Source organism: Procambarus clarkii, chromosome 14 (genome assembly GCF_040958095.1).
Source record: "Procambarus clarkii isolate CNS0578487 chromosome 14, FALCON_Pclarkii_2.0, whole genome shotgun sequence".
NCBI classification, from domain to species: Eukaryota; Metazoa; Arthropoda; class Malacostraca; order Decapoda; family Cambaridae; genus Procambarus; species Procambarus clarkii.
Window position 1 is genome coordinate 17032123 of NC_091163.1, and position 70527 is coordinate 17102649.

At 40.8% G+C, this 70527-nt stretch overlaps 1 protein-coding gene and 2 non-coding genes across 3 annotated transcripts; 2 read left to right on the forward strand and 1 right to left on the reverse strand.

Moving 5' to 3' along the window:
- Positions 1–20573: 20573 nt before the first annotated feature.
- On the reverse strand, positions 20574–20646 carry TRNAV-UAC (transfer RNA valine (anticodon UAC)). Its single transcript has one exon. It is a non-coding gene; the product is annotated as a tRNA-Val (tRNA).
- A 1913-nt stretch (positions 20647–22559) lies between these two features.
- On the forward strand, positions 22560–22632 carry TRNAV-AAC (transfer RNA valine (anticodon AAC)). The gene has a single exon. It is a non-coding gene; the product is annotated as a tRNA-Val (tRNA).
- Positions 22633–37930: 15298 nt separating this feature from the next.
- Positions 37931–38323, forward strand: LOC123752854 (uncharacterized). The gene has a single exon (XM_045734884.1). The coding sequence runs from the start codon at positions 37931–37933 to the stop codon at positions 38321–38323; it is 393 nt and encodes a 130-aa protein (XP_045590840.1).
- The last annotated feature ends 32204 nt before the right edge of the window (positions 38324–70527 follow it).

Consider the following 70527-nt stretch of genomic DNA (forward strand, 5'->3'; position numbering starts at 1 on the left):
CTCTTTCTTGTTTAATCTTTGTCACCTGATCGTAGAATTCTATCAATCATGTAAGGCAAGATTTACCCTCCCTGAACCCATGTTGATGGGTTGTCACGAAGTCTTTTCTCTCCAGATGTGTTACTAGGTTTTTTCTCACAATCTTCTCCATCACCTTGGATGGTATACAAGTTAAGGACACTGGCCTGTAGTTCAGTGCCTCTTGTCTGTCACCCTTTTTGTATATTGGTACTACATTAGCAGTCTTCTATATTTCTTGTAGGTCCCCCGTTTCCAGTGACCTACTATACACTATGGAGAGTGGTAGGCAAAGTGCTCCTGCACACTCTTTCAATACCCATGGCGAGATTCCATCCGGCCCAACAGCTTTTCTCACATCCAGCTCCAATAGGTGCTTGTTGACCTCATCTCTTGTAATTTCGAACCTATCCAAGGTCACCTGGTTTGCTGCCACCTCTTCTAGCGCCGCGACATCTCCCTGTTCTATTGTAAAGACCTCCTGGAACCTTTTGTTGAGTTCTTCACACACCTCTTTGTCATTCTCTGTGTACCTGTCCTCGCCCACCCTAAGTTTCATCACCTGTTTCTTCACTGTTGTCTTCCTCCTGATGTGACTGTGTAGTAGCTTGGGTTCGGTCTTGGCTTTATTAGCTATATTATTTTCACACCTTTTCTCAGCTGCTCTTCTCACACTGACATACTCGTTCCTGGTTCTCTGGTATCTCTCTCTACTTTCTGGTGTTCTGTTATTACGGAAGTTCCTCCATGCCCTTTTGTTTTGCTCCTTTGCTTTCATACATTTCTTATTAAACCACGGATTCTTCCTTTGCTTCTCTGTTTTTTCCTGTCGGGCTGGGACAAACCTGCTTACAGCCTCCTGACATTTTTGGGTGACATAGTCCATCATGTCTTGTAAGGACTTGGTTCCGAGTTCTGTGTCCCAATGTATATCCCATAAGAATTTATTCATCTCTTCATAGTTTCCCTTTCGGTACGCCAGCCCTTTGGTTCCCAGTTCTTTTTGGGGGGGTGATAATTCCCAGCTCAACCAGGTACTCAAAGCTCAATACACTGTGATCACTCATTCCCAAGGGGGCTTCCAACTTAACTTCCCTTATATCCGACTCATTTAGGGTAAATATCAGATCAAGCAAGGCTGATTCATCCCCTCCTCTCATTCTTGTGTGTGTGTGTGTGTGTGTGTGTGTGTGTGTGTGTGTGTGTGTGTGTGTGTGTGTGTGTGTGTGTGTGTGTGTGTGTGTGTGTGTGTGTGTATCACGAAAATAAAAACGTGATTAAAAATGTGAAAGTGTGAGACCACGGAGGAAAATTGAAACAGGAATTTCCTTAAGTACTTTCGTATATTAATACAGCTTCAGGAGTGGTTTTACAGGTCGAGTACGGGACATAAATAGGCAGGAGAGAATGGTGGAGTGATGTGAGGTACACTACGTGGACACTGCAGAGAGCCTATTGGCCCATACGATGCAGCTCCCATTCATAATCATACACAGGGCAACACATGGGTAATAATAGCATAAAATAGTATATATTTACAATGAATTAGTGAGATAAATGTGAGTGAGAACTCTGTAGGGTAAGGCAGGTCCTAGTCAACAACGGCTTCTCCAATGGTTTCGTCGAAGACATCATAAGAAGGAAAGTGAAACGCCATGCAACCTCTGAAGAGACAACTAACACAACATCTATACCCCCTATTAGACTATTTTACAGGAACTTCTTTTCCACAGCTCATAAAACGGAGGAAAGGGTCCTGAAAGATATTGTTAATAGAAACGTTATCCCTACAAACAAAAATCAGAGGATACAATTGACGATTTCCTATAAAACCAGAAAAACGGCCAGCCTACTCATGAGAAACTCTCCAGACACAAAGCAGAACGCTTTAAAAGAGACCAACGTCGTCTATGCCTTTAAATGCCCACTTGGGGACTGTAAGCTCCAAAAAAACCAGTATATAGGCAAGACAACAACATCTCTTTCTAGGCGTTTAACGATGCATAAGCAACAGGGCTCCATTAAGGAACATATAATCTCTTCCCACAACCAAACCATCACCAGAGAAATCCTAGTAAACAACACAGAAATCATCGATAGATACAGCGATAGCAGACGGCTTGACGTTTGCGAGGCACTGCACATTAAGAAGTCAACACCAGCAATCAACAGCCAATTAATGCACAACTATATTCTATCCACCTCAAGACTCCGCTCCAATATAGAAGCATCAAGAAATATGGACCAATAGGCTTTCTACAATCACTTCCATTTCAATACCCATTGTTTCGTGTTCTGTCTTGTGTTGATGAAATTAATACCCTATTAAATACCACCTCACCCCATCCACCTCACTCAAAAGTAGATATAAACAAATCAGAGATATGTAAGTTCTATTCAGTTGTGTATGTGTAAAGTCTTTGAAAATGTAATAAGTTTTACGAAACGCGCTCAAGTGTCGCGTCAGACTAGAAATAAAAATGAATTTTGGAGAATTGATTTTTGAATTACCTCCAACAGTGAAAATAAATGTACGAAAGATTGAGAAAATTCGTGTTAGAATTATTAATCTTACTTTTTCGGTCATATTTAATAATATATGTCTACAGGAAAGACTGCTACCAAAATATACTAATATATATATATATATATATATATATATATATATATATATATATATATATATATATATATATATATATATATATATATATATATATATATATATATATATATATATGTCATACCTAGTAGCCAGAATGGACTTCTTAGCCTACTAAGCAAGGCCCGATTTGCCTAATAAACCAAGTTTTCCTGAATTAATATATTTTCTCTAATTTTTTTGTTATGAAATGATAAAGCTACTCATTTCATTATGTATGAGGTAAATTCTTTTTATTGGAGTTAAAATTAACGTAGATATATGTCCGAACCTAACCAACCCTACCTAACCTAACCTAACCTATCTTTAAATGTTAGGTTAGGTTAGGTAGCCGAAAAAGTTAGGTTAGGTTAGGTAGGTTAGGTAGTCGAAAAAACATTAATTCAAGAAAACTTGGCTTATTAGGCATATCGGCCCTTGCATAGTAGGCTGAGAAGTGCATTCTGGCTACTAGATACGACATATATATATATGACTGAAAACACACACCCCGCCGGCACTCGGATGGTAATCTTGGTAATAGCATTTTATCAAATCACCTCATTCTTTGGGGCACACGTGAGGAACACAAATGGGAAAAAAGCCTGAATGGTCCCCCAGGACTATATGCGCCTGAAAACTCACACCCTGGAAGTAACTCGAACCCATACTCCCAGGAGCAACGCATCTGGTATCTACAGGACGCCTTAATCAGCTCGACCATCATGACCGGACATCAGGAAGTGATAGCCGAAGCTATTTGAACCACTTCCCTGCCGGCACTCAGATGGTAATCTTGGGTATAGCATTTTATCAAATCACCTCATTCTTTGGGGCACACATGAGGAACACAAATGTGAACAAGCCTGAATGGTCCCCAGGACTATATGCGACAGAAAACTCACACCCCAGAAGTGACTCGAACCCATACTCCCAGGAGCAATGCAACTGGTATCTACAGGACGCCTTAATCCGCTTGACTATCATGACCGGACATAAGGAAGTGATAGCCGAAGCTATTTGAACCACGTCCTCGCCGGCACTCGGATGGTAATCTTGGGTATAGCATTTTATCAAATCACCTCATTCTTTGGGGCACACGTGAGGAACACAAATGTGAACAAGCCTGAATGGTCCCCAGGACTATATGCAACTGAAAACTCACACCCCAGAAGTGACTCAAACCCATATTGCCAGGAGCACCCTGCTGGCGTACATTCAACCATTTACATCAATGAAATCTATTGTCACTTCTGGGGTGTGAGTTTTCAGTCACTTATAGTCCTGGGGACCATTCAGGCTTGTTCACATTTGTGTTCCTCACGTGTGCCCCAAAGAATGAGGTGATTTGATAACATGCTATACCTAAGATTACCATCCGAGTGCCGACGGGGAAGTGGTTCAAATAGCTTTGGCTATGACTTCCTTATGTCCGGTCATGATAGTCAAGCGGATTAAGGCGTCCTGTAGATACCAGTTGCATTGCTCCTGGGAGTATGGGTTCGAGTCACTTCTGGGGGTGTGAGTTTTCAGTCGCATATAGTCCTGGGGACCATTCAGGCTTGTTCGCATATATATATATATATTATATATAAATATATATATATATATATATATATATATATATATATATATATATATATATATATATATATATATATATATATATATATATATATATAATTGGTTTTAGATCAGGAATATCCTGCAGATCGAACCCCCTGAGCTTTTACGATAGTTACAGAAATTATACAGGAAAGACGGGCCACTGTATTTGATGGAATTTAAAAAGACATTTCGAGGAATCTAGCCCGAGGAAGAAAAACACCCGGACACAATTAGAGAAAAGCCGATGTAACAATAAGTATGTTTATATTCGCATTCACTGTGGGCTGAGAAGGTTCCCAGCCTGCTAACAGGAGTCCGCAGTCGTCCGTTCCTGTACGCACTTTTGTAAAAAAAAACAAATAATGTCAAAGCATACTCTACGGTGAAACAAACGGTCATAAGTAATCTCTCTCTGTCTCTCTCCTTGTCTCTGTCTGTCTGTCTCTGTCTCTCTCTCTCTCTCTCTCTGTCTCTCTCTCTCTCTCTCTCTCTCTCTCTCTCTCTCTCTTTCTCTCTCTCTCTCTCTCTCTCTCTTTCACTTACTCTCTCAGAGAAAGAGAGAGAGAGAAAAATACAGTTGTTTGAGTTACCTACAAACACTTACATATACACAATTAAAATATCGTGTTCATGACATCTTTGAATATTCCTTGTCCAATTAAAGGAAGCTAAAAATGATTGCTTGAATTAAATATTATTTATCTAAATCCTAATAATTTTAAGAAAATAAGACAACAAAATAAAAAGTAGAAAAATACTAAGAAAGAGGATCTCACCCACCCAGCTAGGATGAACAACAACATCCTGTGAGAAACACTCAAGTTCTGACCCAAAATCCCCCACAGAGAACAGAGCCCACAAGTAGGATTCTCAACCACATCAGTATTGGCAGTGCGTCTTAAAATTTAAAGAACCGTCAACTTAATAATATCAAACTTCAAGATCCCTTCTATTATGTTAACAGCACAACACTGTTCGATTGGTATTCTCATGATACTGCAAGGTCACCACCACCATCATACCATAACCAAACTGCAAGATCACTACCATCATCATACCAACGTTACACCAGACACAAACACCATCACACAGAAAATTACAGGATGACCCCTAACAAATCTCCGGAAAAGCCAGATAAATGGCTATTGGAGCTCAACTCCAGTATGTGTAATGTAACTAAGATTGGAAACTAAGAAAGACAATCAGAAGGAACCTAAACCATTGGAAGAAAGCAACTACAGAATGAGTACCTTAGTATAAAACAAACTTCCAACACATGGGATGCTGGCAAACATTAGATGGCAATGAAGACACTAATTAAAATGTTTCATTAATTCTCTTTCCTAAGGATATATTGTTTTTCTGTGCCACAGAATCAAGGCTAAAGTAATCTTAACAGCAGATAACGCTCCACGTTTCGTTAAATCAACACTTTTTTGTACCGAATTAATGCAAAAGAAACTATTTTGAAAAATGTAAATTCTGTATTGCAGTTTGTATTGAATATTTAAATACAATTGCAGCTTATCAGTTTTCATCTTCGTTAGACTTCCGGGAGAGGAAGGCGCTTGGGAACGTTTTCTTACACCTAATGCATTTTTTCACTTAGTACTTAATAGGTACATGAGAGTTAAACAACTGTAGTGGGTGGCATTTTGCGAATAGTCTGTCGTTAGACTATAGGCCCTAGAGGTACATCGATAGGCCTAAAAGGCTACCAGTTCCCGACAATGGGATTCTAATATATCGAAATATCCTTTAAATGTAATTCACATAAAGCAAGGCCTTTGCAGATATTGGCATCGTAACGTATTGCGTATGTGACGAAATATGCAACAAATGATAAGGCTGGTATGACAGTCACAATTAAAACAGATTTACATCAATAACTTTACACCAGCCTATCATCGAATACGTCATATTTTTGTATGGAATCAACCAATCCGGTACCAAACGTGAAGAATTAGTTAACATTTAATCAGCGTAACATTTTATTGTTTCACTTCACCTCATGCATCTTACCTCGCTTCACCTCACGTCCAACTCATCTCTCCAGAGTTTACTGGAGCACATTCCCCCTTGACGTTATTACCGCTCACAACTCCAGAATATTAAGTGACATGAAGGAGCAATATACTCGTGGTCCAGTTGGTGTGGAGAGTTTGTGTAGTTATAAAACGCTGTTTGGTGTTGGTGATGAGCATCTGGCAGCCCGGTTATGATGTGTTGACAGCCATAGCACACTCACACACACGCACGCAATGCTCTCACTCTCACACTCACACACACACGCCACACACACACCACACACACACACACACACACACACACACACACACACACACACACACACACACACACACACACACACACACACACACACACACACACACACGCAATGCTCTCACTCTCACACTCACACACACACACACACACACACACACACACACACACACACACACACACACACACACACACACACATGCCTTTGTGACATGGGCCACACCCATGTCACCCACACACAAAGGCCACACACGCCTTTGTGACAAAGGCTGTTGGGCCTGACAGAATCTCACCATGGATACTAAAGGAAGGTGCAGAAGCACTAAGTGTGCCACTCTCTATGGTGTATAACAGGTCACTGGAAACAGGAGACTTACCAGAAAGTTGGAAGACAGCTAACGTGGTCCCAATATACAAAAAGGGTGACAGGCAAGAGGCACTGAATTACAGGCCAGTTTCCTTAACTTGTATACCATGCAAGGTGATGGAGAAGATTGTGAGGAAAAGGCTCGTAGAGCATCTGGAGGGAAATAACTTTGTAACGCACCACCAACATGGGTTCAGAGATGGTAAATCGTGCCTCACAGGTTTAATAGAATTTTATGACCAGGCAACGAAAATTAGGCAGGAAAGAGAAGGGTGGGCCGACTGCATTTTCCTGGATTGCCAAAAAGCCTTTGACACAGTACCCCCTAAAAGGCTGTTAAAAAAGTTGGAGCAACAGGCAGGAGTAAAAGGGAAGGTGCTCCAGTGGATAAGGGAGTACTTAAGCAACAGGAAACAGCGAGTAACTGTGAGGAGGGAGACATCAGAGTGGCGAGATGTCACCAGCGGATTCCCACAGGGCTCAGTACTTGGACCCATCCTGTTTCTAATATATGTGAACGATCTTCCAGAGGGTATAGACTCATTCCTCTCGATATTTGCTGATGATGCAAAAATTATGAGAAGAATCAAGACGGATGAAGATAGACAGAGACTACAGGATGACCTGGATAAACTGGAGGAATGGTCTAGAAAATGGCTGCTAAAGTTCAACTCGGGAAAGTGTAAGGTGATGAAATTAGGCGAAGGGAGCAGGAGGCTGAACACAAGGTATCATCTGGGAGGGGAAATCCTGCAAGAGTCAAATAGAGAGAAGGATCTGGGGGTTGATATCACACCGAACCTGTCCCCAGAGGCCCACATCAAAAGAATATCATCAGCGGCATATGCTAGACTGGCCAACATAAGAACTGCCTTCAGAAACTTGTGTAAGGAATCTTTCAGAACCCTGTATACCACTTATATAAGACCAATCCTGGAGTATGCAGCTCCAGCCTGGAGTCCATACCTAGTTAAACACAAGACAAAGTTAGAGAAGATTCAGCGGTATGCCACCAGGCTCGTCCCGGAACTGAGAGGATTGAGCTACGAGGAAAGGCTAAAGGAGCTGAACATCACATCCCTGGAAAACAGAAGAGTAAGGGGAGACATGATAACCACCTACAAAATTCTCAGGGGAATTGACAGGGTGGACAAAGACAAACTCTTCAGCACGGGTGGGACACGAACAAGGGGACACAGATGGAAACTTAGTACCCAGATGAGCCACAGAGACGTTAGAAAGAATTTTTTCAGTGTCAGAGTAGTTAATAAATGGAATGCACTAGGAAGTGATGTGGTGGAGGCTGACTCCATACACAGTTTCAAAAGTAGATATGATAGAGCCCAGTAGGCCCAGGAATCTGTACACCAGTTGATTGACAGTTGAGAGGCGGGACCAAAGAGCCAAAGCTCAACCCCAGCAAGCACAATTAGGTGAGTACAATTAGGTGAGTACACACACACATACACACTCAGGGGCCGGTGGCTGAGCGGATAGCACGCTGGACGCGTGATCCTGTGGTCCCAAGTTCGATCCCGGGCGTCGGCGAGAAACACTGGGCAGAGTTTCTTTCAATCTAATGCCGTTGTTACCTAGCAGTAAATATTTACCTGGGAGTTAGAAAGCTTTCTCGGGCTGCCTCCTGGTGTGTGTGTGTGTGGTGTGGAAAAAAATTAGTAACAGTTCATTGACTGTTGAGAGTCGGGCTGAAAGAGCAGAGCTCAACCCCCGCAAGCACAACTAGGTGAATACACACACAGGCTTCGGACTCTAAGCCCCGAAATCATCTCAAGATAACCTATGCTCATTATTGTCTTGACAGCATACGTTGGCAGAAAAATGAGAACAATCCACTTCAGTTTTCATTGTTTAAGTTCAAATGCACAACTTTGACATTATTCATTATTTATGTATTAATATGCATTACTCAAAGATTATATTATGACTAAAATAATGTATATATTACCTGAATAGTATCAGCCCTAAATAACAATGAATCTGAACAGTTCCATAGTCAATGAACTAACACTACAATGAGTCCATTACTAATTTGCTTATATCCTCATGATATATTCACATGATAATTCGCGTCCCAGATAATTAGGAACAATAAATTTATTCATATCATAGTCAGTTTTTATCAGAGCTCATTACATTGATTAACATTCTTCAAATAGCTCCACAGGACTTACGACTTAGCTATGAAAACCACTAGGACCTCAGCCATCATCCTACATCCTCAAAACCCACTGTTTTGAAACTCTAAGACACACTAGCAAATGAAAATATTCATTGGTACCTTTTTGTCGTAGCTATAGTAACTTTCGACCTTTTACTTTGACTTTCGAACCCATAATAACTATGCAGGCGAAAGTATCAATGTGTCGTGATGGATCACCAGAAAGTAGACTTTTGTTTCACTGAATATAAACGTGAAATATTTTTTTATTAGCAGCATAAGACCTAACATAACCTAATCTCTACTAGCAATCCTAGGCCTGATACACGCTATTTTAGACTTAATATAGTACATATACGTACTATACTAGGCCTAGGAATATTTAGGTTTCTTTTTTTTAGCTTTATTTTTTCCAACCTCTATCAAAATAATATTATATAAAGTGGATTACTGGTGTTCGATTACTACATATAAGTAATTTCAACCCAATAGTTACAAAATATACTATCATTTCTGTAGGGAGGGTTGTTTATTGTACTTGTGACTTTCTACTCTTACTATCAACAGGAGCTCTCCATTATTTTAAACAGGTTTCTGTTTATTAAAATATTGGTAGTAAAACGCGGTAGTAACACATGGCGGATGTTACCGTAGAGTGTTACGGATAATTTTCTGAACAACAGGCCTGAGTATGTAAACTTGGGATAAATGAATTACTTAGATAGCTCGACTTGATTATCTTGCTACTAAAAAGGTTGAATGCGGTCTTCCTGTGCGTAAAACAAAATCCAACTCCATCACATCAAAAAATAAATAAATGTTCCTCTAGCTTTTAAAGTCAACAAACCTTACAAATCATTGAGCCTTACAAACCAACAAATCATTGAGCCTTACAGACAGTCCAAATTTCTTGCAATACGTATCAACGGTGTGAATGTATATGACCTACATCATATTTTAAAGGAAAGGATTAAACCACTCACCAGACAGTGGGATCATCTTGTGCTTTCGCTACCTGCGGTAGTTGGCTACATGTGACGAATCTACCAATTCGATCACCCCATGTGATAACTCTTTGAGCAAGAGACTCCATGTGCGAACTTTATGAGCAAGAACTAGTTCTCACACTCTACATTAATGCAAGTCCAGGCATTAGACCCTTCAGAGCTTCCGGTATGAGGTACCTGGAGTTTTGCAAATTCTTTATTCACTTTCGTGTTCATGAGAATATCATCATAATGCATCCAAAGTTTGTCAGTGTTGGCTAATGATCACATGCCTCTGTATGACCAGTCTTCCTTCGAGAAAGATGGATTTTTGTCATATATTTCATTTGTATCTCTTGAGATAAATTATGTAATCTATCATATTGTACATGTACAGGGTAGCTGCAGACACAGATGTAATCTTAAACAAATTAATAATTATAATTATTGGTTCACACCATCATCGGTAAATCTATCTTACCATATTCCACTTTGAGATTTAAGCACTCAAATTTATTGTTAATTCTCTTATTAGCATTGTAAATTGACGTCATCGATGTTGCTCACTGTAGCACTATCAACTGGACCTCTATTTGAGCATCTGTAATGTACTTGACTCATTATATCTCGTAATATTGTTTAAAAGTGTAATTCACTGTCTCGCAATTATCATGTGTACCCTGTGATTACATATGATGCATGCACTCAGTCATTACATATGACCATGTGAGTCATTTGTTATGGGCCCCACATATTTTTTCACCTATTCAACTCGTCTGTTATTGACAAACTCCGCTACTTCAACGAATCGTATCCCAAAGACTTATCATGAATCAAAGTTACTCTTGCTAAGTTCAGCGTAAAAATTGTATTCACTGTCATTTCAACTGTTTACTGGTACATCATAGTAATTTTATAAGTACATCGTTCACTATTAATTAATTAATTTAATAATTAACAAAGCACTATGGTTTCACTGTTCATTGTAGCTTCTCAAGTAACGTTCACGACCTCACAAACTAATCAAACGTTATACTCCACGCTCCTCACTAATTACCTGAGACTGACACACCAAGACTTTATGAAACGACCACAGCCGCCAGGCGCCTCACAATTAACCGCAACACGCTGCCAATTATAAACGGCTTCACTTGATTTCCTCCAGAATGGTCCCATGGTCACTGGCCTCCCTCTCCCTCTTCCACCTACAGTGACAATTATAAGTGTCCTTCCACACACAGCTTGGTATCGTGAGGCTTGTGACCGACCGTCGATTGTAATCACAGTTAATCTGACTGTCTCCTGATTAAGGGACGAACTGGGAGTTAAAACTCCAGTGACGTTATCACTGTTTGTTTGGTGATTTGTCATTCATTTTATTTTTCCAGGAGATCAGTTTAGGGATGATTGAGCTAAACCTCATATCAGGGGTTTAGGGAAGCCTGAACTCAATATCATCTCGGGGGTTTAGGGATGTCTGAGCTCAACATCATCCCACGGGTTTAGTGATCTCTGAGTTCATCATCCCAGGGGGTTTAGCAATATCTGAGCTCAACATCATTCCAGGGGTTTAGGGATGTCTCAGCTCTCCCAGCTTAACATTATCTTATGAAACGGATTGCTAAAAGTGGGCAGTTATGGTCAGTAAATCCCTTGTCAAAAAGGTAGTTTCAATTATTGTCTTCTAGTTACTATAAATTATCTCCAACTCGTCTGATAGCATAATGCGAGTCGAATAGTTACATGACCAGTTAACTGGAGACTTAGCGCAGCTTCTAATTGATAAGGAATTTGATTTTGAATTAGAGAGGAAACAGAAGGCGCGAGATCTCATCGCCACATCACAACCTGGAAGTACAGCATGTTTACAGTGTACAGCTTCACACAAACTTCGTTTTTCCATTGGCTTGTCCTTACCGTCTCCGACACATTCGTTGAGACTGGTTCGTACAGGCAGTGTCTGTCTCTCTCTTCGTGACCTCCCTGGTAGGTTCTTTGACCTCCTTTGGAGTTTACATGAACTTTCTGGTAGGTCACACTCATCTTATACTCTTCTAGAACTGTCCTTCATGGAATCAATAACAACATTTTTTTTAAACATTTATTCACAACTTTATTTACGTTACCGATAGTGAGTGTTTAGTTTTAAAAGAGGATCAAAAATCATTTTATGCGGTTTATCTGGTTTACCTATTGTTAGTTTCGACCGTTTTAATCCTTTCCAGGCTGAGACTGGGACCGAGCTTATCAGCAGATAACCTGCTCCATAAGGCTGTTGCTTGAATCGACCTGTAAGCTCACGTATTAATTGCAACTTAGCTGGTCTTTCTCTTCTTACAGGAATTTATCAAAATCTTTGTCTTAAAATTATCCATCTTTGTTCATGCAATATTTGTTTTCATAGTGGAAGGAGGATTAAGAATCCCTCGGAATTTGATGTTCATACAAATGTTCTCTGATCCTGATTAAAATACCATTGAACATCAATGGGGCTGTTCAGTACTTTCTACCTTATTTCTCAATCCAGTCGGCTAGAACTTTTGTCTACATATTTGGAACCTTACCATCGAGTTTATTCCTAGTATGTATTATACAATACTTTTCCCGACGTTTTTTCCATTGAGTATATTTTGAGTGCTTTGAGAGTCTCTGTTACTTAAGTGCTTCACGCTGTCTATGCATGCATTACATGTCCTTTGCATATATTTATTTCTGATATTTCTGCATTGAAAGGGTAAGGAAGTATCGAGCAGTAATCAAGGTGGATTTACACAAAGTACTTGAAAAGCAGTGCTGATGCAGATTTTCTGGAATTCAGTAATTACAGATCAATGATTAATTCAGTAATCATACTACAAGTTTACATATATATACATATATATATATATATATATATATATATATATATATATATATATATATATATATATATATATATATATATATATATATATATATATATATATATCTTTCAAGAGAGATTGAGCCTGCTCTTCCCTACTTTAAGTTACGTCCTAAGACACAAGTATAAGATGCTACATTCAAGATACGTCACCAGTAGCACAAAACGTTTTGACCAGGAGGGAAAACGTATCCAAGATCCCCCCACTCCACACACCCTCCTCATGCCGGCTCGTCATCAAACCAGCTAACTACCCTTCACCAGCTTGCCTGCCTTTGATTGGTGACTCACCAGCCGCGCACCTGCACCTAGCACCTCAGCGCCCTCTACATGAGTCGACGTCTGAGCCTGACCAGCAATCCACTTCAGAATATTCCTTGTGCTCTTACGGTTGACATCTCTCTCTGGCATACTCGCTCATTAGCTCGTATACGAAGGGAGGTTTCAGCCATAGCCGATATTCTCAGCACCATTTTAATATTGTAATTTTGTATTTCACATTGTCCTTGCATTATTCTTTATTATTTAACTGTAATTTAACTTCCTGAGATTTGTCTTTATTTTCATTTATGTTTAAAGTAAATATATTAAAGTTTCATTGTTCATATTTTGTGTTTTACGTGTTCCTCCCTCTAACTTACCACAGACAACAGGCAAGCAGTCTATATTTTTGTTTAAAGTGTGACCAGGCTTTGACACCTGCCATTGGAGGACTGCCGAACATCAACACTCTGACACTTTCCCTTCACATTTAAATGGGGGCCTGTCCGGGAGCTTCACTCAGGTACTAGTACTAGAACGTCAATTTGTGGTAAGCGTACTTCACTTTGCTACAGTAGCCTTTCAATATTATCATTAATTATTATATTTATATGGTGCTGTGTGTATTGTGCATTCCGAGAGTAGCATATGATGAGTGTGAGATAACTTTGGATTACGTGGTGACTGTAGGCCTCAGTCATTCTCTTAATTGGTCATCTGTCCCTCCGTGTTATTATTCGTGTTTACCACCTTTTGTCCCTAGGATATTTCTCATATTTCCAGCAGATCATCATTTTGGTACCCTGGTACTTTGGTTTGTCTCTGGGTCAAAGCACCCTATCTTCTGCAATCCGACCGAAGGAGGAAAGGAGGGCCATAGTTCCTCTAGCACGGACTTTGTTGCTGAGTTGGGACCTCAGCAGCAGTTCTCGTCACCAGTTGACACTCGCGCCCCTACACGTCGGTCAGAGATGATGATATTTACTTAGGTAGGGAATTAGCTTTCTTTTTACAGAGCACAAAGTTCGCTAATTCTGTAAGTATCATATCCATTTAGTGGGAAACCCTTGCTTATGTCCTATAGAGACTCGGCAAGGTATGCCTACATTCTTGGACTACCTAATTCACTTCTGGAGCAATTAAATGTTTCATTTGTTTTAGAAACTCAGTTTCACTTATTTAGTAGGATTTTCTTGCCCTTATTCTCTTACATTGAGTACCGGGTACAAGAATTCCTGCAACTTTGATTGACTAATCATTTACCATCCTATAATTAACTTTATTTCTTAAAGATTAAAATTCCACAGGATAGTTACCAGTTGCCACGTTATCCTGTTTCTGATATTTTCCATATCACAACTATATTCATGTATATTTATTTGCTATCTTTCACCATGTTTCGTCTCCAAGCTTTCCGTAACGATCCAGCAGGTGAAATAGGGACATTATGTCGTGCCAAGAGAACTGAATTACAAACTCTTGCACCCGAGTATCAACTAGATGCTCCCCATGGAGCCAACAAAAATGAAATCCATAACCTAATCATGGATTACCTCTTAGATGAAAGGAAGATTGACTCTGAAACTCACGAAACTTACTCTATTGCAGATAAACCTGATTTGGCCACGATGAAACTCAAACTAGAACTTGCCAAGATCGAGCGACAGCAAGAAAGGGAAGCCCTCGAACAACAAAAAGAAGCCCTACAACTGAGAGAAAGAGAGGCCGCCTTGAGGAAAGAAGAACAAGAACGAGAAGCTGCCATCAGGAAAGAATAACTAGAACGAGAGGTTGCAATACTCCGTGAGCGTGAGAGAGTACAGCTTGAAACAAAACATCGTCACCTGGAGATGCAACGCGAGCATGACAAACAGCAAGCGGCTATGGCTATAGAAAGTCGTCAACAAGAACTCGCGTTGGAAGCTACGCACCTCACTCAACGCCAGCAAGCTACTGCCAGTCTTCCAATAAGTTTCAATATCTCTCATGCAAGTAAGTTAATGCCACCATTCATTGAGACAGAGATAGATGTCTTTTTTACCACCTTTGAGACCCTAGCTAATAAACTTAGCTGGCCTGCTGATCAATGGTCTACCCTTCTCAGAGTGCATCTTACAGGTAGAGCTGCAGTTACTCTCAGTACCTTAGCGTCTGAGAATGACTACCAGACCCTGAAGCAAGCAGTGTTGGACGCCTACCTTCTCTCCACCGAAAGCTACCGACGAAAATTTCGTGACCATCTTAAGGCAAGTACCACCACCTTTCTAGAATTTGCCAATACAAAGAAAAGATATTTCATGAAATGGCTGGAAGCAACACATGTCTCTACATTTGCAGAACTCATCAACCTCATGCTAGTTGAGGAATTCTTGAGATGTGTTCCCCCTTCCATCCGTTTATATCTAGCAGATAAAGAAGAAACCGACTACATGAAATGTGCGAAGTCGGCTGACACCTACAGCCTCATCCACCGGCTGACACCAGAACCACCTTCCAGTAAGAAGTCTTGGTACAGTTACGATAAAGTGAGTACAGATCAAGCGAGCTCACAATTGTATTGTAAGTATTGCAAACTCTATGGACATACCATAGACAGATGTGTGAAGGCTCAATACAAGAGCAATGAATCTACTAAACCCAAACAGACTCCTCCAAAGTCCGGAAAGCCTGTAATGAATGTTGGTGTTAATGTTATTGATCTTTCTCTCTTCAGTAAACACCTGTATCCTGGAACTGTCTCTACCAACGGTACAGATTCGGAGGGAAGTTTTAAATTGAAGATCTTGAGGGACACAGCGGCTCTTCAGTCCATTATCATAAAGTCGGCTGTGCCTAACGTCGCCTATACTGGGGAAACCGTCCTTATCACTGACCTCACTGCTACCACTCCATATCCACTCGCCAGAGTCCACCTGGATTGTCCCTTCGTGACCGGTGAAGTCCAAGTCGCCATCAGGGAAAAGCCTTTTCCCATGCCTGGAGTGCAACTTCTCCCTGGCAACGACTTGGCAGAAGATCTACAACCGCCCAACCTGATCATCACGGACAAATCCCAGGTGTGTACTTCTGTAAAGGATAATCCCAACTTTGAATATGTTCCAGCAGAGGTTCAAGAGAGTGATAAAGTTTCTCCGGTTTTGGTGACCACCCGTGCACAAGTTGCACGACCGCAACCAGCTGATTCTACTGCTACCGCTGTCCCTCAAGACCCTCAGAATCTACCTCCAAATCTTACCAAGTTGGAGTTCCGTAAGTTACAGAGGGAAGATCAATTATTAACACCATTATTCTTTCAGGCTGAGACTCAACCTGACAGTATCCCGGGGTTCTTCCTAGAGAATGAGTTGCTCTACCGCAGATACAGACCCAGCAAGCTGAAGGAGGATGATGACTGGGCCAATGTCGAACAACTAGTGATTCCCACCAACATACGGCCCGATATTCTACACCTGGCCCACGGAGCTCTTTCTCACTATGGCTTCAACAAAACCTACCACGGAATCAGACAAGACTACTACTGGCCAGGTATGGTAAAAGACGTAAAGAAATACGTCCAAGAGTGTCATATATGTCAGATGGCAAGTAAACCTAACATCTCTATTCCCCAGGCTCCTCTGAAACCCATCCAGGTGGCTGCAGAACCATTCCACAGACTCATCATAGACTGTGTGGGTCCTTTACCCCGGACCAGTTCTGGCAACGCATATATAATAACTATCATGTGTCCTACCACCAGGTTTCCCATAGCAGTTCCAGTAGAGAACATTACGGCTGCTACTGTGGTGAAACACCTATTGAAAATCTTCACCCAGTATGGATTTCCCAGGGAGGTTCAGAGCGACTGTGGCACCAACTTCACCAGTGATCTCTTCAAGAAGACTCTGGAGGAGTTCAACATCACACAGGTACTGTCCAGCCCCTATCATCCTGCTTCACAGGGTTCTCTTGAACGTAGTCATCAGACTATTAAAGCACTCCTAAAGAAATTTTGCAATGAGACTTTGAAGGACTGGGATAGACAACTTGATCTCATAATGTGCATTTTTCGAAGTCTCCCCAATGAGTCACTAGGAGTATCTCCTTATGAGATGCTCTACGGACGTAAGTGCCGTACTCCTCTCAAAGCTTTCAAGGACTCTCTACGTAATGCCACCTTCAGTGACCATCAGAATGTGCCTCAGTTTCTTCAAAACTTAAAACACATTCTAGAGAGAGTACGTAAATTTGCTAATGACAACCTATTGAAAACCCAGGAGAGGATGAAGACTCATTTTGACCAATGCAGCAAATTAAGGAAATTTAAACCAGGAGACTTCTTATTGGCATACTTTCCTATCCCAGGTTCTCCATTGCAAAACAAGTTTTCAGGACCCTACCGTATCAAGGAGTGCAGGAACAACCACAACTACGTTCTTGAGACTCCAGATAGGCGGCGGAGGACCCAGTTGTGCCACGTCAACCTCCTGAAGCAGTATCAAGGTATTCCCCCCCACTGTAATGGTATCAGTTTCCGCGTTTAAAGGTCCATACCTCCATAGTGAAACCTTCCCTGCTTCTCCCGAAAGCACTACCACTGAGTCGGTGCTTTCCAACTCAGAAATCCTGGCTAATCTTCAGAACTATTTTCAGGACAATAATAGTGCACCTCTCATCAGAATCTTCAAGGAACACCAGAAGTTGTTCAACGATGATCCACAAGAGTGTAATGTGGTTCAGCACGACATCCAACTACTCCCCGACACACGGCCGATTCGTCAACCTTTCTACCGAATCAGCCCGAGTAGGAAGGAAGTCATGCGTGCTGAGGTACAGTACCTCCTGGATCATGGGCTGGCAACCCCTTGTGAGTCCCCTTGGGCCTCACCCTGCATCCTGGTGCCAAAACCGCATGGTAAGGTGAGACTATGTACCGATTATCGTAAATTAAATCTTGTGACTGTCAAGGATGCGTGTCCCTTACAAAGAATAGATGACATCCTTGACGCCATTGGTCATGCGCGGTACCTATCGAAGCTGGACTTGTTAAAAGGATATTACCAGGTATGTTTAACGGAGCGAGCTAAGGAAATATCTGCCTTTACCACTTCTTTTGGCCTTTACAGATACGAACGCCTTCCCTTTGGACTATGTAATGCACCGGCCACCTTTCAGCGAACTGTTAACCGCGTCATCCAGGGCTTGGATAACACCTGCGCCTACTTGGATGATATCGTTGTGGCAACCAACACCTGGAGCGAACATCTGCTCCAGTTGCAACCGTTGCGTATATCTGAAACAGGATAGGTCCAAGTACAGAGCCCTGTGGGACTCCACTGGTGACTTCACGCCAATCGGAGGTCTCACCCCTCACCGTAACTCTCTGCTTCCTATTGCTTAAGTACTCCCATATCTACTGGAGCACCTTACCAGCTACACCTGCCTGTCTCTCCAGCTTATGTACCAGCCTCTTATGCGGTACTGTGTCAAAGGCTTTCCGACAATCCAAGAAAATGCAGTCCGCCCAGCCCTCTCTTTCTTGCTTAATATTTGTCACCTGATCGTAGAATTATATTAAGTCATTCTGGCAAGATTTACCCTCCCTAAACCCCTGTTGGCGATTTGTCACGAAGTCCCTTCTCTCCAGATGTGATACCAGATTTTTTCTCACGATCTTCTCCATCACCTTGCATGGTATACAAGTCAAGGACACTGGCCTGTAGTTCAGTGCCTCTTGCCTGTCGCCCTTTTTGTATATTGGGACCACATTCGCCGTCTTCCATATTTTTGGTACGTTTCCCGTCTCCAGTGACCTACTATACACTATGGAGAGTGGCAAGCAAAGTTCCTCTGCACACTCTTTCAATACCCATGGCGAGATCCCGTCTGGACCAACAGCCTTTCTAACATCCAGATCCAGCAGGTGTCTCTTGACCTCTTCTCTCATAATTTCAAACTCTTCCAAGGCCGCCTGGTTTACCTCCCTTTCTCCTAGCACAGTGACCTCATCTTGTTGTGTTGTAAAGACCTCCTGAAACCTCTTGTTTAGTTCTTCACACACCTCTTTGTCATTCTCTATGTACCTGTCCTCGCCCACCCTAAGTTTCATCACCTGTTCCTTCACTGTTGTCTTCCTCCTGATGTGACTGTGTAGTAGCTTTGGTTCGGTCTTGGCTTAATTACCTATATCATTTTCGTACCTTTTCTCAGCTGCTCTTCTCACACTAACATACTCGTTCCTGGTTCTCTGGTATCTCTCTCTGTTTTCTGGTGTTCTGTTATTACGGAAGTTCCTACATGCCCTTTTGTTCAGCTCCTTTGCTTTCATACATTCCCTATTAAACCAAGAATTCTTCCTTTGCTTCTCTGTTTTTTCCTGTCGGGTTCGGACAAACCTGCTTACAGCCTCCTAACATTTTTGGGTGACATAGTCCATCATGTCTTGTACGGACTTGGTTCCGAGATCTGTGTCCCAATGTATATCCCATAGGAATTTATTCATCTCCTCATAGTTTCCCTTTCGGTACGCCAGCCCTTTGTTTCCCAGTTATTTTTGGGGTGATAATTCCTAGCTCAGCCAGATACTCAAAGCTCAATACACTATGATCACTCATTCCCAAGGGGGCTTCCAACTTAACTTCCCTTATATCCGACTCATTTAGGGTAAATATCAGATCAAGCAAGGCTGGTTCATCCCCTCCTCTCATTCTTGTCGGTCCCTTGACGTGTTGACTTATTGACTTAAAAAGTTTCTTGTTGCCACATCCAGCAACAGTGTGTGTGTGTGTATGTGTATGTGCGTGTGTGTGTGTGTGTGTGTGTGTGTGTGTGTGTGTGTGTGTGTGTGTGTGTGTGTGTGTGTGTGTGTGTGTGTGTGTGTGTAATTACCTAAGTGTAGTTGCTGGATGTAACTATCAAAAATAATGATAAAACGTTTCTGAATCAATGAGGAGACTTTATAAGACCTTCTGTGTGGAACATTAGAGGGAGCCAAACATTCCCCTCTCCTTCGTAATCCTTAATTAAGGAATATCCATGCACAAGAGTCACTGAAGGATCGCATCCTGTACAATCCTGTCTGTATTCTGCGGCCTCACACACCTGGGGTCCACGGTTCGAGCCTCCAAGAACCCAGGTGAATGTAATTGTATCCTGTATAAGACATAGATCGGAATAATGTAAGTGAATCCAATACTTTTATCCCAGGCTGAAATCTATGCCTTTAAGACACTGAAGGTGGGGGGTCGATGCTCACTTGTCTATAGCAAAACTATTGATGGAAAAATAACGCAAAATAAATATATAATCTATTTCATATCAAGCTTATAGAAAACTAAGTAACTGTTTATATTTGCTCTAGCCGGGGATCGAACCTGGGACCTTCTGCGTGTAAAGCAGACGTGATAGCCACTACACTACGAGAGCCAGGAGGACAGAGCAGACGTATTGACTATTTAGAAATCGAATCCTTTTCGTAACAGCGTTAGCTAACTCGCAAGACAGATTTCAAGCTATTAACAACATACAAATATATATTATAAAATATATATTTGTACCTAAAGGTTTGTATAAAATATATATATTTGTACCTAAGGGTTTGTAAAAAAAAATATATATATCTGTACCTGAAGGTTTGTATAATATGTATATATTTATATATATCTATATAAATAAAAATGGAAATGATCGTTTGTTCAAAATCGCTAATCTTCAAAAGTTCTTCACCGATTGCTTTGAAGCTTTCACACAACGTTCCATTTGCATCCGAGCAGAGTTTTATATACATACTATATAGATGTCACGTCTGTGACAGTAAAAAAAAACATGCTTTTTCTGAAAAAGTGTGTTTTTCATGTGTGGGAAATTTTTAAAACCTCTTTACCTATTGTTTAGAAATTTTGACACAACGTTGCATTCGAATAGGCGCGTCTTTTTATATATCTACTATATACATGCCTCACTTGTGACAGGAAAAAACATTTTTTTTTTTTAAACAGCGCCATCTGTTGGACGTAAGCGCTTTCTGAGATTACACACCCTGTAATCTCCGAAAGTTCTTCACCAATTACTTGAAATTTTGACTCAACGCTGCATTCGAATAGATGCGTCCTTTCATATACCTACTATTTAGTAGCCACCTCTCTGACAGGTAAAAACATGCGTTTTTGAAAAACAGCGCCATCTGTTGCACATAATAGCAACATGCACGCTATACTAAATATGTCACAAATTCCATTTCAATGTTTCCGATTGCATTATAAATTTTATTTTCATATATTTCGATTTATTTTATTTTGTTATTGAATTACTTTGTGTGACATTGTGTTGGAATTGAGCTGTGTTGTTTACCATACCGTTCATTTCGTAAGAATATGTATAGATGCCACACTTGTGACAGCTAAAACTATGCTGTTCTTGGAAAACAATGCCATCTGTTGCATGTAAGAGCAACACACACATGCCATTCTAAATATGTTACAATTCCATTTCAATGTTTCTGATAGCATTGATAAATTGAATTTTCATAGATTTTGATATGTTTTCATTTTTATTTAATTATTTTGTGAGAATTGCATTGGAATGAACTGTGTTAATTACCATACTGTTCATTTCATGAGTATTGTTTATTTTTTTTCCTCTTTTCATTTCATTTTTTAACTGTTTTTCTTATATTTCAGTGATGGGAACATTAGATCACTTGATGTTCCCAATTTTCTGATGGGAACACCAGACAATTTGGGAAGACATCGTCGAGGGAGTAGGGAATGGTGGGGAGGACGAGGGGACAGAAGTGAGAGATGGTCGGGAGGACGAGGGGAAAAGGGAGGGGGGAGTAATGGTGGGGAGGACGAGGGGAAAAGGGAGGGGGGAGTAATGGTGGGGAAGGACGAGGGCACGGGGGAGTTTGGGATGGTGGGGACGAGTGGATGGGGGAATGGAGAATGGTTGGGAGGACAAAGTGACAGGGGAGTGGGGCATGGTGCGAAGGAAGAGAGGATGGTGGAGTGGAGAATGGAGGGGAGGACGAGGAGACGGTGAATTGGGGAATGGTTAGGAGACCGAGGAGACGGGTGAGGGTGAAATGGTGGGGAGGACTGGGGGACAGGGAAGGTTGCTGTGGCTCAACAACGCATATGCGTTGTTGAGCCACAGCTACGCCTAGCCGGGTAATGCTAGTATTTATATATATTTGGGTACAAACACAATACTATTGTTTGTATACTCCACATACAACCGCTACAACACGATACAACTCAACACAGTGTTCGTTAACACAGTACCACTTGCCTGTGTTTACAAATGTTATCAACACACATTCACATCATTACTTACACTCAGCTCTCGTAGTGTAGTGGATATCACGTCTGCTTAACACGCAGAAGGTCCCAGGTTCGAGCCCTGGCGAGAGCAATTTTAGATTTCGTCATATCTATTGATTTCCAACAGCAAATCTATTCTTAAGCATTTGTGATCGCTTTTCAAATTTGTGCATCATTGATTTTGATATTGGCAAGAGTGCACCTGGCCAATCATACCATGACAAATTAGTTTTACAAATATTTAATAATTTGTTTGACGTGTTTAATATCAATTTCATGCAATTGATTCCGTGTGATCGATCCCATGTCTATCAATGATCCCACATCGTCAGTCCCATGCCTACCAATCCGACGGGATCGATCTATCACCCACAGTAAATTCCACGTCATCGAATCGTGTCTAATTTTGAACGTAAGATATTACTAGTCTAGCTTAATGAATAATAGTTACATCAAATGTGAATAAAACATTTAGTAGCAATATTGGTTTAAGTGAATGAAGCTCTGCTGGTTATAGTGAACACCGAGTTTGATGACATGATTGTGGTCTCAATAGGACCAGGACTCACTAAAGCACACTTACGAGTGTGTCCACTCTTCATTCATTTGCATTAATTACGGAGTTCACGAGCTCCAAAGCGCTTCGATCTCATCCCGAGGCCATTAATATTATGGATGACCTCGTTTAGCGCTTTGGTAGGTGGTAAACTTGTGTAATAAAGGTAGATCAACTATCATGAATGAGGTGTGAGGAACCCACTCTCGTAGGTGTGCTTGATGAGGCCCGTTCGCAATGGTTTGGAAATATTTGCGTCACTTAATTCCCAATGCGTGACCTCTAGTAGTGTATAAGGCGACAAACCAACTATCCTGGACAAGATAGTAAGGCGATTATCCCGGAAAAGATGGGTCAATTTAGCACAATTCCGTAGTATATATGTTTTAAGGGGGCATTAGGTTCCAATTTGCCCCAAAAATGTAATAAATGAAACTCGTTCGATTTCAATCAAACTTTTTTGGCAAGTTGTATATGAAAAGTGTTTCATTTGGTCCAAGTGTCAGCGTCGTAGCATAAATAGGAAGGGAGAAAAAAAAATATTGAAGTAGGTGTCAAAATTATGCCAAAATGGTCAAAAACGATTTTGAAACAAAAGTGTCAACTAAAATCATAGCTATGACTCTTTGCTATTACAACAGCATATATTAAACAAATATTATAATTAGTTTAATTGGAAAAAAAATAAATAAAAATAAATAGTTGTTTTTTCATTTTTTTTCTTTTCTTTTTATCGGACGATTTGCATGAAACTTATAAACCTGTCTGCACGTAAGCCTATCTGTAAGGGTGCCAATTTTGGAGAAAATTGGTTGATGTCGACCTCAGCCACAGATTTTAGAACCTTACGAAAATCACATTTCCATTTTTTATTCAATTTACATGAAACTTACACAGTATATGTGGAGGGCAAGTCTCTAAATTAATTTGATAGCTTTTTTCTCTAAGTTCACTTATTGATTTCATAATAGCAATAAACATGCCATATTTGCATAATTTTGGGGGGGGGGAACTTTGAAAATTTGTATTAGGAAAACTAAAGATGTTTTGGAAAATATCTATCTACCAATCCTTTATTATATGCTAATGTGTCAGAAAAGTGTCACAGAATAATTATATCTGAAACGTGTGTTTATTTATTCAGACTTGAAAATGTGTAAAAGTTGTTGAAAAAAATAATCTCCCTTTCTATTTACCCTAAAGTACTGAAACTTTGGACAATTGCAGCCCTTTTCATATACAACTAGTCAAAAAATATTGGTTGACATTGAACAACTTTTTTGCAACCAACCTGAAGGCCCCGGTTATATTTCGGTCGGAATATAACGATGCCAACACAGAAGACACTGCTCAACAAAACAGGCCTATTACACCTGATTAAACTTTGTATGTGCTTCGTTCCCCATTTATCCCCTTGCTATTCCCGTGCCTTTTCCTTTTTGTACTTGTTTTATCACATGACCCCGTACTGGTATAAATTAATGAGTTCTGTATTTTCTTTTCACTTGAAAATGAACCATGGTGGTTCGAAACGTTGTGCGATTTTATAATTAGTGAAATATATTCTTCAGTTATTCAATTATTTTCTTCACCTAAAAACAATATGACTTTTGGTGAACACCTCTTCCAGCTGAACCCTGAGGCAAGAGCATTACAAAGAGGGATAGAAGCCCTAAATCCGAAAATAGTAAATACGGAATATGCTGTCATATTCAATGAGACATGCATAAAAGAAAACATGCTGCCAGTATACACCAATATATATATATATATATATATATATATATATATATATATATATATATATATATATATATATATATATATATATATATATATATATATATATGTAAATATATATATATATATATATATATATATATATATATATATATATATATATATATATATATATATATATATATATATATATATATATATATATACCACCACTGGTTTAATTAAAGGGACCCATATCCACTATTTATAAAATAAATAGTGTTCAGAGAAGTCCTTGTGGATTCTCACTCAATACTTTAATCTTTTCCTCTCCTACCACCAATATTATTTTTTTTTATTTGATTTTATTGCAATGCTACAGTTTACAGAAAACACACACTTATATAACAATATAACAATATACCAATCAGTGTTCGAAGACCTCGTCCAGTTCCTCGGGGGTCTGGTGCGTACCCAAGATACAGCACGCATTTCCCCTCTGAACAGCGACACTGAGGCGCTGGAACATAAAACAGGCCGCTCTTGGGTCTCTAGTTTTCCCAATGAGTTCCTCGCCCAGCTCCTCCAGGAACTTAAGTGCACATTTACCCCAGGCGCCCAGAGTCTCAGAGCCTATTGGCACGAACCTGTAACAACGTTCTAGGTCCCTGTACTTGTTAGTTTTCTGGGTCTCCCTGAAGGAGGCCGCCCCGCCTCCCTCAGCTGCGCTGTAAGGTAGATAGGTATCAGCCAATGTGGATGCACACGTGTAGTCCCACACGACCTGTTTACCTTCCCTCCACGGCTGCAGGGTGACTCCATCTAGGCGTTTTTGGCTGTTGTCAGGTCTGCACAACTGAGGTTCCCTTTGTGCTGGGCATCCAGCTGAAGCCAAACTTCTCTTGATGATGTCATTGACTGCTTCATGTCTGGCAATCTTTCCCTGTGTCTTACGACATATGAGACCATGGCTGCCGTATTGGTCTGCCCGTCCATGGCCGCAAATACACCGGTGCTCGGTGGAGATAGGGGCGGCAAGGCGCAGAGCAACACCAATACTTAGGGTCCGATGGTCCAGGCGGGTACCCAAGGCGGAATTAGGGACTGCCAACAGGAAGTCCCCGGCATGGGGAGCTTGCACAGCTAGAAGACGCGCTTTGTCCTTCCTTGAAGCTGCCTCCAGCAATGATGTGGCGATGTTCTCCACTATGGGGCTATCCCATTTGGACTGTTTGCAATCATTTGGAAAAGTCGGTCGAGGATGAGAGTTGACAAGAGTGTCCCACTGACCGGCTCCTTCCGCGAATTTGGGATCATGAATCCCAATGAAGTCTCTTAGGTGTTCCGGTAGTATTTCCTTAACTAATTCACCTGTTGCACTGGTCGACTATAAGAATGCCGGCAATGCTAACTGTGTCGCCTTGCGAATACCTATTCCCCCGAGTCTAACTGGGAGCGTTGCTTGGTCCCATTGGTCATCTTGCAGGGAGAGGTTTAACACTTTCACGGTTATTGACCTTAGGAGTGTGTCATATTCTGTTAATTTTGGGCAGTCGAAGGAGGGAGCACACCTTAGGAAATAGGTCAGTCTGGGCAAAGCCAGGCACCTTGTGAGAAGGTACAAAGCATCGTGGGCGTTCAAAGCCCCTATTCTTCCCTCCATCCTCCTCAGGTCGTTCAGCTTTTCTTCGAGGACTACCTCAATGGCGCTCGAGCCCAGAGGTGCCCCTAGCAGCACACTGTCGGTGGGAGCGATCACTTGGCTCCTGGCAATATGGTTCGCACGGCAAGGCGTACTAGTTATGGCAGCTACTGGAAGGTAGTTGTGCTTTCTGGATTCGAGGCCCACTGGTGGGTGTTGTCCAAAGATTGTTAATCTTCCCTTGTGGTTTATGCAAGTATAGGCTTATAGCATGGACACGAGTTCTCTCACATTAACAGTGGCTTGATGAAAAACGCATAGTAACCTCTCACTTGTCTAGTGCCCTCGGGAGGTGGAGATATTTGAGGTGTATATATATCTCGAAGTCTCTACTTCTTTTGTAAGGTCTGATGGTGTAGTGGGTTAAGGCGTACTAGTTATGGCAGCTACTGGAAGGTAGTTGTGCTTTCTGGGTTCGAGGCCCACTGGTGGGTGTTGTCCAAAGATTATATATATATATATATATATATATATATATATATATATATATATATATATATATATATATATATATATATATAATCTTATATATATATATATATATATATGTCGTACCTAGTAGCCAGAACGCACTGTTCGGCCTACTATGCAAGGCCCGATTTGCCTAATAAGCCAAGTTTTCCTGAATTAATATATTTTCTCTAATTTTTGTCTTATGAAATGATAAAGCTACCCATTTCATTATGTATAAGGTCAATTTTTTTTTATTGGAGTTAAAATTAACGTAGATATATGACCGAACCTAATCAACCCTACCTAACCTAACCTAACCTATCTTGAGAGGTTAGGTTAGGTTAGGTAGCCGAAAAAGTTAGGTTAGGTTAGGTTAGGTAGGTTAGGTATTCGAAAAACAATTAATTAATGAAAACTTGGCTTATTAGGCAAATCGGGCCTTGCATAGTAGGCTGAAAAGTGCGTTCTGGCTACTAGGTACGACATATATATATATATATATATATATATATATATATATATATATATATATATATATATATATATATATATATATATATATTAGTATATTTTGGTAGCAGTATTTCCTGTAGACATATATTATTAAATATGACCGAAAAAGTAAGATTAATAATACTAACACGAATTTTCTCAATCTTTTGTACATTTCTTTTCACTGTTGGTGGTATTTCAAAAATCAATTCTCCAAAATTCATTTTTATTTCGAGTCTGACGCGACACTTGAGCGCGTTTTGTAAAACTTATTACATTATCAAAGACCTTAGTTTAAACATACACAACTGAATAGAACTTACACATCTCCGATTTGTTTATATCTACATTTGAGTGAGGTGGATGGGGTGAGGTGGTATTTAATAAGGTATTATTTTCATCAACACAAAACAGAACACGAAACAATGAGTATTGAATAGAAGTGATTGTAGAAAGCCTATTGGTCCATATTTCTTGATGCTTCTATATTGGAGCGGAGTCTTGAGGTGGGTAGAATATAGTTGTGCATTAATTGGCTGTTGATTGCTGGTGTTGACTTCTTGATGTGTAGTGCCTCGCAAACGTCATGCCGCCTGCTATCGCTGTATCTATCGATGATTTCTGTGTTGTTTACTAGGATTTCTCTGGCGATGGTTTGGTTGTGGGAAGAGATAATATGTTCCTTAATGGAGCCCTGTTGCTTATGCATCGTTAAACGCCTAGAAAGAGATGTTGTTGTCTTGCCTATATACTGGGTTTCTTGGAGCTTACAGTCCCCAAGAGGGCATTTGAAGGCATAGACGACGTTGGTCTCTTTTAAAGCGTTATGTTTTGTGTCTGGAGAGTTTCTCATGAGTAGGCTGGCCGTTTTTCTGGTTTTATAGTAAATCGTCAGTTGCATCCTCTGATTTTTGTCTGTAGGGATAACGTTTCTATTAACGTTATCTTTCAGGACCCTTTCCTCCGTTTTATGGAAAAGAAGTTCCTGTAAAATAGTCTAATAGGGGGTATAGGTGTTGTGTTGGTTTTCTCTTCAGAGGTTGCATGGCGTTTCACTTTCCTTCTTATGATGTCTTCGACGAAACCACTGGAGAAGCCGTTATTGACTAGGACCTTCCTTACCCTACAGAGTTCTTCGTCGACTTGCTTCCATTCTGAGCTGTGGCTGAGAGCACGGTCGACATATGCGTTAACAACACTCCTCTTGTACCTATCTGGGCAGTCGCTTTTGGCATTTAGGCACATTCCTAATGTTCGTTTCCTTAGTGTAGATTGCAGTGTGGAAACCTCCGCTCTTTTCTATGACTGTTACATCTAGAAAGGGCAGCTTCCCATCCTTTTCCATCTCGTAAGTGAAACGCAGCACGGAACTCCTCTCAAATGCCTCCTTCAGCTCCTGCAGTTGTCTGACATCAGGTACCTGTGTAAAAATGTCGTCAACATACCTACAGTATATGGCCGGTTTCAAGTTCATGTCGACTAAGACTTTTTGCTCGATGGTACCCATGTAGAAGTTTGCAAACAGGACACCTAGGGGAGAACCCATGGCGACCCCATCTACTTGCTTATACATGTGCTCGTCCGGGCTCAAGAAGGGTGCCTCTTTAGTACAAGCTTGGAGTAGTTTCCTTAGGATATTTTCTGGTATGTCAAGAGGAGTACAGGCTGGATCACGATACACTCTGTCGGCCATCATCCCGATTGTCTCGTCCACTGGTACGTTGGTGAACAGCGATTCTACGTCCAACGAGGCTCTTATTCCTGTGGCCCGTGTGCCCCGCAGTAAGTCAACAAATTCATTTGGCGACTTCAGGCTGAAGGCGCAAGGGACATAAGGAGTCAGCAGGCCGTTGAGTCGCTTCGCTAGTCTGTACGTGGGTGTGGGTATCTGGCTAATGATTGGCCGAAGTGGGTTTCCAGGCTTGTGTGTCTTGACATTTCCATACGCATATCCAGGTTTATATTCCCCAATAATCTTTGGCAGGTGGAGTCCTGATTTCTTGGCGTTCACAGTTTCGATTAGTTTGTTGACCTTTGCTTTCAATTCGGCTGTAGTGTCCTTCGTTACCCTTTGGAATTTAGTTTGGTCAGAGAGTATGAGGTTCATTTTCGCCAGATATTCGTCTTTTTTAAGAATGACGTATATTGGCGACTTGTCACCTCTCCTGACAACTATCTCCTAGTTCTCACGAAGGCTTTTGGCTGCCGCTTTAAGCTCGGGGGACAGTATGGTGCTTCTGTAATTGCCTCGATTCTTTCCTCCTTCCGCAATAAGTTCTGCTTGTAAGGTATCTTTGGTAGTGACCTTCTTTTGTGTCTCGAGGTCGAATATGTCGTCCAACAGAATTTCCAACTCCACTTTCCGGGCCATCTCACTCAGTCTGGACATAACGTGGCAGTTTATACCCTTTCCACGACCAAGAGATGGCTTCCTGAACCTTGCAGGAATTAACTTCACTGAGGACCAAGTCACTCTCCTAAATCTGGGCATAAACTGTCACGTTATGTTAATGAAAACTTGGCTTATTAGGCAAATCGGGCCTTGCATAGTAGGCTGAGGAGTGCGTTCTGTCGTACCTAGTAGCCAGAACGCACTCCTCAGCCTACTATGCAAGGCCCGATTTGCCTAATAAGCCAAGTTTTCATGAATTAATTGTTTTTCGACTACCTAACCTAACCTAACCTAACTTTTTCGGCTACCTAACCTAACCTAACCTGTAAAAATAGGTTAGGCTAGGTTAGGTAGGGTTGGTTAGGTTCGGTCATATATCTACGTTAATTTTAACTCCAATAAAAATAAATTGACCTCATACATAATTAAATGGGTAGCTTCATCATTTCATAAGAACAAAATTAGAGAAAATATATTAATTGAGGAAAACTTGGCTTATTAGGCAAATCGGGCCTTGCATAGTAGGCCGAGAAGTGCGTTCTGGCTACTAGGTACGACATACATATATATATATATATATATATATATATATATATATATATATATATATATATATATATATATATATATATATATATATATGTGTATGTCGTACCTAGTAGCCAGAACGCACTTCTCGGCCTACTATTCAAGGCCCGATTTGCCTAATAAGCCAAGTTTGCTTGAATTAATATATTTTCTCTAATTTTTTTCTCATGAAATGATAAAGCTACCCATTTCTTTATGTATGAGGTCAATTTTTTTTTATTGGAGTTAAAATTAACGTATATATATGACCGAACCTAACCAACCCTACCTAACCTAACCTAACCTATCTTCATAGGTTAGGTTAGGTTAGGTAGCCGAAAAAGTTAGGTTAGGTTAGGTTAGGTAGGTTAGGTAGTCGAAAAACAATTAATTCATGAAAACTTGGATTATTAGGCAAATCAGCCCTTGCATAGTAGGCTGAGAAGTGCGTTCTGGCTATTAGGTACGACATATATATATATATATATATATATATATATATATATATATATATATATATATATATATATATATATATATATATATATATATATATATATATATATGTACATATTTATATATATATATATATATATATATATATATATATATATATACATATATATATATATATATATATATATATATATATATATATATATATTTATATATATATATATATATATATATATATATATATATATATATATATATATATATATATATATATATATATATATTTATATATATATATATATATATATATATATATATATATATATATATATATATATATATATATATATATATATATATGTATATATATATATATGGGTGTATACGGGCAGCAGGTTTTCTTTGAAACATGTCTCATTGAATATGACCGCATGTTCTGTATTTACTATCTTCTGATTTAGGGCTTCTATCCCTATCTAACTGTTTTCTTAGCATCAGGGCTTAGCTGAAAGAGGAGTTTTCCAAAACTCATTTTAGTAATTTGAAGGTGAAGAAAAAAGTGAATTACTATAGAATGTATTACACTTATTTATACAATTTACACAACGTTTCGAACCTCCATGGTTCATTCTCAAGTGAAAAGAATTTTCAGAACTGGTTTATTTATACCCGCACTGGGTCAGGTGATAAGACCATAAAGGTAAAAACATGGGGGATACATAAGGGATAAATGGGGGGGGGGTGAAGCACATAAGAACATAATAAAAAGGTAACTGCGGAAGGCCTATTGGCCCATACGAGGCAGCTCCTATCTACATACAAAGATTAATCAGGTGTAATTGGCCTGTTATGTTGAACAGTGTGTTTTGTGTAGGCATCGTTATGTTCTGGTCTTGTCCTTACTCTCATGGTGGGTAGAGTAAATAGTTCCGTGATTTGGGTGTTCATGGTGTCACGTGGGGGGTGGGGTGGTCCGGGGCTCTGCTAACACTTAACTGCTAGGGGCTCAAAAGACCCAAATACTCAGCCCCTCCGACTCCCGGGATTCACCGGAGCCTCCCTGGTCACACGGGAGAGGACCAACAATGCCCACCTCCGCAGGTCTTTGCTTCCAAGATTCTCGGTGGATGTGACCCCAGTCACAGCTAGGCCTGCCCGCCGCACCTTCCAGACCTCAACGTCCAGCCAGCGGCGCCGCCCAGCGTCGTCGCCGACTATTTTCCAAGTTTGGCACTTCTCTGCTCAATGAACTTGGTTCCTCTTTGCTTCCCAGAAGCGCAGGGTCTCCAATAACTATGGTGGGCTGCGATGGCTAGTTCAATCCACTGAATAAGGCTTGCAGAGCCTCCAATCCTTGAGAGCAGACTGAGGCGCGTCCTGTCGCTTCCAAGGTCAGACCAACTCTGACGTTAGCGCCGCCCGGGGCACTCGGTGACGTCATGGCGGGCCCTGATTGGTCTCCCGCGACCCACGTCGGCCAATCCGCGATCGGCTAATGTCCCTTCCAAAAGGTCATATCTGCCGTAGGGGATACTCTTTCATTTTATAACAGGGCGCCAATTTTCCTTTATTTACAACTTATAATATAACTTCCTTCCATTAAATGGCAGCCGGTCTGGTCGCCACATATGTCAATAGACTCCCTGAAACTCAGAGAATCAGTAGGGAGAGCTGATATGACTCTTTAAGCCGGCAAACGAAAGAAATAGGAGAGGGCACCGTAACATACCCCTCCCCTTAAAATAAGAGTCATATCGGAAGAGCAGCACTCAAGAGGGCAACCTATACTCTTGCTCCCTCCGTTCCTGAAGTGTCACTCCTCCAGTTGGTGACGTGGCTCGTACCACCTTGCCAGTCACTTGCCTCATTATATCTCCACCTTGCATAGGAACGGGTGTGATGGGTGTTCCCTGAACACCTACAAGAAATCCTCTCTCCGTGGCTACGAGTGTACTCCCACGGCTCGTTACCACTGTAAGATTCAGTGCATGCAGCGCCTCCACCGCGTCGTGCACTCCGAGATAGTCTTGCATTTCCACTGCGTCCTACAGGTACTCCATGTTTCCTCTCATGATCTCCTCTTCGCCAATCTTCTCTCTTCTCGGTTCCTCTTCTCCCATAGGTGCGTTGTCTCCTCACAGTGATACTTGTAACCTGTACTCCATCCAGCAGCTTCATCTCTTCCACACTAGGCTTTTGCGATGGCCCAATGCCCCTCTGGTTAGGCTGGCGCCTATTCTGGGTGTACCTATTCCCTGCTTTCTTCGTATTGCCTTTCCTATACCACTCGCTCCTTCGTTCCCGACGAACATCTTCACTCCTCCATGAGATTCTCTTCCCTGCAGACGTCTTCTTCGGTTCGTGGTTGGGCTCATCCACTTCCCTGTGGCTCACCTCACTACGGTGGTTCATATTGCACCTACCCTTATTCATCTGGCTGGCATAGGGTGCACTGCGTCGTGGCTCCTCCACTCTGCCCCTCACCGCCGTTCGCTCATCCACTGAGCTTACTTTATTCACGTTTCTGTATGGAGGGAGTGCGGTCTGCAGCCTCTTCACCGCCCCAGGCGTTTGTACAGCTGCTCCTCGCCACTCCTCCACACGCATCATCAGGCTTAGTCGGAGGTCCCCGTCGGGGTTTTCCACAACCTCCGACGACCTCTCTGCACTGTCGCCCTCGTTGTCGTCGTCTCTGGCGACGTTTCCCCTGGCGAAGTCGGCTTCCTCTCTATCATCTGGAACGACCGATACCTCACCCGGCAGGGTTGTACCGCTGCTTGCAACATAGGCACTCCTGGCCCAATCAGGTTGTATCCTGCCTCCTCCGAGGTCATTACCCAGCACCATCTGTACATGCTCTAGGGGTAACTTAGGGGCTACAGCTACTATAGCTTTCTCGACTCCGCAATCGGCAATCAGCTGTACTTCGTGAAGTGGCAACCTATATTCCTCCCCCACACTGCGTATCCTCACCACTCCCACAGGTGAATCATTAAATTCCTTGGGGAGAATACTCCTGGTTACCATACTTATGTCAGCACCCGTATCTCGAAGAACGGCCACCTCCACTGGGTCTGACTTTCCAAACTTCACGTTGGCCTCGAAAACGAAGGGATGTTCACCCAACTTCATTTCCCAACCATTCACGTTGGGTCCACTATAATATGGGGTGTGAACAAACACTCTCTCCTCTTCCAACATTAATCCTACATTCCTTTTGGTGCTCCTCACACTTGCGGGCATAATGTCCTCTCACGCCACAGTTGTAGCATCGGCTGCCTCCCCTGGGCGGCCACTCGCTAGTCACTCTGGCGGTACTACTTGCAGACGTCCCCTGGGTCCTCCTTGGACTCCCTGTCGTCGTATCCGGGACTGCAGCACTTGCTCCCGAGTTAGGTCCACTGCTCACAGCTTGGGGCTTCCTCCCCGCGTCTCTTGAGCTCTTGAACCACGTTACTTCATCGGGCACACTACTCTTGAGAGAGTCCCCACCCGTCCTCGCTCCTCCTGAACTCCTAAAGTTCCCTCCCGACCTGGGGTAAGGCGAGTGTCTGGGCGGCCCCTCCCTCCTGATATGTAGTGCCTCCTCCAGCATGTCGGCTCGGTCCGCTGCAGCCTTCAGGTCCTTAATACCTGCTTCTCTCATCCTTACTCGCAACTCAGGATGGAGCACCGACATGAACTTCTCCATCACTATTAGTCGTTTGATATCATCCACCGACTCCGCTTCCTCCGCCTTCAACCATCGTAGGAATTTCCATTCCATATCCCTGGCGGTCTCGGCGTAAGTCTTTCCCGGCGCTCTTGTACACTCTCTGAACCGCTTCCGGTACATCTCCGGAGTCAGCCGGAATGAGTGGAGAACCGCATACTTAATCGCGTTATAACTAGTACACTCCTCTAGGTCCAGCATGTTATAGGCTTCCCGGGCCTCACCAGTCAACCTGCCCTGGACCAGAGCAGCCCAATCATCTTCTGGCCACTCCTTCAGAGTTGCTATCCATTCAAAGTGTTCGAAGAACGCCTCAGCTTCCTGTGGTTCGAACGTAGGTAAGTCACGTTCCCTTACCTTGGGGTCATCTCGCCGTGCAGGTTGTGAGGGCAGACCACGCTCAACGCGACGCAATTTGACTTCTTTCTTTGCCTTTATCTCCTCCAGTCGCAGTTGTCTCTCTCCTTCTTCCCGCTGCAGCCGAGCTTCTCTCTCACGCTCCTCTCGCTGCAGCCGTGCTTCTCGCTCACGCTCCTCTCGCTGCAGCCGTGCCTCTCGCTCACGCTCCTCTCGCTGCATTTGTGCTTCTCTCTCCTCTCTTCGCAGCTGGGCTTCCAGTTGCATCTTCATTATTTCTAGTTGCAGGCTCCTCTTACTACAGCTGGACCTTCCACTGCTCCCATGTTCACTGTGAATTCTCTCCACACTGGTAGGCGCTTGGGGTGGCTCTAGTCGGGACGGTTCACCTTGCGACGGCTCTCCTCGGGACGGCTCCTCTTGAGATGGCTCCTCTCCCGTCGCCTCCTCTCGAGCTGTGAGCTGTGCCATGATCTCTATCCTTCGCTCCGCTACCTTAGTCGTCCTCAACCTGATCCCAAAGTGGTTTGCCACTTGTTGGAGCTGGGCCTTGGTACACTCCTCCAAAATTCTCTCGTCCCTTGTGTCAATAAATTTCTTTACTTTGTCCTCCTCCATCTCTATATCATTGAGCATACACGACAGCACAGACAAGTTAGTAGGCACTAATTTCACCGTTTCAGTCCCTTAGCCGGTTGAGTAACAGTACTACTGAATTCACTGGCCACACTGTATTAGTACCCTGGCAACACTTGTCTTGAAATTTGGGCCACACAGTAGCTTGATCCGCGCTTCCTGGCGAAGTTCCCAGTTCTTGGCTACCGGGGTTCGAATCCTGGCAAGGTCGCCAGTTCTCTGTCACGTTGGGGGTGGGGTGGTCCGGGGCTCTGCTAACACTTAACTGCTAGGGGCTCAAAAGACCCAAATACTCAGCCCCTCCGACTCTCGGGATTCACCGGAGCCTCCCTGGTCACACGGGAGAGGACCAACAATGCCCACCTCCGCAGGTCTTTGCTTCCAAGATTCTCGGTGGATGTGACCCCAGTCACAGCTAGGCCTGCCCGCCGCACCTTCCAGACCTCAACGTCCAGCCAGCGGCGCCGCCCAGCGTCGTCGCCGACTATTTTCCAAGTTTGGCACTTCTCTGCTCAATGAACTTGGTTCCTCTTTGCTTCCCAGAAGCGCAGGGTCTCCAATAACTATGGTGGGCTGCGATGGCTAGTTCAATCCACTGAATAAGGCTTGCAGAGCCTCCAATCCTTGAGAGCAGACCGAGGCGCGTCCTGTCGCTTCCAAGGTCAGACCAACTCTGACGTTGGCGCCGCCCGGGGCACTCGGTGACGTCATGGCGGGCCCTGATTGGTCGCCCGCGACCCACGTCGGCCAATCCGCGATCGGCTAATGTCCCTTCCAAAAGGTCATATCTGCCGTAGGGGATACTCTTTCATTTTATAACAGGGCGCCAATTTTCCTTTATTTACAACTTATAATATAACTTCCTTCCATTAAATGGCAGCCGGTCTGGTCGCCACATATGTCAATAGACTCCCTGAAACTCAGAGAATCAGTAGGGAGAGCTGATATGACTCTTTAAGACGGCAAACGAAAGAAATAGGAGAGGGCACTGTAACAATGGTAGGTTGTTCTATTCTTATGTGAATTGCTTCAAGAAATTGTAATCTATTTGCATCTTGGGTTTTGTCTATTATACAGGTATTTTTGTTCAACATTTCTCTTGTTAGGGTGATGTCATGGGCTTGTCTCATGTAATTCCTGGGAGCACCGGATTGAAGATAACATGTCAAACGCCTCGTCAGCTTGGACGACGTCATACCTATGTACTTAGATTCAAGGTTACATTCTTCGTTGGGGCAAGTGTACATGTAACGCTTGACTGCTGTAGAGGGCTCTCCGTCGGCTTCGGGTTGTTGTTGATAAGGAGTTCGGAAGTTTTCTTGGTTTTGTAGAATATGATCAGGTCTATGTTTTGGTTAGGAATAATGCTTTTTACTCCTTTACGGATAATTTCTTTCATTATTCTTTCCTCTTTTATATGTTCACTGTGCATGGTTGATTTGTAATATAATTTTATTGGAGGTATTGTGGTTTCTGTTCTAGGTTCTGGATTATACCAACGGTCCAAGTGTCTTCTTATAGCAGCGTTTATTTCCGCGTTGCTATATCCGTTGTTCACCAGTACCTGAGTTACTCTTTCAAACTCTCTACTAACGTTGCTCCATTCGGAGCAGTGGGTAAGCTCTCGACAAATATATGCATTGAGAACACTGGCTTTGTATCTTTGGGGGCACTCACTTCTACCGTTCAGGCATAATGGTGGGCTTAGTATATATGTTGGTGCTTAAAGAGGTTCCGGTTTTCGTTATTAGTACATCCCAGAATGGCAAACGGTTATTTTCACTATTTTCATGTGTAAATCGGAATACTGACTCTCTCTCTAGATGGCTTTTTAGATCAATTAGTTCATCTGAGTCTTTTACTATGACGAATATGTCATCTACATAACGGCAATATACAGTTGGTTTTTGTCTGCTACTGAAGACTCTGTCTTCGATGGTTCCCATATAAAAAATAGCAAATAAAACTCCTAAGGGGGAGCCCATTGCTACTCCGTCTATTTGTAGATACATGTCTCCTTGTGGATTGATGAAAGGGGCTTCCTTTGTACATGCTTCGAGAAGACTCTTCAAGTCTTCAGTACAGAGACGAGAGCACTCCCAAATTAGACATACCTGAGCCACACTTGAAGAGTCTTCTTGAAGCATGTAAAAAGGAAGCCCCTTTCATCAGTTTCCTGCGTCCAAGCGTTCGCGGCGTGCTTTGAGTCTGTCTCCTCCTCGTGGTGTGGCCTGGGCCGACGTCTGGGATTCTGGGGACTCCAGAAGTTCGTCTTCTGTGGATGATAATATGGACGATAGGGCCCACAGGAGTGCCTGCGGCTCCTGTGGGCCCTATTGCAGCGGTGATGGATTCTGCGGCAGCATTGTCGCCTGGCCCTGGTCCTGTATCTTCTCCGGCACCTCTGCATCCCCCGGTTGCTGGTTCCCCGAGTTGGGAGGTTGTGGCACCGGCCGAGGTTGCGGGAGAGGGTGGGGACTTGGTGCTGGTTTATAAGAAAGATTCTCTTCCGGCGGGTCCCGTGCCTCTGGCGTCCATGTCTGTGCCATATGGGCATCAGCCCTCGGTGATGTCGACCGCTGCGCAGCTGCCCTCTGCTCAGCCGTCCTTCGTTACTCCGGCTCCTGCAGTGTCGGCCCCTGCACCATCGCCCTCTGTGATTGTGTCCCCTGCGACTGTGCCCGCTATGTTGCCGCCCTGCAGTGCCAGGGCGGCAACTGAAGCTGACTGCCAGGACTGAAGCACAGCCAGCTCCTGTGCTTCAATCTCATGTGGTTCCACCGTCTATACCAAAAGCTCTTTGAATTGAATTGTTGACGCCGAAGGCGGCTAGTTTATTGTGCACCCCATACTCATCCTGTGAGCGGTAGCGCAAAAGCATTACAGAGGGCACAAAAGGTCTTTATCAGACCTCATCTTAGATTATTACATAAACAATTTCTTCAATCCTTCACACCTTATAGATACAATGTCAGTTAGTTACAGAGAAAGTGCTATTACAAGAGCTACATATTTACAGTAAGTCATCATACATTAATGGTAGGTCTTGTCGTTAATACATAATAGTTTGGCCAATGGGGATATTACAGAGTCATAGGGGAGCTTCTGTTTATTATTAGTCCTCACAATACACTACTTGTTTCTGAATCTCATATGTCGTTCATCTACTGGAAGCAAAACGTGGGTACAGTGCAAGGATTTCAGGTAATTTATCCATGGTAATAAGATAGGTTGCCATATCATATAGAGTGAGCTTAGATTCACCTCTAAAAGGCTCAATTTTACAACAATCCAAGATATAGTGTTCGAGTGTGTGTCCCTGCCTATGTCCACACACTTTACACTTTACTTCATCTAGATCCCTATACAAGCCGAACTGCCAGAGATACTTGTAGCCAAGTCTTATACGAACTGTGACAACATCTGTTAGTCTACTGACTTTGTTACTTGCCCCATACACATGTTTTACTTCACACATTGCATTGTGATGAACAATGGACCTACTAGTTCCAGTTTGCACTGTTCTACTTTCTTCAAATCCATCTAGGAGTTCTCGTCTAATGACACTTTTAAGGGACCTATTTGATAACTCAAGATTCCATTCAATACTGTCTTTATTTACTGCAGCCTTAGCAAGGGCGTCAACTTTGTCATGTTCCTGCATGCCAATGTGAGAAGGAATCCACAACATTTTTATATTTACCCTCTTGCTAAGTATTCTTAAATATCTACGTCTAGCTTCCAAGACAAGCACGTTATTACTTGACTGCAAACTGTTTATTGCTCGTAGTGAGGATAGGGAGTCAGAAATAATTAAGCTGTCTACTTCAGTGTTGTCAATAATTTCGAGTGCTACCAGTATCGCTACCAACTCGGCTTGCATTGTGGACGCCCAGTTACTAATTCGGATATTTCTTTGAATTATTCTGCCATCGGGCTGATGAGCAATAACAGCACTTCCTGCCCTCCCTTTAGCTGTATTGAGTGATCCGTCAGTGTATATGGTCTGTGCAATGTTGTTTTCAGCTTGTATATTGTGAATGTGTTCTATGGCTCTTCCCGTGACGTCCGCCCCCGTGGTGGAGGGCGCCGAGCTGGGTGTTCCTTACTTCATGCATGGACCGCGAGGATCACGTTGTCACTTTAACGCATCTTCGGAATTGTGGGCTTGGTGGGATGCCTACAGGAAGAAGTACCCACGGTGATTTTTTTTTTTCGTGTGTTTCTTGTCTGATTATTGTTGGGTTCTAGTGCTGTAGTGCTTTTTTCTTTTCTGACTGTATTTTATTGTTACCTATGTTTATGTTACATTTTGTGTATTGTACGACTTTTGCTTTCCTGTTCTACAGTTTGTCTATGTGTTTCTTGCTTCTTAAATGTAAATGATGCTGTTGCTGTTTTTCTGTTTTGTTGTATTTGTATTTCCAAAATAAAAAGAAAAAACAATGAATAGTTAGAAATAACTAGGAGCTGCCTCGTATGAGTCAATAGACCTTCTGTAACATCGACAATAGCTACGAAAAAGCGGTGTGTAACTATATTTTTATTAAATTCATTCCTGGTGTGCTAAAATGTGCCCTCCTTTTTTATTTTTTACACAAATTTCAAAACCATTTTTTCAGAAAGAGACAATCGTCTGCTGAAATGATTAGTTTCATATTATGTTAAATATTGCGTAATCAGTACATAGTTTTAGAGGGAAACTCCGCAGGATACTGAATCCATCAGCAAGCTCGATACAGAGATGGCTACACTGGTTACTGTACTGGAGAAGGTGACTAGGCCTTGAACTGGTGCAGGTGACTAGGCCCTGTACTGGAGAAAGTAACGAGTTATTGTATTGGAGGAGGTGACTTTTACGATGCAGGTATTTAATATAACTAATATTGCAGAGTCAAGACCAAACACTCTCTTTAATTGCTCAACCAGAGGATGTCTCGAACTGGTGATCCATTTGTGATATTGCTTAATGCTTCTAATGGAGCCTTGATAGCTTGGGGATCGAGGCGGGCACAGTTCCCATATCAACTGTGTCGAATAAAATTGTTTTATGTCATTCTATTTTGGTGTAGTTTCGAGATTTTGATCGATCAAAGTTCAAGAACGTGGAATGAGCTTAATCGTTACTCGTTTCCTCGAGTGTTTCAACTTGAATAAGGGGGGTCAAACTAGACTTAAAAATTTCTTCGTCATCTGCCTAGCGGGGATGGTAATTTGTGATGTTTTGATTGCAATCAAAACGATTCGTGAACCTGTATTAAATACAGCGTATTATCAGTGTTTGGGTTGCTTAAATTTTTTTTTTAAGTATTTAAACAGACTCAGATGCTAGATAATAAATAGCTGTCTTTGGTTATATATTTGTTTGGTTATATATTTACTGTAGCTGTGTTTGGTTATATATTTACTGTAGCTGTGTTTGGTTATATATTTACTGTAGCTGTGTTGGGTTACATATTTACTGTAGCTGTGTTTGGTTATATATTTACTCTAGCTGTGTTGGGTTACATATTTACTGTAGCTGTGTTTGGTTATATATTTACGGTAGCTGTGTTTGGTTATATATTTACTGAAGCTGTGTTTGGTTATATATTTACTGTAGCTGTGTTTGGTTATATATTTAGTGTAGCTGTGTTTAGTTATATATTTACATAGTTATGGTACCACGGTCAGAGTTGGAACTAAGTACACAGTCCATGTTTCTCATTAAAATGGCATCAAATTGATCCCCATTATAGTTATATTTTATATAATCATTCACAAGCTAATGTAAGGAGGAGGAGGCGGGTCCCTATCACTCCACCTACAGCGTCGAGGGGGACTAAACATGGAGTATTAATTAACCGGAGGAGCCGTGGCTGCTCTTATTATGTTTTTCTAAAATTTGCCATTCGCTCTATTTTTTGTTGCTTATTATTTACCATTATTCGGTTGTAGCAGAGAGTCATTGAGGAAATTTGTAAAAGCTATTGAGAACTGCTTAGAACTATGTTTGCTTGCTTTAAGACACCCCCATGACACACAATGAAAGTGTGTTTTGGGTTACTAAGAGGCAGGCGGCCCAGATTGTGGTAAATGTTTGTCCGGTTTGGAGTGGAGACGGGTTCAACTAAAAATGAGCACACAGGAAATTATTTCGACGTTCAGTAAACACTTACCGAGTGGTTAACTGAATGTCCATGAGCTCAATACTGGGTTGATGATAGTAGTATTTAATTTAAGATTGAAAAACTTTAAATTAAACAGAAATGAGGGCACGAAGTGATTCCCACTGTCCATAAACACTTACTGAGTTATAAACTGAATGTCTAAGCCAGCCAATACATGGTTGATGATGGTAGTAATATTTTAAGATTGGGAAACTTTAAACTAAACTAAATGACCACACATGTGGCAATTTCCATGTTCAGTAAACACTCACTGAGTTGTAAACTGAGAGACTAAGCCAGCCAATACATGGTTGATGATGATAGTAATATTTTAAGATTGAGAAACTTTAAACTAAACTAAATGATCACACATGTAGCGATTTCCGCGTTCAGTAAACATTTACTGAGTTTTAAACTGAATGCCTGATTCGGGCAATACAAGGTTTGTGATAGTAATATTTTATTTTACGATGGAGAAACTTTAAACTAAAAAATGAGGTCACATGAAGGGATATCTATGTTGAGTAAACACTTACTGAGTTGTAAACTAGATGGTTCAGCGATCCAATACATGGTTGATATTGTATTTAAAAAAAAGTATTTAGTAAACAGTTGATAGACAGTTGAGAGGCGGGCCGAAAGAGCAAAGCTCAACCCCCGCAAACACATCTATGTGAATACAACTAGGTGAATACTCACTCAAAGTGGAAATACAAAGTGGAAATAGATGAAATATTCACACGTAATAATAACAGAACGAGGAGACATGGGTGGAAACTGGAAATTCAGATGTTAGGAAGCTTTCATTTAGCGTGAGAGTAGTGGGAAAATGGAATGCACTTGGGGAACTGGTTGTGGAAGCAAACTCTATTCATAATTTTAAAATTAGGTATAATGGGGAATGGGACAGGAGTCATTGCTGTAAACAACCGATGGCTGGAAAGGCGGGATCCAAGAGTCAATGCTCGATCCTGCAAGCACAAATAGGTGAGTACTCACACACACAAACAGACGAAATGTTCAGACGGAATACTAGCAGAACAAGGGGGACAAGGGTGAAAGTTGGAAACTCAGATGAGCCACAGAGATGTTAGGACGTTTTCTTTTAGCGTGAGAGTAGTGGGAAAATGGAATGAACTATAGGAAGGGAAGGGAGCTATCAGAAAAAGCGCCAAGCCATTACGAGTATATAGCACTTGGAAGGGGTCAGGATAAGGATTTTCGATGGGATGGAAGGGAAGGAACGGTGGCCAACCACTTAAACGGTTGGGCACCATTTTATAGCCACGGCTACAAAATGGCTTTTCACTTAAGAATGAACCATGTAAGTTCGAAACGTTGTGTAAATTTATAATAAGTGTAATATACTATACAGTTAATTATTCATTTTTCTTTATCTCGAACAAAGATAACATTTGGACCCCTGTATGTACATCTTTCCGTCTGTGTTTATAATCCCGTCTGATTATGTGCGTACGTCTGTCTGTCCTTCTCAGTCTCTCTGTCTCACTGACTGAATTTTGTGACAGCAAATTCATTTCCAGGTTATTCGTCACTGCATAACCAATGGAGATGATGACAATAGACTGGGAGGTGTATTACCTTGTTATCTTACCATCATACACAACGCATATATGCTTCATACACAAAATATACACAACAACTGCAGGCGACGGACGACTTCTGAGAGTCAACGTGCGTCACAACTCAGTGATTGTTAGGCAACCCGTTCTCACACAAGACAGTACATATATGACTAGTGCTTAAAGTCAATATGTGGAATGTGATTTAGTACATATGTGATATATTCCCAGTTAACTTTTTTACCAAGGCTCAAACTCTTCCTCACGTACCAATTTACGTCTCACAGTACTCGTCCATCAACGTAGATAGCTGAATAGTCGTGATTGGTTCAATTATAACGAAAATTGTAGTTTTCAGGTCCCACATGGGTTGTGAAATTCACCTACTATTGTCCATGCTCTTATAATATTACAGATCAGCTACATCCTATTGAAGGCTCGTAGTTTTGTTTTGAGAAATATTAGTTGTTCTTAGTAAATTATAATAAGCACAATAAATTATTACATAGAATAAGTGCTTCACCAATCAATATTATATACCATAGTTTGTGCTTTAGAAATCTTTAAAGAATGTTTTGTAGGAACGCTAACAGAAAACGATGTTATGTTGGAATGTATATAGGGTAAACTACTGCAAACAGGATGGTATGGTGTGGATTATTGGAAACTATAGGATTAGTATAGGGTCCACTACCACCTGTTAGGTGGGTAAGGGGTCCAATAACACCTGCAGGATGAGTATGGGGGTCACATCCACCCACAGGAATGGTATGGGGATCACTTCCACCCACAGGAAGGGTATGGGATCCAATACCATCCACTGGATGTGTATTGCGTCCACTACCACCGACAGGATGGGTATGGGCTCACAACCACCCACAGGATAGGTATGGGGTCCAATACCACCCACAGGATGAGTATGGGGTCCACTATAACCCACAGGATGGGTATGGGGCTCCAACCACCCACAGAATAAGTATGGGGTACAATAACACCCACTGGATATGTATGGCATCCATTGCCCCCACAGGATGACTATAGGGTACAGTATCGCCCACAGGATTAGTATATAGGGTTCACTGCCGCCCACAGAGTCGGTATGGGGTCCACCGCCACCCACAGGGTCGGTATGGGGTCCACTACCGCCCACAGGGTCGCTATGAAGTCAACTACCGTCCACAGGGTCGGTAGGGGTCCACTACCGCCCACAGGGTCGGCAGGGGGTCCACTGCCACCCACTGGGTCGGTAGGGGGTCCACTGCCGCCCACAGGATCGATAGGGGGTCCACTGCCGCCCACAGGGTCGATATGGGGGGGGTCCACTACCGCCCACAGGATCGATAGGGGGTCCACTGCCGCCCACAGGGTCGGTAGGGGGTCCACTGCCGCCCACACGTTCGGTAGGGGTCCACTGCCGCCCACAGGGTCGGTAGGGGGTCCACTGCCGCCCACAGGATCGATAGGGGGTCCACTGCCGCCCACAGGGTCGATAGGGGGTCCCTTACCGCCCACAGGGTCTCTATGAAGTCAACTACCGCCCATAGTGTTTGTATAGTGTCCACTATCGCCCATAGTGTTATTATGGGGTCCACTACCCCTCATAGGGTCGGTATGGGGGTCCATTACTACCCACAGGGTGTGTCTGGGGTCTATTTTGGCAATACTGCTTTTCCAATCTCATTTGTTGTTCAATGTAAAATATTTGTTGCTCGACTTGCAACAATTTATATATATATATATATATATATATATATATATATATATATATAGTATAGTGCCTTTGCAATAATGTACCAATGTGTGTATTTTCATAACTCGTTTTAAATTGTTGAAAAATAAATAACTACATTGTGAATGCAAGTCAATGTTTACATGCTAAATCAGAGTTGCCAGATTCCGCTTAAAATAGCAAATTGTGCTTATTTTCAAAGCTTGAGAATTTAGCTTTAAAGTAGTTAAAAAACTACGAATTTCGCAATTTGCTATGTACTTTAGTGTACTATTTTAAAATAAGGTTGGTTTTTAAGCTGCAAGTCATATGAATCTCAAAAAAAGTATATTATTAACAATCTTATCTCCATAGTTCACTAGTTTCTGTAAATCAGATCTGGTAACTGTAGGCCAAGTACTGGAAGACTCAAGACACAATGTGTTGAAGCTATTCTCTTTGAAGAAGTCATCTCGACAGGATCTTCCAGCTCCAGCTATAAAACTTCACCAAACATGGATCTACCTAGTACATCAAATGGTAAGGAATTACTAAACTGTACAAAGTTTTATGCTAGAACATTTGTTACAGTCCCCTGTTCTATGTGTACTCCATCACATAGTGACGGAGTATGTGGGAATAATTTTGTTAACACTGTCCATTTGACATGGTGGTGGTGTATGGTGCTGGTGGTGTATGGTGCTGGTGGAGTATGATGCTGATGGTGTATGATGCTGATGGTGTATGATGCTGATGGTGTATGATGCTGATGGTGTATGATGCTGGTGTATGGTGCTGGTGGTGTATGATGCTGGTGGTGTATGATTCTGGTGGAGTATGATGCTGATGGTGTATGATGCTGATGGTGTATGATGCTGATGGTGTATGATGCTGATGGTGTATGATGCTGGTGGTGTATGGTGCTGGTGGTGTATGATGCTGGTGGTGTATGGTGCTGATGGTGTATGATGCTGGTGGTGTATGGTGCTGGTGGTGTATGGTGCTGGTGGTGTATGGTGCTGGTGGTGTATGGTGTATGATGCTGGTGGTGTATTATGCTGATGGTGTATGATGCTGGTGATGTATGATGCTGATGGTGTATGATGCTGGTGGTGTATGATGCTGGTGGTGTATGATGCTGGTGGTGTATGGTGCTGTTGGTGTATGATGCTGGTGGTGTATGGTGCTGGTGGTGTTTGATGGTGGTGGTGAATCTGACACTGTCATATATATATATATATATATATATATATATATATATATATATATATATATATATATATATATATATATATATATATATATATATATATATATATGAGGGGTACCACCTCTGGTGCAAGTGTAGGGACCCATAGCCTCGGAGAAGAAAATAAAGAGTACTCAGAGAAGACCTTGTGGATCCTCACTGAACACTTTCATATTTTCTTCTCCTACCACCCTTATTCTTTTGGTATGTGTGTATATTTATCTAACTTTATTTGAAAACGTCATTACACAAAAAAAGTTACAATATTGATTATATATATATATATATATATATATATATATATATATATATATATATATATATATATATATATATATATATATATATATAATGTATGAAATAATCAATGAAATGTCAATGAAATAATCCTTTCCCTTAAAACTAAGTCTAGTGCCCTCGAGGAGATACCAACTTTAATTTACAAAAAAGCCTCCAGATCTCTAGCCCCTGCTATTGCATTGCTCTTCAACAAGTCACTTGAACTCCAAACCTTTCCTGACATTCTAAAAAAAGCAAGAGTAACCCCTGTCTACAAATGTGGTGATCTCACTGATGTTAACAACTACAGACCTATATCAATCCTGCCTAACTTGTCAAAAATATTCGAAAAGCTAATCTACAAGCAGCTTTACTCTTTTCTAGCCAAACACAATATACTTAGCTCTTGTCAATATGGCTTCAGACCCAAAAAAAGCACTAACGATGCACTTATTAGTATGATTAACTTAATTCACGCAGCTCTTGATAAAAAGGAGTTTCCTGTTGGGTTATTTGTGGACCTGCGTAAGGCTTTTGACACTGTCAACCATCAAAACCTTCTTCTTAAATTACATCATTATGGAGTCAGAGGACACTCCCTGCAATACCTCAAATCTTATCTTACTGACAGGCTCCAGTATGTTTCTGTGAATAATACAATTTCTCCCACCCTACCCATCAACATTGGTGTTCCTCAGGGCAGCATACTTGGCCCTCTCCTCTTTCTCATCTACATTAATGACCTTCCAAATGCCTCCCAACACCTCAAACCAATTCTATTTGCTGACGACACAACCTTCATTTACTCCAGTCCTGACCCCCTTGCTCTAAATGCCACAGTAAATACTGAGCTAGAGAAAGTCCATCTTTGGCTAACTGCCAACAAACTCACCCTTAACATTGACAAAACGTTTTATATTCTGTTTGGCAATAAATCCTCTAATCAGATAAATCTCAAAATAAACAATACCCAAATTTGTAACAAATTAGATGGCAAATTCCTTGGCGTTCTCATCGACCACAAGCTGAATTTCCAGGGTCACATTCTAAATATATCAAAAAAAGTTTCAAAAACTGTTGGCATTCTTTCTAAGATCAGATATTATGTACCCCGCCCTGCCCTGGTTACTCTCTATTACTCCCTCATCTATCCATACCTCAACTATGGTATTTGTGCTTGGGGTTCTACTACCCAAAATCATTTACGTCCTCTTATTACCCAACACAAAGCTGCTATTAGGACAATATCCAACTCTGGCCCCAGACATCACTCGGTACCCTTACTCAAATCTCTGAATATGTTAGATATTAAGTCACTGCACATTCTCTCTTGTGTATTATACATATATAAAACGCTGAACTGTAATGCCAATCCTGACCTCAAAAGCTTCATTGAAGGTTGTAACAGAACCCATGAGCACCACACCAGGAATAAATACAGTTTTGATATTCCTAGAGTACGACTTAATCAAACTAGAAATGCTCTACAAATCAAGGGACCCAGAATGTGGAATGACCTTCCCAACCATGTTAAAGACTGTACCTCTCTCAACCAGTTTAAGATAAAAACTAAACACTACCTAATAAATTCCCTGTAACCCACCTCACTCCTTTATTGTCAACCCATGTCTGTTATTTTTTTATTATTATTTTTTTTTAATCAACACTGTTTGTCAACCTATTGTATTTGTGCTGCTTTTTCAGTCATGTTCCCCCTTTTTTTTATCTTTATTTGTATTTGTTTTCAACACTTTTTATTCTTTATGCTCAATTAGTATTAAGTTCTAGATATTAATGTTTTTCTTGCCCGAAACGCATTGCGTAATAGTGGCTTTAGGCATTGTATGTACTAGCTCTATCTATATATCAATCCATTAATGTAACATCACTTGTATGTATGTACCTTACCTGAATAAACATATTTATTTTATTTATTTATGTAATAGGACCCATTATCACCACACCAGAAATAAATATCTCTTTGATATCCCCAGGGTCAAACTTAATCTGTGTAAACACTCTATGCAAATTAAGGGACCTAGTCTATGGAACTCACTCCCTAGTGAATTGAAAAACTGTAAAACTTTTGCCTTATTTAAAAGCAAAACCAAAAAGTACCTAACTTCATCTTCTTAGTTTCCTACACTGAGCTTTAAATTTGCTCTGTACCTAGTGTTACCCAATCTCCTAATTTTTATGTAATTTCAAACAACCTTATCATTGTGTTCATTGCTGTCTTCTTTTATGTGCTAGCCATATGCTGTATTGTGACTACCAATTTTTTTGTCAACTACCATTCAAGCTGTCATTGCAATCAATCTTAGCTACCTATGTGCTTTAATATACTGTACCTACAATTTTCTCTCATCTTTTTTTTCATTTCATGTAATCTGTTATCATTTTTTGTCTATAATTTTGCAAGTATTTACCTCCTTAAAATTTTCTTAGATTAAGGACCTGCCCGAAACGCTGCGCGTGCTAGTGGCTTTACAAGACTGTAATTACCATATTTGTATCCTCACATTCCTTATGTACATTCTTGTATATGCATAAATAAATAAATAAATAAATAAATAAATATATATATAATTTTTTTTTCTTCCAATAATATAGTATTCGCTTGAAATTAACAGCCTGGTCAATCAGGCTGTTGGATTCAACTCCTCTCAGTTTTGTTATACGAGTTACAGCATGGTTAATCACATCCAAAATTAAAGTTATTTCCAGATGCAGTCCTAAAATTTTTAACATTGCTCTCACTAGTGTTAATGTAGATTATTTCATAATTTAAATAATATATTTAATTACTGTAGTACATTTTAACAACAATTTAACTTATAATTTTTGCAGCATAGGTCATTTGAATATAAGTATTTTATTAGAAACTATTTCCTTCAGGTCTTCAGGGAAAATTCTTGAGGAGATGCACAAACTGCAAACAATGTGTGCATGTCCGAAGCAATGTTTGCAAGTTCTGCCAGTGTGACTTCCGAAACAGTAGAGAATTAATGAAGAAAGAAGAGGAAGCCCGTTTTCTACTTAAAGGCAAGAAGGCTTTAGAACGAAATACAGCAAGCCGGGTTCTACGAAGGATTGAAAATCAGGTATTGAAGTTTGTCTACATCTGTTGTATTCATTTGTATTCTTCTTATGCTGAACTTGCTTGATAAGGTATAGAATCAACATGAATAATGCTGTACAGTACTTACATACTATTTGTTTATTTATTTATATACAAGTTAGCACACTGGGATTATGAGAGTACATAGCATTGATGTTTTTACATTCTTGTAAAGCCACTAGCACACATAGTGTTTTGGGCAGGTCCTTAATCTAACAGATAATTTTAAATAGGCAATTTAAAGCTTAAATGGAAAAAAATTGGCTGGTACATTGTAAGAAAGTATCACAAAGATTACTATGTACATTAAAGTAAAATTTGAGGGTTATCAACATATAAATTGTAGCATAATTTGAGGAATATTTCAAGGTATAATATAGTAAGATATGCATTCAATATAACAATCATGATATAAGGTGATAGCAATGATTACAATGGAAAAGTTGTATGGTTTAGGCACATATATTCTGGCATTGGATTTCATAAGATACAGTGCGAGTTTAATACACTAGTTAGGAAACTATCAAGAAAAAATTTAGGTACTTTTTGGTTTTATTTTTTAAAATGGCAGAAGTTGGACAGTTTTTAAATTTGTTAGCGAGTGAGTTCCATAGACAAGGTCCCTTTATTTGCATAGTGTATTTACACAGAATAACTTTGACTCTGGGGATATCAAAGATATTTATATATATATATATATATATATATATATATATATATATATATATATATATATATATATATATATATATATATATATATATATATATATATATAATTTCAATTCAATCATCTCTGTCATTGATGTATATGGCAAAAAGTGTGTGGCCCAATACAGCACTATGTCTTAACGTAATGGGTCCAAGGGCCCATAAGGTCTCGACAGCATTAAGGGCCCTTTAGCAAACCAGTGTGCTGGGGCCCCCATGACGTCTTTGTATCATTTCAAGTTTGTACATGTACTTCTTAAGATATGGGCACCATACAACTGCTGCATATTCTAGCTTTTGTCTAAAAAAATCATGAACAATTTATTTATTATTTATCCATGAATGCCAGAACTAAACCCTGTGGTACTCCACTCGTGACATTTCTCCAGTCCAATACATTGCCTCTGATTACTGCCCTCATTTTTCTATCAGTTTGAAATTTTTTAATCCATGTTAGAAGCTTACCTGTCACCCCTCCAATATGTTCCAGTTTCCAGAACAAACTCTTATGTGGAATTCTGTTGAATGCCTCTTTTAGGTCCAGATAGATGCAGTCAACCCAACCATATCTTTCCTGTAAAATTTCTGCGGCTCGATCATAGTAACTGATTAAATTTGTTACACAGGATCTTCCATTTCAAAATTTTTTATTTTTTATTTTTATTTTTTTTCCAGCACGCACAAGGAAGCTTGATGCAGATAAACTTACATTAGGATCAGAAGGTGATAGCGATAATGCCTTGGAAAAAAATCCTGACGAGCTACAAGTGCAGCAGGTGCATAAAGTCCAAAAAGTACCGCAGGTGCAAGAAATTCAACAAGTACAAAAAGTTCCGCAGGTGGAACATTTACAAAAAGTTCCGCAGGTGCAACAAGGGCTACCATTAGCAATCATTCAGAAACAGCAAGAAGTACAAGTAGTAAAATTTGAACCACAGGGAACTACACCAGGAAAACAGTGTAGTAACAACGGAATGGGAATTTTAAAATACCTGAGGAAACAGGTAAAAAAGGACAAACAATAGAAATGGTTCCTTACACCTTATTATTTGGTAGTTTATAGGTATTTTACTTATAATACTTTATATTATGTCTACAGTTTATAATTTAGTTTACAGTTAATTTACTTTTCAACTTCCATATCTTACATGAAGGATTTTTACTGTTTTTCATTTTTAAAACCTTATTAGTATCATTTATAGTTTAGTGTCAATTCACTTATAATACAATATATGGAATAATTTACTAAATTCATTTAACTATAATAAATTTAAATAAACATTTTTACCCCAGGATGAGTTTCAGTCACCCTACCCAAAAAATTAATGTTTCTTTATTACTAATCTTGTGAGAGGTAGCTTATTGTGCAGCCCATACTCATTCTGTGAGTGTTAGTTTATTGTGCACCCCATAGTCATCATGTCACCCAAGCCTGCTGCAGCTGCACCTGAGGGGTGGTGTAGGGAACCATTAGTGTACTATTATGATTTGAGAGAGAGAATGCTCTGTGGACAGAGCATCAATATGGCTTAAGGCATTAAGCTTTGCCTCAAGATGAAGCTTGGGCTGATCTCTGATTTGCTTCTTGGGAGTCTTCATTTACGTGCACCCCATACTCAACCACTTTGTAGTAATTAGCGACCATTTCCTTGAATTAACTGCTTGAACTTTTTCAATATATCAATAAGGTTAATTTGTATAAAGTATATAGTATTTAATTAACCTAAATGTATGATTCCGAGATATATCAAATGTGTTCACAGAGAAATCACAGTATCGTGATATATCACGGGAACTGTGATGAGGGTTTGAACCCCATGCACTGAGTGCTCTCAGATGCATGCTCTAGTTCACTACGCCACGACATGGTCAGATGAATTGCAACTTGGAGTACTACTGCACCCACAAGGATCCCAAGGCTTCCACTGAAGCCAAACCAGGTTTCACACAATTCCCCCATGAACTCGGTCTCTGTCATTCAGTAGTTCTGCCTTTGATGCCCCCATTTCAATGTCTTTCTCCATGTATTGATATATCACAATAATATGAATTCTATGTGTATTGAAAGGGCCATCAGAGGTAAAACTACTGGAGGACACAGACCAAGTACATGGGAAACTGCATGCACAACCGCCCATGGAATGGGTATGGGGGTGCATAATTAACAAAAATTGAATTGTGGGTTCATTAGTACCCTAGGTTGCAATTCTTTTGACCATGTTGTGGCGCATTCAACTACAGCAAGCATCTGGGAATGCCAAGCCCATAGGTTCGAACCACTCATCACGGTTAATGTGATTTGTTCATTAAATTTATTATATTATTATTATTATTATTATTATTATATATTATTATATTATTATTATTTATTATATAAATATCTTTGATATCCCCAGAGTCAAAGTTATTCTGTGTAAATACACTATGCAAATAAAGGGACCTTGTCTATGGAACTCACTCGCTAACAAATTTAAAAACTGTCCAACTTCTGCCATTTTAAAAAATAAAACCAAAAAGTACCTAAATTTTTTCTTGATAGTTTCCTAACTAGTGTATTAAACTCGCACTGTATCTTATGAAATCCAATGCCAGAATATATGTGCCTAAACCATACAACTTTTCCATTGTAATCATTGCTATCACCTTATATCATGATTGTTATATTGAATGCATATCTTACTATATTATACCTTGAAATATTCCTCAAATTATGCTACAATTTATATGTTGATAACCCTCAAATTTTACTTTAATGTACATAGTAATCTTTGTGATACTTTCTTACAATGTACCAGCCAATTTTTTTCCATTTAAGCTTTAAATTGCCTATTTAAAATTATCTGTTAGATTAAGGACCTGCCCAAAACACTATGTGTGCTAGTGGCTTTACAAGAATGTAAAAACATCAATGCTATGTACTCTCATAATCCCAGTGTGCTAACTTGTATATAAATAAATAAACAAATAGTATGTAAGTACTGTACAGCATTATTCATGTTGATTCTATACCTTATCAAGCAAGTTCAGCATAAGAAGAATACAAATGAATACAACAGATGTAGACAAACTTCAATACCTGATTTTCAATCCTTCGTAGAACCCGGCTTGCTGTATTTCGTTCTAAAGCCTTCTTGCCTTTAAGTAGAAAACGGGCTTCCTCTTCTTTCTTCATTAATTCTCTACTGTTTCGGAAGTCACACTGGCAGAACTTGCAAACATTGCTTCGGACATGCACACATTGTTTGCAGTTTGTGCATCTCCTCAAGAATTTTCCCTGAAGACCTGAAGGAAATAGTTTCTAATAAAATACTTATATTCAAATGACCTATGCTGCAAAAATTATAAGTTAAATTGTTGTTAAAATGTACTACAGTAATTAAATATATTATTTAAATTATGAAATAATCTACATTAACACTAGTGAGAGCAATGTTAAAAATTTTAGGACTGCATCTGGAAATAACTTTAATTTTGGATGTGATTAACCATGCTGTAACTCGTATAACAAAACTGAGAGGAGTTGAATCCAACAGCCTGATTGACCAGGCTGTTAATTTCAAGCGAATACTATATTATTGGAAGAAAAAAAAATTATATATATATATATATATATATATATATATATATATATATATATATATATATATATATAATCAATATTGTAACTTTTTTTGTGTAATGACGTTTTCAAATAAAGTTAGATAAATATACACACATACCAAAAGAATAAGGGTGGTAGGAGAAGAAAATATGAAAGTGTTCAGTGAGGATCCACAAGGTCTTCTCTGAGTACTCTTTATTTTCTTCTCCGAGGCTATGGGTCCCTACACTTGCACCAGAGGTGGTACCCCTCATATATATATATATATATATATATATATATATATATATATATATATATATATATATATATATATATATATATATATATATATATATGACAATGTCAGACCACGAAGGAAAAATGAAACAGGAAATTTCCTTAAGTACTTTCGTATATTAAATACATCTTCAGAAGGTCCATCTGAAGATGTATTTAATATACGAAAGTACTTAAGGAAATTTCCTGTTTCATTTTTCCTTCGTGGTCTGACATTGTCACATTCTTAATCACGTGTTTATTTTCGTGATATACACACACACATATATATATATATATATATATATATATATATATATATATATATATATATATATATATATATATATATATGACAGTGTCAGATTCACCACCACCATCAAACACCACCAGCACCATACACCACCAGCACCATACACCACCAGCATCATACACCAACAGCACCATACACCACCAGCATCATACACCACCAGCATCATACACCACCAGCATCATACACCATCAGCATCATACATCACCAGCATCATACACCATCAGCATAATACACCACCAGCATCATACACCATACACCACCAGCACCATACACCACCAGCACCATACACCACCAGCATCATACACCACCAGCACCATACACCACCAGCATCATACACCACCAGCACCATACACCATCAGCATCATACACCATCAGCATCATACACCATCAGCATCATACACCATCAGCATCATACACCATCAGCATCATACACCATCAGCATCATACTCCACCAGAATCATACACCACCAGCATCATACACCACCAGCACCATACACCAGCATCATACACCATCAGCATCATACACCATCAGCATCATACACCATCAGCATCATACACCATCAGCATCATACTCCACCAGCACCATACACCACCAGCACCATACACCACCACCATGTCAAATGGACAGTGTTAACAAAATTATTCCCACATACTCCGTCACTATGTGATGGAGTACACATAGAACAGGGGACTGTAACAAATGTTCTAGCATAAAACTTTGTACAGTTTAGTAATTCCTTACCATTTGATGTACTAGGTAGATCCATGTTTGGTGAAGTTTTATAGCTGGAGCTGGAAGATCCTGTCGAGATGACTTCTTCAAAGAGAATAGCTTCAACACATTGTGTCTTGAGTCTTCCAGTACTTGGCCTACAGTTACCAGATCTGATTTACAGAAACTAGTGAACTATGGAGATAAGATTGTTAATAATATACTTTTTTTGAGATTCATATGACTTGCAGCTTAAAAACCAACCTTATTTTAAAATAGTACACTAAAGTACATAGCAAATTGCGAAATTCGTAGTTTTTTAACTACTTTAAAGCTAAATTCTCAAGCTTTGAAAATAAGCACAATTTGCTATTTTAAGCGGAATCTGGCAACTCTGATTTAGCATGTAAACATTGACTTGCATTCACAATGTAGTTATTTATTTTTCAACAATTTAAAACGAGTTATGAAAATACACACATTGGTACATTATTGCAAAGGCACTATACTATATATATATATATATATATATATATATATAAATTGTTGCAAGTCGAGCAACAAATATTTTACATTGAACAACAAATGAGATTGGAAAAGCAGTATTGCCAAAATAGACCCCAGACACACCCTGTGGGTAGTAATGGACCCCCATACCGACCCTATGAGGGGTAGTGGACCCCATAATAACACTATGGGCGATAGTGGACACTATACAAACACTATGGGCGGTAGTTGACTTCATAGAGACCCTGTGGGCGGTAAGGGACCCCCTATCGACCCTGTGGGCGGCAGTGGACCCCCTATCGATCCTGTGGGCGGCAGTGGACCCCCTACCGACCCTGTGGGCGGCAGTGGACCCCTACCGAACGTGTGGGCGGCAGTGGACCCCCTACCGACCCTGTGGGCGGCAGTGGACCCCCTATCGATCCTGTGGGCGGTAGTGGACCCCCCCCATATCGACCCTGTGGGCGGCAGTGGACCCCCTATCGATCCTGTGGGCGGCAGTGGACCCCCTACCGACCCAGTGGGTGGCAGTGGACCCCCTGCCGACCCTGTGGGCGGTAGTGGACCCCTACCGACCCTGTGGACGGTAGTTGACTTCATAGCGACCCTGTGGGCGGTAGTGGACCCCATACCGACCCTGTGGGTGGCGGTGGACCCCATACCGACTCTGTGGGCGGCAGTGAACCCTATATACTAATCCTGTGGGCGATACTGTACCCTATAGTCATCCTGTGGGGGCAATGGATGCCATACATATCCAGTGGGTGTTATTGTACCCCATACTTATTCTGTGGGTGGTTGGAGCCCCATACCCATCCTGTGGGTTATAGTGGACCCCATACTCATCCTGTGGGTGGTATTGGACCCCATACCTATCCTGTGGGTGGTTGTGAGCCCATACCCATCCTGTCGGTGGTAGTGGACGCAATACACATCCAGTGGATGGTATTGGATCCCATACCCTTCCTGTGGGTGGAAGTGATCCCCATACCATTCCTGTGGGTGGATGTGACCCCCATACTCATCCTGCGGGTGCTATTGGACCCCTTACCCACCTAACAGGTGGTAGTGGACCCTATACTAATCCTATAGTTTCCAATAATCCACACCATACCATCCTGTTTGCAGTAGTTTACCCTATATACATTCCAACATAACATCGTTTTCTGTTAGCGTTCCTACAAAACATTCTTTAAAGATTTCTAAAGCACAAACTATGGTATATAATATTGATTGGTGAAGCACTTATTCTATGTAATAATTTATTGTGCTTATTATAATTTACTAAGAACAACTAATATTTCTCAAAACAAAACTACGAGCCTTCAATAGGATGTAGCTGATCTGTAATATTATAAGAGCATGGACAATAGTAGGTGAATTTCACAACCCATGTGGGACCTGAAAACTACAATTTTCGTTATAATTGAACCAATCACGACTATTCAGCTATCTACGTTGATGGACGAGTACTGTGAGACGTAAATTGGTACGTGAGGAAGAGTTTGAGCCTTGGTAAAAAAGTTAACTGGGAATATATCACATATGTACTAAATCACATTCCACATATTGACTTTAAGCACTAGTCATATATGTACTGTCTTGTGTGAGAACGGGTTGTGTTAGGATATGTACCTCAAGCCAGGGGAAACTTCTAATAAACAATATGTGTCACAGACCAGGCATTGATTCTACGTCGATAACAGCTGGAAAGTCTAATTTTAACACTCTATGAACAATCACACCCAATTCCAGGCTTCATTGAAGGCGTTAGTTTCCGCAATAGGAGCCAATTCTACTTAATGAGGGTCATGGTCGGGGACGATCCCAATAACCCTATGACTTTCCCCGTACAACCACAGATCACCATGGAATGTTGCAAGAGGCTAACCACAACAGTCTTGTGTCACATCCTTCAACCAACAGACATTTTGTCTTATAAAAAGACTTACTTACGTACAATTCTATTTATAACAGAAAATTACGTCTATTTAGTCTATTTATAAAACAAATTGTCTTATAAATAGACTAAATTTAGTCTGTTTAGTCTATTTAGGTCTATTTAGTCTATTTATAAGACATAAATAGTGTTATAAATAAACGTAATTTTCTTATATATAGACGTCATTTTCTTATAAATAAAGGAAATGACGTTTATTTATTAGAAAATGACGTCTATTTATAAGAAAATGACGTCTATTTATAAGAAAATGACGACTATTTATAAGAAAATGCCGACTATTTATAAGAAAAGGACGACTATTTATAAGAAAATTACGATTATTTACAAGAAAAAACATTGCTCAGATCACGAGTGCCACATCTACACTACACTCAACCACCACCACAGAAACAATCACGAGAAAACGCCAAGCCATTTCGACTATATAGTTCTTTGAAGGGACCAGAATAATAAATTGGGATGGGACGGGGGAAAGGAATGGTACCGAACCACTTGTGGACGGTCCAGGGATTGAACACCGCCATACATAAAGCGAGACCGTCGCTCTTCCGTCCACCCCACGTAATTGGGTGGAGGATCTAACAGATATTTTTCGGTACTCAGGGTTATAAATCTTGGAATATATCATTGCTGTGGTGGCGTCTCTGGGAGCAGGTTTGATCTCACTGGTACTTAATTAAGCAGATTGCTCTGAGAACGGTGTGTGTGTGTGTTTTTCCCCGTCTCGAGTCTGTCTTCTGCAGTATTCGAATTTCGTTTTGTTTTTTAATCCCTAACAGCTTCTGTTCTCTCAAGGGGGGAAAAGAGCAAGCGACGTATTACTCTCTAGGGACCTGATATACAGATTTTTCCTTTATGGTCGAGAGACAAGAATTGCTTTACCTTCGCAATGCTCCTCCTGACATTGATTTTTATTTTATTTACGTTAAACGTGACTTTCGTGAATATGGAGGATTTCCTGACCTCAAAACTTCAAACTTGTATGCGACATTTTCCTACAGAATGTTGATATCATAACTTGTATAGGTAATCAGCTGATATTCAGTTTTTGTTAAATGCAAAAAAAAACTGAAAACTAATTCAATTTGGAACTGCAAATAAAACGCAGTCAATTCTTTCCTAAGAGCAATAGTATAAAGTACCCATCACATCCGGCCTTCATATCCGGCTGTCTCTCCCTGTTTGATAACAGAAAAGTGGTAGTGTTGCAACAATACTGTGTATGTGTGTGTATGTATGTGTGTGTGTGTGTGTGTGTGTGTGTGCACGCGCGTGCGTGCGTGCACGGTGGACCACGTGTGTGTCAATCTTAATATCTTTAACGATAACGATATTGTAAATCAATGTAATTGGCCGTTACTGTTGATTTGAGATAATTATTAAACGAACCAATTACATACTCCTGTGTGCAGCGAATAAAATGATTAACAGTTATTAAATGAAAAGTATTTATTTCGTACAACGGATGCAGCATAAACGGCAACAGGAGAGTATGTTCAGTAATTAGGAATCATGTTGATGATATCAGCGCCAAGCATTGCAAATATTTAAACTCATCGTCAATTGTAGTTTAATATACAAGTAATATATTTACTTCTGTCGTTAAATGAACTTCTATTTATTTATTATGACTGTATTTAAACATTCACTGAGATTGGCTATGGTCATATAACAGGCTGAAGGCTTCACTATATGACATTATACGAGTTTCAATATGATTCATGAGGAAACTGGAATCTTCACTATAATTCATAAGGCAATGGGAAATTCACTATGGTTCATGAGAAACTTGGAAATTCACTGTTTTGAACCACAGTGAGGCAATGGAAGCCTCACTATGGTTCATAAAGGCACAGTGAGCTTCAAGATAAGGCAAAGTGAGCTTCACAATGTTGAATGGGAACTTCAACATGGTTCACACACATATCAGAGTTCTCTTCACTTTTTCCATCCCAAGCAGACTCCTAGTTAAATACCAAATATTAACTTCAGCTCTGTTAGTCCACAAATCTGCTACTTGCTTTTTATCCAATGATATTCTACCTTGAACCCTGAAAGTTGTTTCACAATCCCTACAATACAGTCTATTTAGGCGAATAAAAGAAGGTTTGATATGTTTGGGGCCGAGTCAATAGAGTTCTTCGTATATGTCGCTCTACATAATTTTTAGTAGTTTCACAAATCTACCTCGCATGCTTTTCCATCAAACTCTATAAAAAATATTAAAAATCATGAGACTTAAAACGCTAAAAAAATATTAATATTATTGTCTCATGAGACGAGGAAAAACATGAAAAAAACATGGCACTTAAAAGGCTGAACAAAATATTTATATTCATGCCTCCCAAAGCGCTGAAAGATATTGATATAGATGGCTCTTCAGACGTTGAAAAATCCTATAAAGTGTCACTTCTTTTTCCAAGGATGGAAAATAAGTAACGCGGTGGATTACAAATCACTGAAAGATTTTTCCTTTTTCATGTCATTTGAATATTTTTTAGAAATATTTTGAGAAGCAATTGTGTGCTCATGTGTGCCATTTTCATATTCCTATAGATTGGGGAATCAGACTTTATAATTATTAGAGATTGATAAAATGTTAAAGTTGAGATATTACAGATGTCAGAACCAACTTTCATATATTTTTGTTACTTGTTGTTTCTCTATTCAACAGTATCTAATAAAGTTAAAACTAACGTGGAATAGGCACAAGTTTTTTAACAAAATTATATATAAAATAGTTAAAAAAATATTTAGGAATTACGGACGCGTGTTTATAAATTATATTTCAGCAAGGATCTTTCTTCTGTGCTAGAAAGTTCATCAAAGTATTTCAGTAGTTCGGTGATCCTACATTTCTTAAGCCATATGAAATTCACTTGGATATAATGGTTTCTCCTATATAATGACGACTCGGGGCTGACGCTACAAGGCAGTTAGATAGATAAAACCTGTTAGCAGGAAAATATCAGCACGTCATCCATGATTTATTCTGGCTGTTGGTGAGTGCAGGTCGTGTGTCTTGGCCACCTCTCCCCGTTTATAAGTTAAGGACGATTTACAGAATGTTATAAAATGTTCTGTCTGTTGAGAATCCTGTTCGTATGTTCTCCTAATGCTGCACTTAACGCGATGTTTTGGTGCAGTAAATGTTGTTATCTTCATGGGTCTGGTCGCGGGGGTGATGAGTAAGGTGAGTGAAGTGTTGAACTGACTCAACACTCGCTGGGTGGAGGATTTTGAAGGTGAGAGAGGTGTTGATCTTACTCAACACTCGCTAGGTGGAGGGTGTTGAAGGTGAGAGAGGTGTTGATCTGACTCAACACTCACTGGGTGGAGGGTGTTGAAGGTGAGAGAGGTGTTGATTATCCAACTTTGTTTTCCATGTGTGATACGCGGTACCTACAGTCATGCGTGTCAGGAGCTGTCATGCGTGTCAGGAGCTGTCATGCGTGTCAGGAGCTGTCATGCGTGCCAGGAGCCGAGGACTAACAGGAATAACAAGGAATGCCACTCAGTGCCTGGAGGACACCGGCTGGTCAACTCTCACCAGTGGAAACATGTTATTCACCAGTATATATATTTTTTTATATCATGGGAGAGCATGTATATGTGGACATGTGTCTTTGTATGTGTGTTTTACCATGGGAGGGCGTTTGTTTATGTGGGCGAGTAAGTAGTTCAGCCTGAAGTGTGTCAGTGGTGATGACTTTCTTGTTAACAACTAACTTGTGGATGTCGTCCAGAAGCATATAGATCTCAAGGCATTTTTTATGCTTTTTTCGTTTTGATAAGAAGTGACAGTTTAGACCAAGATTCAAGAGGTCTTGTTGGTCCTGAGTAAGATAATAAGTTGTGAGGTTTATGTAGCCATCTTTTGGACAAGGGATCTTTAACTGGCCACCGTTTAGGTCTGTCAACTTTCATAGGGTCTTGATTTCTACCTGAATTTTGTGCTGTTGTTTTAGGCTGAGAAGTTCACTGTTAATGGTTTGCTTGTGTTAGTCGGGGATGTCGTACTGGGTCCCTTTATTTAACTGCTGTTCAGGCTGCTCTGTAAGGGTTTGGAGGGATTCCCTCTTCGTATTAAGTTGATGCCTAATTAGATTTTGCCAATACCTATAGGTAAACTTTGCGTTGTGATCTGCTGGGTCATGTGGGGTCTATATTGGTGTATACTGGCAGCAGGTTTTTATTCATCCATGTTTCAATGAATATGACTGCATATTCTGTAATGATTATTTTCTCGTTTGGGGCTTCTATCCCTCTGACTAGTGCTCTTGTATCTTGGTTTAATTCGAACAGGATTTCTCCAAATGTTATCTTTGTTCGAGATAAAGAAAAAATAATAATTAACTGTATAGTATATTACACTTATTATAAATTTACACAACGTTTCGAACTTACATGGTTCATTCTCAGGTGAAAAGCCAGTTTGTAGCCGTGGCTATAAAATGGTGCACGACCGTTTAAGTGGTTGGCCACCGTTCCTTCCCTTCCATCCCATCGAAAATTCTTATCCTGACCCCTTCCAAGTGCTATATACTTGTAATGTCTTGGCGCTTTTTTCTGATAGCTCCCTTCCCTTCTTAAAGTTCATTCCATTTTCCCACTACTCTCACGATAAATGAAAGCTTCCTAGCATCTCTGTGACTCATCTGAGTTTCCAGTTTCCACCCTTGTCCCCCGTGTTCTGTTATTATTACGTGTGAATATTTCATCTATTTCCACTTTGTATTTCCACTTTGAGTGAGTATTCACCTAGTTGTATTCACATAGTTGTGTTTGCGGGGGTTGAGCTTTGCTCTTTCGGCCCGCCTCTCAACTGTCAATCAACTGTTTACTAAATACTTTTTTTCCCCACCACACACACACCCCAGGAAGCAGCCCGTGACAGCTGACTAACTCCCAGGTTCCTATTTACCGCTAGGTAACAGGGGCATTCAGGGTGAAAGAAACTTTGCTCATTTGTTCCTGCCTCGTGCGGGAATCGAACCCGCGCCACAGAATTACGAGTCCTCCGCGCTATCCACCAGGCTTCGAGGCCCTAACCAGGCTACGAGGCCCTATGAGTGTGTAATTACCTAAGTGTAATTACCTAAGTGTAGTTACAGGATGAGAGCTACGCTCGTGGTGTCCCGTCTTCCCAGCACTCTTTGTCATATAAAGCTTTGAAACTACTGACGGTCTTGACCTCCACCACCTTCTCACCTAACTTATTCCAACCGTCTACCACTGTTTGCGAAAGAGATTTTTCTTATATTTCTTCGGCATTTGTGTTTAGCTAGTTTATATTTATGACCTCTTGTTCCTAAAGTTCCAGGTTTCAGGAAATCTTCCCCATCGATTTTATCAATTCCTGTTACTATTTTGTATGTAGTGATCATATCACCTCTTTTCCTTCTGTCTTCTAGTTTTGGCATCTTTAATGCCTCTAACCTCTCCTCGTAGCTCTTGCTCTTCAGTTCTGTGAGCCACTTACTAGCATGTCTTTGCACCTTTTGCAGTATGTTGATGTGCTTCTTACGATATGGGCACCACACAACCGCTGCATATTCTTGCTTTGGCCTAGTATCGCTAGCTTTTTCCCGTTTTTTCACACTTATTGCGGTCGGGTACGTGCTTAACATGTGTGGGTCGGGATTGCTTCCAATGAAAGCAGTGCCTCTAGCTCCTGACAACCGTAGCCTCATTCCTAACAACTGTAGCCTATATCTTCTAACAGCTGTAGCTTCGCCCCTAACGAATATACCCTGGTTTCTGACAGCTGAATATGGAACTATCATACGGGGAATCACGAAAAAATAAAATTATTCATTGAGAAATCTTGACAATGCCCAAAGAAAGGCAGGAATATTTCCCTTAGAAGAAGCCGATGAAAAATCCCCACGAGGATTGCCTTCAGCAGGAGAGGGCAATTAGGGGGGAAAAATAATACGACTGTTTGAGGAAACTCCAAAATACGCAGGAAATACTCTGAATACGTCGCTTTCAAGCGTCTTGAATGCAGCCACTCATCAAATCAGATCGGTCAAAAGGATTTAGGAAGAAGTTGGTTCAGAATATCAAAAAGAAACCAATTTTTTGTTGTCCTTGAAACCAGCAGCAAAAGTGAATTCATGTCAGTTCCATTAATGGAGTTCGACTAATTTTTTTTTAGCATGAAAAGATTTATATTCAGGTCTGAAGTGCACTACGTGGGAGAGGTTTATTGAGAGGTTTAAGGAGTTTGATCCTTCAGGTGTTGATGGAGTCTGAAGCTTGAGGTGTTGATGGAGTCTAAAGCTTCAGGTGTTGATGGAGTCTAAAGCTTTTGATGTTGATGGAGTCTGAAGCTTCAGGTGTTGATGGAGTCTAAAGCTTCAGTTGTTGATGGAGTCTGAAGCTTCAGGTGTTGATGGAGTCTAAAGCTTCAGGTGTTGATGGAGTCTAAAGCTTCTGATGTTGAAGGAGTCTGAAGCTTCAGGTGTTGATGGAGTCTAAAGCTTCAGGTGTTGATGGCGTCTAAAGCTTCAGGTGTTGGTGGAGTCTAAAGCTTCAGGTGTTGATGGAGTCTAAAGCTTCAGGTGTTGATGGAGTCTAAAGCTTCTGATGTTGAAGGAGTCTGAAGCTTCAGGTGTTGATGGAGTCTAAAGCTTCAGGTGTTGATGGAGTCTAAAGCTTCTGGTGTTGATGGAATCTGAAGCTTCAGGTGTTGATGGAGTCTAAAGCTTCTGATGTTGAAGGAGTCTGAAGCTTCAGGTGTTGATTGCAAAATGGTAAAAGACAGAATGTGGTTGATAATAAGGTCAAGGTCATATATATCTCACCGTGGGTGAACATTTTGACATTTAATGTGGAGATGTTGCAAATGTTGTAGATAGTAGTCATCAGCACCATCCTGGCAGTAGTTATCACCATCATCTTGGCACTACTGTTACCACTGGCATCAAGTTAACTACCCTCTTCCATCTTTCAAAAGCCATAGATACACCCATACAAACTCCCATACAAATAAGTCAGACGCCACAATGAATCTTTCGATTCAACTTGGACATAGATAATATGTATATTTACTGTGCAATTAACTTGAATTTAACTGAGGGTACCTATGTCTCTCTGTAGTGGCCTCATAGAGCATAGGAATTTACATATTTATGATTTTCGTGAGATTCCATAGTCTGTGTGATATTGAAAATAATGTCTTCACTACAGAGAGATTTCACGCTCAAGATTTGATGTTAAATCACTCCGTAGTCACAAGTATTATTGCATTTCATCTTAATAAGTAGATGGAACAAGTTTTTTCAGTTCTTTCAGTCTGCTAAACACAACAGTTTTAAAGTTTTCCGAGACTGTCTGTCGCGTCATGTTGTTCTGAGCAGCTTTCCTCTACTCCCGCAAAATATTCAGGAAATTATAACAAAAACTTTACCGCTAGAGAGGATTACTTTCGACTTTTCGTATACCGAGAAAATTACGTAAAAAAATTAAAAAAAGACCCTCAATATTTACACATGCATGAATTTTATATTAAAAAAAAAGTAGGATATAATGGAATGCAGTTCTTGTGTGCACGAGCCACATTACACACATGCACACGATACATTTCGTGACAGTGAGTTAGCACTCAATACAATGAAGGTGAAGGAAGGGAAGGGAACTATCAGGGGAGAACACCAAGCCATTACAACTATATAGTACTAGGAAGGGGTCTAGATAAGCATCTGGGATGCATTATCATCCTTTCTCAAGGATGTGCAATAAAAAGCACCTTAATAATAAATATGTCTGCTAAAGTCTCGAACGTCAATATGGTAAAATAAATTTACCGCTAATGAATTTTTTTTATTTTTTTTTATTAATACTTGAGGTATTAGGGTAGCTGCATTAGTGCAGCTACTCTAGACTATATGAAGTGGAGTACAGTGTGTAATAAAAGCTAACTAGGTGATGCTAAAAAATCCCCATCACACAGGATCGTTAATCATACAGAGGCATCTGATAGGCAGTCTGCACTGGCAGACTCCGGATGCATTTTGAGGATATCATCAACACATGAGTGAATAAGGTAGCAGTGGTAATAAAAGTCCCCATCTCGCTGGATGGTTAGTCATACAGAGCCATATGTTTAGTAGCCTGCACTGGCCAATTTTGGTTACACTGTGAGGATATCTTCAAGAATACGGGAGTGAATAAAGTAACTGCAAAGCTCCAGGTACCTCATGCCAACTGGTCTAAAAAGTCTAATAACTGAGCATTCGGTGATGTAGTGTGGGAGATCATGCCGTAGTTCCTGCTCACAGAGTTTGCATCTGGAGTGCTCAGGATTGGGAGATCCGTCACCTGCAGCCACGTGCCACAGGTACCGGTAACCCAACCTGATCCTTGCAACCACTGTGTCGCACAGTCTGGTGGACGTTTTGTGCTGCCCATAGATATTGGTTTCAGATCTGAACAAATCATAGCTTTTTATACTAGTACTTTCAGGTCGTTGGGAGTCAGTAATTTCTTTCCTATCAGACCTGAGTGTTTGGATCAATACGGTTTTGACAGCAGAGATGGGGATACCTAGATCTAATTCAACTTCATCTCTGTTGCACGCTAATTTGGCTGCAATATCTGTCTCATTATGATGGGTTATATTTATGTTTGAAGGTATCCATACAAAGGAGATTCAAACCCCTTTACTCTGTGCATCAATTAGGTCATTTATAATTGGTAGTATGAGGTTCTTGCTGTCGATCTTCCAGGAGAAGTTTTCTTTTTTTTTTTTTTTTTTTTTATTAAGTTATGAGGTACATCTGCATTAGTGCAGCTACCCTAGACTATATGAAGTGGAGTACAGTGTGTCAAAAAAAAAAAGCTAACTAGGTGATGCTATAAAATCCCCATCACACAGGATGGTTAGTCATACAGAGACATGTGATAGGCGGTCTGCACTGGCAGACTCCGGATGCATTTTGAGGAGATCAACAACACAAGATTGAATAAGGTAGCAGTGGTAATACAAGTCCCCATCTCGCAGGATGGTTAGTCATACAGGGCCATGTGTTTAATAGCCTGCACTGGCAAATTTTGGGTATACTGTGAGGATATCTTCAAGAATACGAGAGTGAATAAAGTAATTGCAAAGCTCCAGGTACCTCATGCCAACTGGTCTGAAAGGTCTAATAACTGGGCATTCAGTGATGTAGTGCGGGAGATCATGCCGTAGTTCCTGCTCACAGAGTTTGCAACTGGAGTGCTCAGGATTGGGAGACCCGTCACCTGCAGCCACCTGCCACAGGTAACGGTAACCCAACCTGATCCTTGCAACCACTGTGTCGCACAGTCTAGTGGACGTTTTGTGCTGTCCATAGATGTAGGTTTCAGATCTGAACAAATCATAGCTTTTTATTCTAGTACTTTCAGGTCGTTGGGAGTCAGTAAGTTCTTTCCTATCAGATCTGAATGTTTGGACCAATACAGTTTTGACAGCAGAGATGGGGATACCTAGATCTAATTCAACTTCAAACTTGTTACTCGCTAATTTGGCTGCAATGTCTGTCTCATTATGATGGGTTATATTTATGTGTGAAGGTATCCATACAAAGGAGATTCGAGACCCTTTACTCTGTGCATCAATTAGGTCATTTATAATTGGGAGTATTAGGTTCTTGCTGTCGATCTTCCAAGAGAAGTTTTCGATTGCTTGAAGAGCAGACTTTGAATCGCAGAATATTATTCCTCCTCCAATATTTTTTAATGTGCTGGTTGCTAAATGTAATGCTGCTAGTTCTGCTTGTGTGGAGGTCAGCCAGTTGTTTAACCTGACACTGACAGTCTTTGTGCAAATATTATTTCTATAAAACCTACATGCCGCTGCAGTCCGTCCAGTAGAAGACTGGACTGAGCCGTCGGTGTAGACACAGTGCTCGTGAGATCTTAGACTCTCGATGGAGGAGGCAATTGTTTCAAGAGTGACAGCTTTGAGTAGAGCAAGATTCTCATTATCTTTCTTGGTGACAGGTGTGTATGATACTTGAATGGTGGGGTACAGATAAAGAGGAATATCAGAGACTGGTAGATTGCACTTAAAAGGAATGTTACGATTATATAAAAGTTAGTCAAGTCGGCGGACTTCACACATAACATTTCACTAACCCTGCCTAGAGCAGTGATCAAAATGATGAAGACTGTTAAAAGCAAAATGGGAGAGAAAACAGCAGACAATAAGTCGCATCGGATTTTTTGATTGGTTAATTTTTTCTGTGGTCTCGAATAGTGGATAGATTGTGTCTTTGTAATTTGTGGAATGATAATTCCATCATGAAGATTCATACCTCCTTAAATCCAGAGAGTGGTGGAAAGAGTTTGCAGCTCTAACAGAGTGAAATAATTTTTCCTCCAATGGAGAGGTTTAGCTCTAGTTGTCGAGTAAAGAGGAAGCCTGTGCTAGAGTGAGTCATGGGCTTTAGTTGGACTAATTAGTTCTGGCATGGCGGCTCAGTGCATTAAAAGTGACTACAACTTTTACTGCAGGTTGAGTGAGCAGTTAATATCCTTAAGTTTTCTTGCAGAAAGTGGTCACATTCCAGTGCCGCTAATATCTTCAAATTTTTCACATCATGCTTCGCGCTAAATAAGCAGGTTATCTTGAGAGGATTTCGGGGCTCAGCGACCCCTCAGCCCGGTCGTCGACCAGGCCTCCATTTTGATACACATCCCCGGGAAGCAGCCCGTAGCAGCTGTTTAACTCCCAGATACCTATTTACTGCTAGGTAACAGGCGCATCCGGGTGAAAGAAACTCTGCTCATTTTGTTTTCGCCTCCACCGGGGATCGATCCCAGAACCTCAGGACTACGAATCCGAAGCGCAGTCCACTCAGCTGTCAGGCCCCTCCCCTCCCCCCCTTGACAGCTGTTAATGCACTTCTCGAGTTCCCTGTCAGAAGCTTTAAAGAAGTCGCTCAAACAATGAGAAAACTGCCGATGAAATTTCTTTTCAATATCATAATCATATGTTCTTGAACGTTTTCTAAAATTGTATTATTGATATTTTCATCAAGTGTGACTATTTGACACTTGGAAGAAATACGAGGAAAAACGAGCTGAAATCTGATGACGGCGTAAAGAAACGATGCCCAAAACTTGAAACATCGGGGAATCGAACGTACACCGTCTTGCAAGAAGCGAAGTTGCGAGGTTATAAAAAAAAATTGCCATAAGGTGTAGATGTCTTACGGGACCAGTAAACTATTTCCTAATTATTATATGACACCGGAAACGCGTTGTCCAAAGTAGACGGCTTGACTATGTTGAGCCCACACCTCAAGGGGGTCCTGGTGAAATCGTTCTAAGAGAAAACGTTCTTTTTCTCCTGCTTAAAGGATTGAATAATAATATAATCTGCTTCATTGATTGACAAAGAAATCCATCTGCACATAAGACCTAGCTCTATGCATACACATGAGACCCAGCTCTATACATACACATGAGACCCAGCTCTATGCATACACATGGGACCTAGCTCTATACATACACATGGGACCCAGCTCTATACATACACATGAGACCCAGCTCTATGCATACACATGGGACCCAGCTCTATACATACACATGAGACCCAGCTCTATACATACACATGGGACCTAGCTCTATGCATACACATGGGACCCAGCTCTATGCATACACATGAGACCCAGCTCTATACATACACATGGGACCTAGCTCTATGCATACACATGGGACCTAGCTCTATGCATACACATGGGACCTAGCTCTATGCATACACATGGGACCCAGCTCTATGCATACACATGGGACCCAGCTCTATGCATACACATGGGACCCAGCTCTATACATACACATGAGACCCAGCTCTATACATACACATGGGACCTAGCTCTATGCATACACATGGGACCCAGCTCTATGCATACACATGGGACCTAGCTCTATGCATACACATGGGACCTAGCTCTATGCATACACATGGGACCTAGCTCTATGCATACACATGGGACCTAGCTCTATGCATACACATGGGACCCAGCTCTATGCATACACATGGGACCCAGCTCTATGCATACACATGGGACCCAGCTCTATGCATACACATGGGACCCAGCTCTATGCATACACATGGGACCTAGCTCTATGCATACACATGGGACCTAGCTCTATGCATACACATGGGACCCAGCTCTATGCATACACATGGGACCTAGCTCTATGCATACACATGGGACCTAGCTCTATGCATACACATGGGACCTAGCTCTATGCATACACATGGGACCTAGCTCTATGCATACACATGAGACCTAGCTCTATGCATACACATGGGACCTAGCTCTATACATACACATGGGACCCAGCTCTATGCATACACATGGGACCCAGCTCTATGCATACACATGGGACCCAGCTCTATACATACACATGGGACCTAGCTCTATGCATACATATGGGACCTAGCTCTATGCATACACATGGGACCTAGCTCTATGCATACACATGGGACCTAGCTCTATGCATACACATGGGACCTAGCTCTATGCATACACATGGGACCCAGCTCTATGCATACACATGGGACCCAGCTCTATGCATACACATGGGACCTAGTTCTATGCATACACATGGGACCTAGCTCTATGCATACACATAGGACCCAGCTCTATGCATACACATAGGACCCAGCTCTATGCATACACATGGGACCTAGCTCTATGCATACACATGGGACCCAGCTCTATGCATACACATGAGACCCAGCTCTATGCATACACATGGGACCCAGCTCTATGCATACACATAGGACCCAG

Excerpts from the sequence above, each read along its gene's own strand:
- LOC123752854 (XM_045734884.1), top strand. The coding sequence starts at position 37,931 with ATGGATTCTGCGGCAGCATTGTCGCCTGGCCCTGGTCCTGTATCTTCT.